The following is a 71833-nucleotide window of genomic DNA, read 5'->3' as shown; positions in this document are numbered from 1 at the left end:
TTTTGTGGTCCGGATACAAGACTAGAGTAAAAAAGTCTCGCTACTTTTTTTTTGTGTGTGGGGGTTTGTTCAGAAGACAATTTTCCACACGAATTGAGCAAAAGAACTACCTGAATTGATCATCATATGCATTTGAGGAAGAAATGGCCTTCTGAAAGATCTGTCATCATAAATCGTAATATTAGAAAAAAGGTACAAATCTTGTGGGTCCATCAGAAAACAAAGCTAAGATAAACAACAAAGAAACGCACCGTTGGATTGCTGGTAACACCTCGAATTCCTTTCTCAATCAAGGGCTTCAAATCAGTAACAGGTCGTCTCAAATTGTCGTACCAAGGACTTTGCTTTTGATCCTCATACAACTCATGCAAAAGAGTCTTTTGTGTGACCTTTGTTTCCTTCTCCAGCATTACGGATTGCACCCTGCAATAATATTCCAGTTGATTTCTGTAAATTCACTACAAGCGTAGAATAAGCCTCACCTCAAGCTTTGACTTCCAGTAATCCAATAATTGTTCTTTAGAACGATGAAAGTGCTCAGATCATACCACGTAAATTGAGAATTCAAGTATACACTCCACAACATAAAACTGAGATACGAACAACATATAACAGATCATATCACGTAAATTGAGAATGCAAGTATACACTCCGCAACATGAAACTGAGATATGAACAACATATAACTACACACGTCGGCAAAGTTTCACAGGTAAGAATGGTTGACACAACAAACACATGCGCATGCACTCTTTTCGAAACAGGAATTTCAAGCATTTGCACAGAGCACTTTTCAACACAAACGTAAACATTCCCAAGCACTTGCAGATCAAGCTGTCGCAAACCTAATTAACCAAGGAATTGGCTACACACAAGAGTCATTTGCCACTTCCAGAAAAAAAATTGGATTAATCCGAGCATCCAAAAAACTCAGACAAGCGTCTCAACAGCATACTAGAATGTGAATAAGCTCATTTTATAGCAGACAGACCTCAAGGTATTTGGATGAATCTGCCCATTCTTAGTGCCAAGGTAAGGAAATTTGTTTTCGTAATGGCTTTTGAGCAGAACGGACTGTCCCTTGAGCGAAGGCGAAAACTTTCGCAAAACGTCATCCTGTTGCGCTCCCCACCTATCTGTACCAACAGCACCACTTCGCAAGCATGCCATTGCTGATCAAAAGACCTGCAACACAAGGAAGTCAAAGGCATCACATTCTAAGAGGCTCCAACTCCAGTGATGAACCGTGCAATCTGTGAATTTTCTATTTTGCTGGACAGATCAGGCAACAATTTTCCAGTTTCTATTTGCGCAAGTACATCTTATGGATGAAAAAGAGGCAAAACATAATTTGTTCCCAACAAGAAAAATGATCAGGAAAAACTCTCGTCAAAATTGTCGTGCAGGTGTGCCGTGCGTGCGCTCGAGTGTGGAGGGAGAGAGAGAGAGAGACCTGGAAGACCGATACGCGCAGCCCCAGCACCCCTTTCAGCAGGCGACCTCGTAGCTATACACAAAATGCACAAGCATAAATTCTTCCCGAACTCTTCACGTGAAGATACCAGCAGCCGCAGTACGACTCTCTGCTCTCTTTTCTTCAAAGGCCTTTTATAAATCTCTCTCTCTCTCTCTCTCTCTCTCTCTCTCTCGTACGCTTCTTCACAGTCTACGTCTTTCTCTTTCTTTGGTAATGCAGAGCGTCACCGGAACTACCGGCCACCGCGGCTTCCGCCGGTCACCATCGAGTGTGGCGACCCGTTTGTGTCCGGCCCCCCTCGTCACTAAATGACACCTCCTCCTTGTGTCCGGCCCCCCTCTTCCTTGTGGATATATGTATCTCTCTCTCTCAAATATCTCAAAAGTTCAGCCATTTATAAATTCGAGTATTGTTGAAAACACCCTCAAGATTCCATTCTCATTAGGGCAGTTTTGCACGCCTTGTGCTCCAGCCTCCTTCTCCTACTTTCTCATATGGCATACTGAAATAATAATACAATTCTTCACTTGATACCCACGAATCTCTCCCCCCTCCCCCTTTCCATGTCACCTCCCTCGCAGAAGAGAGAGAATCATGCACCCATTGTCCCCCCCCCCCCCCCCCCCCCCCTTTCGCCTGCCTCTCCCTTTCGCCTCCCTCGCCTCGCCCATGGATGTGCCCCCCTACCTCTTCATCCCTCTGCAAAGACCAGGTTGCGTGAGCTTGTCCTGCTAGTGCCCCTCGTTAGACCAGAGAGAGAGAGAGAGAGAGAGAGAGAGAGAGAGAGAGAGAGAGAGAGAGAGATCTCCCTATTGCTTACTTTGACTCAACAAAATAGGATCTCCCAATCATTCGAGCTTTTGACGATTTTTTAAAAATGTGCACCCATACTCACCTCTGCCAATTCCAGTTGATTTGAGAAATTGCATTCTCTCCCCCACCCCCTTGGATTACATATGGTAAGCATCCACCAACGGAGCTGATGCCATCTTTACATCCACTGTCCCTAGATGCAAAACATGCCTTATTCAGATGTGACGTAGGCAAAATGAAAATGGTGAGTCATCGCACTCGATGAGTTTGGAAACTCACTAAGAAGACACTTTGCATCATCCTTCGTTTCATGAGAAAAAATCGATTAAGTGAGAAAAAATGTCATAAAAACTAATATCTAATTCTCCCAACTGATTTTCTCATGTTAAACTGATCATTTAATATGGGGAAGTACCAGGGGAGTAAGAGCTAGAATATTGGAAAGGCTACCGACCAGTCTCTGTAGGGATCGACTAAGAAGAGAGAGAGACAGAGGGCTGCATTTTACTCTAACACATTGCCACACACAAACACAACTCATGTGTGCAAGAAGAACTCTATCTCCCTCCAAGCATTGGGAAAGAGATGCCTACACCAACAACTCTTGGCTATGGAATGCAAATCCAACCAAGAGCCAAGCTTCAATGGCATGCTCATCTCCTCTACCATGCTAATTACTAAGCTAAGCTATGCTATTAGAGTGATTATGTGAGGAGAATACTTCTTTCTCATAAGATATATCTTCTTCCTCTCAATCTATCCTCATTCCCTGCTAGCTCTCAGTCTTGGGACTGAGTCTAGGGACACTAGGTGTGTTCTACAAGCATAATTTGGTGCATGAAGCTTCCATCTTCATTGCACCAACGAGTTTTATCAAGGAACACAAGAATTGTATTGTACAAAAGTCTCCTTTGATGGGAGAAGCTATAATACAAAGCCTTTATGGAGGGGGGACTGGCTCCATGTAAATCCGGTCCTCAACTGTTGTAAATTCTTCTATTTCTCTCTCTTTTCAAGTATTGTCAATGCCAAATTAGCTAGGTGTAAATTTGTATATTGTTTTCTCAAATTAAGTACTCTCTCTATGCTCATTATGAACTTATTCTTAATGAAATGCTTACTATGTTATCAATTTCCGCTACACACAAGTTACTAGTGCATTAAATGTTACCTTGGTATCAGAGCTATTGGTTTCTCTTTTCTTGCTCAAGAAGAGAGATCTTCAAGCTTGCTACAAATGGTTGGTGTTATTAATTGTAAAAGAGTAAGTAGAATAGGAATTTTCATCCTTGAAGCACGCCTGCTTTATGCAGTTAACGAGGATACCATCGAGAGCTATGGTCTTAATAATGGAGTCCTACGGGGCTTGCTTATGGCTTAACTATTATTGAGCTATTAGAAGCTTGACAGGAATTGGTGCTGCCTTGGCTCTGTTGAACCCTCTCTTCTATTCCTTGTAATTAATAATATTCGAGCCACAGGTATACATGCTTGAGTGCTTATCTTTGAAGGTAAAGACGAGTAGAAACTAGGGCTTGAACTGCCGAAGTACAAGTAAAAATTTACACCAAAATTTTTCTAGTATGGTTGACAAGGGAAAAGAGATTGAAATGAATGTTGATAGCTTTGATTTTGCTAATGAAAGAGGAACTAATGATGCCCCTATGCTTGTAAACTATCTTGTTTAGAGGCTTCAACAAGCCCTGGGCAACCCATCCCTCCAAGGTGAAGTGCGACAGCAATTGTGCACCCATGGTATTCTCCAAACTCCCCATCAAGAAGAGAGAGTACCTAGGAAAGCTCCTTGTGAGACTTCCAAAAGAGGACTCTCTCTGATAAGGGAAAAAGAGGAGGATCCGTACGAAGGGCTCAAAAACTTACTACTCGATGAGGCATCTCCCTCCCAAAGGAGAACCCAAATTTTAATGGTATAACCCCCACTGAAAGAACGAGAATGAAGTGAGTCTCCTGCCACCTCAGCGGAGATGGCTCCACAAAGAGGGCGGGCAAAACGCTCTCCAACACCCCCAAACGGAGAAGGCCATCGCATACTTCTCTAACCATAATTCAAACAGGGAAGAAAGAAAACAAGAGAAGAAAAAGGCGAGAAAGAGGTCACCCTCTTCTCCATCTTCTTCATACTCTTCCTCTAGTGATGGTGCAGACAAGGAGGGACAATAGGAAGGAAAAGGCGATAAAGAGGTCACCCTCTTCTCCATCCTCCTCATGCTCTTCCTCTTCTGAAGAAAGTGATGGTGCAGCTCTTAAACCACCTAAAAGAAGAGGCCATAGGAAATCCTATGCCACCTGGAAGAGTTCATCCAAGCTCAAAAAGTTCAAAGAGGGAGGAAAGAACATCTCTTTCCTTACCTACGATGGCACCTTTGGTGCTACAGACAAAGTCTTGGCCTTTCTCCAGTAAGTCGATGAGGCGTTTGGAGATGAGGGCTTCACAGAGTCCTCTAGGCTACGTCATGTAGCTATGCATTTTTAAAAGTCCGCCAGGCAATGGTGGTTTGGCCTACGAGCAAACGAAAAGCTTTAAGAGCTTCCATCATGAAGCAATTTTTGGCTATCAATGCCAAAGACAAAGTACTCATTGAATGGCAAAGCTTGAAGCTCTCTCCCTACGAATCTATTCACAACTATATAGACAAGTTTTGGGATTTACATCTCAAATCCATTGTCTTCAAAACGATAGATTTAAAGAGCAAAAACAACAATTTTGTATTGGTGTAACTGAGGATATGGCGGAGTATGTTAACTCCCAAAGGCCACGCACCATATTTGCGGTCATACACCATACCATGGTGGCTTCAAGAATCAACTTCCAAAAGGGGCTAAGAGAAATCTTAAGCCCACCAAAAACAAGGACCGTAACGAGCCTTAGGGGAAGGACAACGTCCAAAAGTCTCCCAAAGGAACGCCAACAACAACAAAGCTGAGGAGAACGGAGTTTAATAAACTCTCTCCTGAAGAGCTAGAGCGTTATCGGAAAGATAACCGTTGTTTCAAGTGCAGGGAGCAAGGGCATGCCTATCGTGCTTGCGCCCACAAGAATACATATAATGAGCCTCCTAGAGCTACCTTGGTCGAAATTCAAGAAGAGGATGCTCATCACAAACGATCTCCTCTATGCCATGCTTGGGGAAAAGTAATAAAACATGATGCTTTTATTCTCTTTGACCTTGGTTCTACTCACAATTTCATATTCACAGAGTTGGCCACCAAGCTAGGCATCCAAGCCTATGAGATGGGGGATGTCCTACCTGCCGATGGTGCTTTCAAGGGGCAAGAAGCCTCAGTCACTCCCTTAATTGAGAAATTGAAGCTCCATGTACAAAGCTATGTGGACAAGGAGGATTTCTTCATCTCTCCTCTCAAGCATGAGGATGTAATCCTAGGGGCACCATGGTTTGATCGCATGGCTGCCAATGTTAAATTCCCTAAAAGGAAAATCTACTTTAGGTTCAGGGAAAAATATATGTACATAGATGCTAAGGAGTTGGGTAGTACCATACCCCTTGTACATAATCAAGCTTTCAATAAGTCAATAAAGAGCCCTATTTCCGTGTACATGATTTTTGTTAAAGATTCTCAAAATGAACCTAATGCTTTAGCAAAAGAAAATATAAACAACCAAAAGGAAGTAGAGTTATTCAATTTCCTCAAGGGGTTCCAAGATGTTTTTATTGAAGACATCCCTTGTGAACTACCTCCCAAACGAGGGAATGATGACCATGCAATTGAACTTCTTCCAAGAAGCTTACCGCCTGATAAACCTCCTTATCGAGTTTCTCAAGCTCAACAAGAGGAGATTATGTGGCAAATACATCAGTTGGTTGAGAAAGGCATGGTTAGGCCTAGCTCATCTCCATTTTGTTCACCAATGTTATTAGTGCAAAAGAAAGACGTCACATATCGGATGTATGTCGACTATAGAGCACTAAATATGATCATTATGAAGAATAGGTTTCCCGTTCCACGGGTACAATACCTATTTGATTAGCTACAGGGGGGGTCGACCTACTTCAGTAGGATTGACCTAAAAAGTGGCTATCGTCAAATAAGGATAGTTGATCAAGACATTGTAAAGATCGCTTTCGCACTACGTTTGGTCTCTACGAGTACATTGTCATGCCTTTTGGCTTGACCAATTCACTAGCCACATTTAACTGCTTGATGGAGAAGCTATTTAGGCCTCAATGAACCTTTACTGGAATGTTCTTTGATGATATAATCATCTACTCTAATTTATGAGACGAACATAAACAACACCTCCATGTAATATTCCAAGTTTTACGAGAGAATAAACTTTACATTACTCGAAAGAAAAGTGAATTTTTCTTACAAGAGATTCAGTATTTAGGTCACATTATCTCTCAAGATGGCATCCAAATGGATTCATCAAACTAGAGGTAATAAAAGGATGGCATAATCCAAGTAATCTGCATGAACTAAGAAGCTTAAACCTATGTGTGTATACTATAGATGCTTCATAGAAAAGTTCTCATATATCGCGGGACCATTACATGACCTAACAAAGAAACATGTTAGGTATATATGTGATGAGTGCGCGTGTGTGCGGATGCATGCGTGCATGCGTGGTGCGGTGCCTGCGGCGAAGGGGGAAGAGCACAAGCCGATGTGGGTGGAGAAGCCTCACATGACTTAAGATGAGGAGCTCCTTATTCTTGTATGTATTGAAGAATAAGGGTATGTACACACGTGGGCGGGCGGCCGGACACTGGACGTCCGGGCGGACAAAAGGCGGAGCGCCTTTACCCCAACAATATGGTCCACCAAGGAGAACAATTCTTTCAAAAAGTTTAAAGAGAAGCTTGTGCCTTAACCTGTGCTTACACTATCGGATCTCTCAAAGCCAATTGAGGTCCAATGCGATGCTTGTGGTGATTGCCTTGGAGCTGTCGCTCCAAGAAGGGCGCGCCATAGCCTATGAAAGTGGAAGGCTCGACCCGTTGAGCAAGCTCTAGTCATATATGAGAAGGAACTCTTAGCAGTTCTACGTGCTCTAGACTCGTGGAAGCACTATTTATTGGGGAATCATTTCATTCTACGAACGAATCACCAAAGCCTGAAGTACTTCATGATGCAGGCCAAGATCTCCATCAAACATATGAGATGGACAAATTTCCTTTTGCAATTTCATTTTCATATTGCTCACATTGTTGGCAAGCATAATCAAGTGGCCGATGCGCACTCAAGATGATCGAGAGTGAATGTGGTATCCATAGCAACTCACAATGATCTATCTTCTATGATAGATAAGTATGCTATCGATTCTAATTTTAGAGATGTGATTTCAGCCCTTGCACTAGGGAAGCAGGAAGAACCATTTACCCTATAAGATGGTTATCTTCTCTATGGCAATAGACTATGCGTTACTAACTCACTACGTGGGAAAGTAATGTATGAATCTCATGCTCCTCCTTATGTGGGGCATAGAGGTATCCAATCTACCCTAAAAGGGATAGAGACATATTTCTATTGGCCTACCATGAAAGCAAACATACAAGAGTATGTTTCAAAATGTGTAGTATGACAAAAGATGAAGTTTGATAGAGAGAAGCAACCTGGATTGCTTCAACCTTTGCCAATCCCTAATTCGCCATGGGAGAGCATATCCATGGATTTTATCTTTGTATTTCCCAAGTCTATCCATGGGAAAACAAGAATATGGAAAAGACAGGTTTAGCAAACAAGTGCATTTCATACCTGTCAAAAAGATTATCAAGGCACATCAAATGACAACCCTCTTTATATCACAAATCTTCAAGTGCCACGGCTTGCCGATGTCCATAGTGTCGTATAGAGATCCTAGAATGACCCATAATTTCTGGAAGGGTCTCTTTGAGAATTTAGGTACAAGGCTAAACTTCTCTTCGGCCTATCATCCCCAAACAGATGGCCAAAGTGAAATAGCTAACATAACCATTCTTGATCTACTAAAATCTTATGTTACAGAAGTAGATCAAAAGTTCCAATGGGAGAAGTACTTACCCTTAGTGGAGTATGCCTACATTAACATTGTACATACTTCCATGGAAAAAGCACCTTTTGAGGTGATAGAGGGAAGATAAAAAAGTCCCTTGCTACTGAAGGTACATGGAAAGATGGGGGAAAGATCTTTGCTGCAGATGAATATAGCTAAGACCTGCAAGAATCTTTCCAAAAGATTTATGATGCTATATCCATCTCTCAACAAAGGCAAAAGGCTTTTGCTGATAAACACAGAAGAGCCCTAACCTTTAAACAAAATGATTGGGTCTTGCTTAAATTTCCCAAGGCTTGATTAAGGCACACGACGGGCAAGAATCCTACGGGACACCAAAAAGAAGACTATTGGACAGTCTACCAAGGGGTCCAATGAGCATTCAACGGCCCAATGGCTTGCCTGATTCCTATTGGCCAGAAGACTTAGAGGTCCAATGAGAGTTTAATTGAATTATTTAATTACCTAAAGCTCTCACAAAAGGGGAAAGGGGCTAAGCTTTATAGGAGCCAATGGGAGGCTAGCATGAGAATTAGCAAGAGGGGGCGACCAAGAAGAGAGAGAGGGGGCTGCAGTTTACACTAACACATTGGCACACGCACACACACACACACACACTCAATTCGATGGTCATCATCCCCTCGTTTTGGAGGTAAGTCCATAGGGATATCATCGATGAACACATCTTCGAATTCTTTTAGAAAACTAGACAAGTCTAACTCTCCTTGAATCCTACCTTTTACATTTGATGAAACACTAGGATCTTTGAGGGATTCGTTGACAAAAATCATGTACACAGAAATTGAGCTCTTCATTGATTTATAAAAAGCAAGAGGATTTACAAGTGGCATAGTATGACCAGACTCACTAGCATCTATGTACATGCTCTTTCCCCTGTAAGTGAAGTAGATTCTCCTTTCAGGGAGCTTCATGTTGGTAGCCATGCGGTTGAACCGTGGTGCCCCTACGACAGCATTCTCATGTTGGAGAGAAGATATGAAAAAGTCTTCTTTGTTGACATAGCTTTGGACATGAAGCCTCAACTTCCCAATCAAGGGAGCAACGGAGGCTTGTTGTCCCTTGAAAGCTGTGTCAACCGTTACAATATCTCCCATCTCGAAAGCTTGAATGCCCAACTTGGTGGCCAACTCCATTGATATGAAGTTGCGAGTAGAGCCAAGGTCAAACAAGATGAAGGAATTATGTTCCCTTACCTTTCCCCAAGCATAGGAAAGAGGTGATCCTTTGCAACGAGCATCCTCTTTTGGAGCTTCGATGGTGGAAACTCTAAGAGTTTCATTACGGGCATTTCTCTTGGGGCAAGAACGACGATAAAATACTTATGGTCCTTGTGAAAAGCTTCAAGCTCTTTAGGAGAGATTTTGCTTTTACCTTTGTAAACCCCCTTCTCCTTGGACCGATTGTTGTTGTTGTTGTTAGAATTGCCTCGGGAAGAATTTTGGGCATTGGTTTTCCCCTTTGCATCATTCTTGTCTTTGTTTTCCATGGGCTTGACATTTCGTCTAGCCCTTTGTTGGAAATTAATGCACAAAGAAACCATGGTGTGGTGGATTACTTTGGTGATTGATTCCGGCCGTTTGAGAGTTGACGCACTCGGCCATCTCTTCAGGTACCCCCGTACAGAATTGTTGCTTTTGCTCGGCAAATTCTACCTTTTGAAAGACAGTAGCCTTGATATGTAAATCCAAAACTTGTCCACATTTTGTGGATAGACTCATGAGAGAGAAGCTTCAAACTGTGTCATTCAGTAAGCACTTTGTCCTTTGCATCGCTTGCAAGGAATTGCTTCATGATGGAAACTCATAGAGTTTTCCATGTCTTTGGGGCTTCGTCGTTGCCACAAAGTTTAGTCCACCATTGACAAGCCGATTTTTGGAAGTGCATAGCTACATGGCGTAGCTTGGAGGACTTCGTGAAGCCCTTGTCTCCAAAGGCCGCATCAAATTGTTGGTAGCGGCGAGGAACAAAACATGGACCCTAAAGCAAGCTGCCTCATGGTCTGCTGCGGAATCACCGAGAAAATGAGTGAACCCGTAGTCGAAGAAGTCCCAGCGGCGTCAGATGTCAATGCTCGTCATCCCACGAGGCATAGCTGCAAGGAGGATGTATGAATCTGCAAAGGGGGCCACAAGAAGGGCTGACCCTCTCTCGCTAAGCGACTCATGGCAAAGGCGCTGCCAAGAGATCTCCTAGCCGCTGGAGAGGGATCAGTCTCGTGAGCCGACTGTGAAACTGGAGCAGGAGGGGGGTGAGAAGGAGCTGGGGGGAGTGGAGGAGAAGAGTGCCGGGATGGGGCGACAGAGGTAGAGCACGAGTTCAATGGCCAGGGCTCCATGCCTAGAGTTGGGGGACACTGCCCTAGCTCGACTTCTGGGATGCTGCAGAGGCCAAGCCAAGCCAACTAGGCTAGTCCACGTATGATGCCATGTTGGAAGTGCTATTTGCACTACAAAAAGCCACGTTGGAAGCATTGTATACACTATAGAGGGAAACCTGAGCATGCTTCCAGTGTGGGTGCTGGCTGCATGGAGAAGCATCCACCTGGACAGGGGTCAACCTTTTTTTATATAGACTAGTTTGGTCGGCCGCGTCTCTCTCTCTCTCTCTCTCTCTCTCTCTCTCTCTCTCTCTCTCTCTCTCTCTCTCTCTCTCTCTCTCTCTCTCTCTCTCTCTCTCTCTCTCCCCGACCCCATAATAGGGAAAGTTACCAAAATACCCCTCTAATTTGTGGAAATTCTCAAGAGACCCCTCAAATTTCAAAAATTCTCAAAGTACCCCCATTACTTTGCCATAAATTCGCAAATTGCCCTTCCGATTTTCCAAAATTCCCAAAATACCCCTGGTTGTGAGATTAAATTTTCTCCAAAGATTAAAAAAATTTGTAGCTTATTATAAGAAGACTGATTGTCTATCAATATAAGATGCTAAAACTAGAGTATGAGCTGGTTATGTAGGGTTTGGAAACGAATTGATTCATTATCTTAAGACATAATTGTCTAGTTTAGCATATAACTTGTCACCAATCCAACCAAAAGAATTTTTGAAATTTGAAGTATACATAGATAGATATGTGCAGAGCTATCGCTAATACGTAGAGATGGAAAGAAACACCGAGTCAGGCGACGTAGAATGCGAGTATTATGATGTCGAGCAGGTGCATGCTGTTGCCCGTTACCTGCTTCGGACCGTCGCTACTGCATGCATTGAGAAGACCTATGGAGACCTCTTCAGGTCCCCTGTGTCGGCCCTCGACGAAGCCAAGAAGGAGCTTATAGACTTCCTGCACACGCGTCCCCCTTCGCCTCCATCGGATCTCAATGCAACTCATTCTCCTTCCGATCGTGCCAAGGCCCTCCTTGATCAATTTGTCCACTCCAAAACCAAGCTTCTTAGCAGAGTCTCCAGCAAGCTCGTCAGTGCGGACAAGAAGGAGGACAAAATTGAGGAGCTTGAGCAAGATCTGCAGCATAACGAGAAATGGATCTTTGGCCAAAGAGAACGTATTGCCAAGGACTTTATCAAAGCTCTTGATAGTACACGAAGTTCTATCTGCGCTTTGAAGTTCAGCTCGCATGAAGAACTCGCAGAACACAAAAGCATTTGTCCTTTCAAGCCTATTACATGCGAGAATCAAGGATGTGGCCATGTCCTTTCAGGATTGCATGGTGCTGAGCACGATGCAGTTTGTGGATATAAGCTTTTGCCCTGTGAACAAGCATGTGATGCACTTATCATGAGAAGCCAAATGGACAAGCATTGCATCACCACATGTCCTATGAAGCTGGTCCAATGTCCCTTCTTTCATGTTGGCTGTGGGCATACATTGCCACAAGGTATGGTAGAGGAGCACTGCTCCGCATCTATGGGTTCACATTTGAATTCTGTTCTCCACAGCATGCAGAAGCAGGACGTTGTGGTGTCAAGCCTTACTCAACGCATTTTATTGCTGGAAAAGGTAAGAGCTAGCCAATAACTTGTTCTACTCGTTTTGAGCAAATTGAGATTGAGAAATTGAGAGAAGGTGCTTGCAAGGTTTAGTTACGATTTCTTATTTTTCAAGGTGTGAATAGGTAACATACAGGTTGACACACTTCATTAGTGGGAAAAAAAGGGAGAAGACGTGCTTTTTAATCAAGGCATGAAATTTTGTTCTGCACGAGCTATAAATTGAATAAGCTGGATTCGATGAAACACGATAATGACCATGTATATTGTTGGAATAAAGCAGATTACCTGAAATGGGGAAGTTTGAGCAGTGTACATCTCTGACATGGACGTCGTGTGTCCCTAGGTTTGGTAGTTCTGTCTTCGTAAGGGCTTTTGTCGTGGTTTCACACGAGCATAAGAGGAGCTCATTTTAGGTATCTTCGTATTCTCGCATGTTCTATGCGTATTTTCCCATTGGAGTATGGCTTGGACATGGGCCTAGGGATCTTTATATGGAAGCCCGTGGACTCTCTTGCCACTCACTCAATTTAGAACTTATGGACTCATCATTCTGCTACTTGTGGGACTTCTCTCCTAGGACCTACATGCCCGTGCCATTGAGTGTATCCTTGCGAGAGTTCTTCATCTCTTTTTTCGTCTTTTGTTCGTGTTGTATTATTGAGTTTGAATGTGGGAATTAAGTCTTTGCATGGCCTTTCCTTGTTGTGGTCGTCTTTAATGTTGAGTACTTGTTTTAAAGTTTTAGTGAAGTAAGCTTTTCTTATTGATCTTTTCTAGGTATTTTCTCAAAGCATTTTGGAGCAATGTTGGTTTGTTTTATTGGTTTTCTGTTTTGAAACAAATAACAAAATTCATGGATTAATCTTTCTTGTTTTCTTGTGTGTCTTAATTTTGTGTTTTAGCCCCTCTTTGAATGTGTAAGTTTAGACTTTTCTGATTTTATGAGGGTATATATTCTTTATTTCTTATACGAACATTCTGGGTGCCATTTACATGCCATTATGCCACATGCACATGGCTCTGAGTGCTATGTGGGTATGCTATGTCAACTTCTAAAGCCACTCTTGTACATAGCAGCATTTTAGAGCCTCGGAGATTTAGTTACGGGAATTTTTGTGAGCTTGTTCACAAGGCATGCACTCCGGAGCAAGTCCATTAGATAGTTTTGGAGCTGTCTTGCATAAAGAGTTTATACACTTGTTCTGACGGATGTTACATTGGGTGGGCATCTGGCAAGACAAGCATGTATATCTAGGCAAGAGAAACGTGTTGGTCCAGTTCCCTCATCAATTGCATCACTTATTGCATCACTTGTTAGTGAGTTGTGTGCATTTCAGCGTAAAAAACTCATGAGTGCACATTGCACATTTAGCGGCAGCAGTCATTAGACATGCGGATCTCGAGGTCAGATAGATAAGTATGAAAAGACACTCTCCACTCCCATTCTCACACATTAAACGTGGGCGCCTTGCATAGTTACCAGGAACGGGAAACCGGAACGGGAACACCGAACAAAATGCCATTCCCCGTTACAGGTACTCACGTTTGAAACACGGAACGGGGATTCGGAACGGGTTCCCCGTTACAGGTACTCACGTTTGAAACACGGAACGGGGATTCGGAATGGGAGCTTGGAATGGGAACGGGGAACGGAGACCTGAAAACAATCATTCCCTGTTACTATGGCGCCTTGTCTCTCTGCATCTTTGGCGTTTTGAGACTTCATCGCCCATACCTGCACCTATTGCTAGCTTTTTTGGCCAAGACGATAGCCCTCCTTTGGCGTTTTTCCAAGCCTTGCGTTTTGAGCACAGTTCGGAGCACTCATCTTGAGCAAAGTTCAACATTCACTTCCATTGCACCTTATATGTCCTTGATTTGAATAAGAATATCTTCCATTTCGTTTACCAATTAATTTGCCAAAGCAACCTTATGTTGTATCACAAAATTTGTAGGAATCAACGGAGTATATCCGAAGGCTGCTTGAAAGGGAGTTATGCCAATTGTTGAGTGAAAGGAGTTATTGTAAGCAAACTCCACCAATGGCAATTATTCTTCTCAAGAAATTCAATCGAGCCTGTATATAATATCGTAACATTTCCTCCAATATTTGATTCACTCGTACAATTTTGTCCATCAATCTGTGGATGATAAGCTGAATTGAATAAAAGATTCGTCCCCAATGATTTGAATAAGGAGGTCCAAAAATGTCCTGTAAACTTTGTATCTCGATCTGAAATGATTGATTTTGGTAATCCTTGGATTTGAAATATATGTTGCACAAATAATGAAGCGATATCTGGTGCCGAAGCTATAATTCTGCAAGGTATGAAATGTGTCATTTTGGAAAATCGATCCAATATCTGATTATTACCTTTGAAAGATTTGGGCAATGTTGTAATAAAGTCCATGCTGATGCTTTCCGAGCATTCATTTGGAATTGGTAAAGGCTGTAACAATCCTTGTGGTAATTGTCGTGACGCCTTCATAGTTTGGCAAGAGTTACAAGCTTTGACAAAGTTCACCAGGTCTTGCTTCATTTGAGGCCAATAATAAATAGCTGTCAATAGTTTGTACGTTTTGTTGATGCCGAGATGAGCAGCATAAGGTACTTCATAATGTTCTTGAATAATCATCTTTCTCAAACGCAAATTATGTGCTACACAAATTCTGTTCTCATAATACAACAAATTATCCTTCATTGTATAAGCTGCAACCATGTTCATTTCTACCTGTGTAGAAGTGTTTGTTCGAAGCACTCGAAAAATTTCAGCAAAATCTCGATCAGTCAAGTATTCATCCTTAAAACAATCAGGAGTAACTATAGAAATTGCCATATTCATAGCTTGATGCATTCTACTAAGTGCATTTGATACCGCATTATGAAGTCCTGTCACATATTCAATGACCGTGTGGAAATTTGCCAAAAATTCCACCCAACGTCCTTGTCGAGGATTCATAACTGGTTGTGTAAAAATACACTGCAATGATTGATGATCCATCTTGACAACAGAGTCAGCTTCCAAAAGGTAATGTTTCCATGTACGATATGCATGAACAATGGCTATAAACTCTTGTCATAGACTGGATAATGAATCTGTATAGCAGTAAACTTCTTGCTATCGAATGCAATAACCCTGTCATTTTGCATTAATACGCCACCAAAAGCACGATCTGAAGCATCTGTCATCACAAGAAATGGTTTTGTAGGATTCGCAATGGCCATGACCGGAGTAGTTGTTAAGGCCCGTTTGAGATCATTAAAAGACTTTTCTGCTTCTGAAGACCAGGTAAGCTTGTCAAACTTCGTCAACTCTGATAGAGGAGCAACAATATCCGAAAATTTATAAACCTTGGTATGATAGAAATTTGCTAACCCCAAGAATGAGCAAACATCAGATATTGTTGTTGGAAGAGGCCACTCCATTATGACTTTGATTCTCTGAGGGTCAACTGCTACTCTATCAGTTGATATAACATGACCAAGATACTCGATCTGATCCTTAAAAAACTCACTCTTTTTCTTGTTGACATAAAACACGTTAGTCCGTAATACCAAAAACACAAAACGAAGATGCTCTTTGTGTTCAACAATATCTTTGCTAAAAATCAAAATGTCATCCAAGTAGATTATGACAAATTTATCTAGATATGGACCAAAAATTTCATTTATTAAGGTCATAATTGATTCAGGAGCATTGGTTAATCTGAAAGGTATTACGAGAAATTCATAATGTCCATATTTTGTTATGAATGCCGTTTTATACTCATCACCAGCTTTGATGATAATCAAATTTTAAGTCGATTTTCAAAAATACTTTAGCATCCAAAAGTTGGTCAAACAGTTCATCAATCCGTGGAAGAGGAAATTTGTTTTTAATTGTTAATTTGTTTAATGCGCGGTACTCAATACACAAGCGCATCGAACCATCTTTTTTTTAACCAACAAGACTGGAGCACCAAAAGGACTTTTACTTGGACGAATGTGACCTTTATCTATCAATTCTGCTAGTTGTCTCTGAATTTCGTGAGATTCAAAATATGAGACTCGATACAGAGCTCGTGTAGGCGGAGCACTACCAGGAATTAGATCAATCAGATGATCCACTGGTCTACGAGGAGGTAAGGTGCTTAGCAAGTGATCAGGAAAAAGATCCAAGTACGGTTTATAGAAAGGTTGCTCAAGGTAAGGTGCTGGCTTTGGTGCTTGTTTGGATTGAATTGTATCAGTTGTAACATTGTCGATGCTACTATCATTAAAAGTGTTGTAGAGTTATCGGGTTTTCGTACCATCCGTTTAACTTGCAATGCTGAAACGAAAGTCACCGGTTGTATACGAAATAAGCCATTCAGAGTAATAAGCCGACCATCTTTGCAAAGAGTTATAGTATGTCCTCGGAAACTGATCAGAGGGTCATATTGGTATAACCAGCATTGGTCAAGAATCATATCATAAGTGGATAATGGCATTACTTCAAAAGTGAGACTGTCCTGATATTCTTGAACGCCAAAGGGCAACTGCTGAACAATTGTGTTGCACGTTAAGAATGACCCATCTGCTAACTCAACATCGTACGGTTGAGTACTCTGGACATAGGCAATTTTAGTCGATGCACAATGTTGGTGCTCACAAAATTATTGGATATTATTGGAACATCCACTATCAACCAAAATGTTAATTGGTTTGCCATGAATGAAGCCAAGGAGACTTAAGACTGGATTAGACAAGCTGGTCGGTATGGGCATAGTATTCTTTGCATTTTTCATTAAAAATGTAGCCACGTTGGAAACGCGTATTGTGTTAACAACATGTTTGCCTTTGTCTTGCTGTGAAGTAGAATCGGCAAATTGGTCAGATTAAAAGGTAACACTGTAGGTGTCTTTGCATTAGCGTTTCGTCGCAGATTAGACGGTTGAGACCGTTTATCACATTGGAACCAACGATGAGGTCCACTGCAAAGGGTACATAATTCATCTTTGGATGGTTGTGAACTGGACTGTTGTGGAGGAGCGACAGAAGTTGACGCTTGATTTCCATACGAACGTGTGTCCGGATAAGAATTTTGCCGAAAAGATTGTCGGCCTCGGCGACGTTGATTAAAATTAGACCGATCATTTTGAAAATTTGGTCTACTATTCTGTGCTCTCGGACTCCAAACACTAGATCGGGACAAGAAACTAGCAGTTGATTCGGACTGTGAAACATTAGAACCATTCTGTGATCTGTTGCTTGAATAAGAGACGTCACGTTGGTTTGGAAAAGGGGCACGGGATCCGTGACCAAATGGGCGATCACCGGCTCGACCAAGCGGAAAGTGGTCTCTGCGAAAGTCATCTAACCGTTCCACATATGAAATAGCGTCCTCAACTGTAGGGGGGTTTGCCTTGTGTACATCATCGCGAAGGGTGGGCTTAAGTCCATCAACAAAAAAATGTAATTTATCGTCGGGAGTAATGGTCATTATCTCCAAGTTCAGTCGTTGTAATTGAGATATGTAAGCAGCCACATAGCTTGTTTGCTTTAAGTGGCGCAACGCAGAACGCGCATGAAAATAAGCAGCTGCTGGCACAAAGGCTTTGCACATTGCGCGCTTGAATTTTGCCACGTCGGCGTTTGTTTTCCTAAGGCAACCCGATTTTGCCATCAAAGAAAGGAAGTGTCTTTCAGGAGGCTAGCAGCCAAAGCTACTTTTTTTTGTTCCGTTATGTCCAGGTTATTAAAATAATTGTCCATCTTGAATATCCATTGATCAATCACCCGCTTATTGCGTCGACCATCATAAGGTTCAGGGGGTTTTATGTCCACTTTCTTTTTATTAGATTCATCGAAATAAATATTTAAGTTCAGGATTGTTAGCCTCATCAGGTGGATCCGGCATGGCTTGATCTTCGCCGCGTACGGAAGATGTAGAACTGCCATCCTGCTAGGTATCGGCTGTGTTAGGGCTTTGACTTCATTTGACAAGGATTGGAGCATGGACTCGAATTGGGCCTGTCTTGAAGCTTGGGCCTCAAACTGTTGCTGAATAGCGGCCAAGAGTGCGACTCCGTCCATCTGTCCCTGCTGTGTCCCTGAGTCCGACATGACGAGCTCACAGGTCGTAGCGAAGCGAGGCTAGAAAAGACCAACCTGTAGGCAAAGTAGGTGGTGTGTGTAGTGGCTCCGCGAACTCAGCAAATGCCGGGTGGTCCTTCGTGAAATCCTCGATCTTGTCGAGCTTTGGAGTTAGTGGAGTGTAATGTGGCACGACTTCCTTTGCGTGAAAAGGAACCAATGTGTGGGAAGTCTGGATCTCGGAGAGGTCATCCACGTAACAAGCCGGAATGTGGTGTGCGATAAATGGAAAACGAGTCAAAAGGAACTCGTAATGTGGCAACTCTGCCTGCTCGCACCGAATAGTAATCCTCTAAACTGACCACCTCTGGAACCCCAAAACGGTGTTGCGAGTTGTGCACCAGGTATTCTATTTCTAGAGGGTTAGGAGGTTTGAGAGAGTACGTGGGAGACGGAATCCCCACGGGTACTTCCGGGACGGCTTGTTCTGGGACAGGTGCAGGAATAGGTACAGGTGCAGAGATCTCCGCAATTTCCAGCTCTGGAGAATTTGGAATGAGCTTGGAGATGATTATAATCTTGCAGGGAGGGGGATTTTTGGGAAGGATTTCCTCCGGCACGTCGTCTATGATTTTCAGCCATGCTTAGGTGATGTGGTTATTTTTTAATAAAACACCTCGTGGCCGCTCACCCCAAATTTGGGGCGGCTGGGCACTTTAAATAATTTCTAAAGCTTATGAAGATCAGTCAGCCATGGTGAAAAAGAGAAAGCCAAGTGCTGCCAGCGAAGGGTGCAAATTACACCAGCATAAGAAAAAATAAAGCCAAGCGCTGCCGAGTGGGTGACGTTTGGGGTGGAACGATATTGCTGCTGTCGCTTGGGACAAGGCGTGTCAAAGAGTTGCAAACCTTGTCAACTACTTATTGCCACACACACCTCGGGTACGCCACACAGAAGCTACGGGTACGCCACACACTCACATACACTGCTTTCTGCCCTGTTTTTATTTTTCTCTGATGTTCATATAATTAAATAGAATAGTTAAGAGTTACCGTGTAAGATGCAGCGGAATGAATGTTGAACTTGCTCAAGATGAGTGCTCCGAACTGTGCTCAAGGTTCCTTTTACTTATGGAAGGGAGAGCCTTCCGTTCCTTTAGTGAGAGAGTGCAATGGACACAAACAAAGTGAACGGACACTGTGAATGGAAGTGCATGAGATTGAGAGATAGAGAGAGAAGAGAATACGACACCAGAGAGTTGTAAATCCCTCCTCCAAGGGTCGGCCCCACTCTCGATGGCGAGAGTGGTCTACTATTGATTGCAACAAAGTCGTAGATACTTTGAGTGCTAAATGATGCTATGTCGATGCTGACGGTGTGGACGACGACGACGAGACTAGGCTGAAATCTGAATGCTTTGAATCTGCAACTGCTTGCGCAAAAACGCTGATCATAGGCTGCTGAAAACGCTAAGTTTTCTGTCCCACAAACGCTGGTTGAAGCTGTTCCAAAAACTCAGGTCCGTGGGCTGAAGTGGCTGGTCTTCTATGGCTGAAATCGCTGATGCAATGATGCTGGAAAACGCTGCCCAGCTGCTGTAAAAACGCTGTCAAACTGTAATGGGAATCGCTGATCTTATTGGCTTCACAAGCGTTGAAGGCTGAGGTTTTCCAAGGCTGAAAACGCTGGAGGGCTGAGGTTTCCAAGGGCTGAAAACGCTGGCCTGAGGTGAGGGAAAACGCGAGGCTGAGGGGTGGTTCTTGCAGTGTAACAGGGAACGGGGGGAACACAGCCCAAACTTTCCGAAACGGCGTTCCGCACGAGTCTCGTTCCGGAAACGGAGATGGGAAGGGAACACCGTTCCTGAACGGGGTGTAACCGGAACGGTGTTCCGGAATGCGGGGAACGAGGCGGAACATGAGGCAGAACGGTGAAACGCGGGGTGGAACGGACAAAGTAGGCATTTGGGGGCAAAAAAGTGGGCTTTTGGGGGCAGATTTGGGGCTGTCTGGGGAACATATTTAGTGCAGTTTGAGAGCAGGTTAGGGGGCACATTTGGGGGCAGTTTTGGGGTTGTTTAGGAGTTTATTTGGGACTAAGCTGAATGGAGGTAATTCAAGCCTTACTTTAGTGGACCGTTCCGGCCTCGTTCCCGTTCCGGCGCCCCCTCGTCCTCCCCGTTCTTGTCCCGTTCCGGACCCTCCCGTTCCCGTTCCCCGTTCCCGTTCCGGGTAACTATGGGTTCTTGTCTTGCTTGAGAAGGTTCTCCAGAGGCCTGCTGCACTGAGTGTTTGATGCTCTTCTTCTTCTTCTGCCAGATAGTGCTAGCTTTGGTTTGAACTTTGCTTATATATTATCTTAGCAAAATTGCCCTACCTAGTTCCCAACAAATGTCACTTAATAAATAAGTGAAAAATGTAAAAAATAGGGAAAATAGGTTTTATGCACTGGAAAATTCCCTCGATGGATTCTGACGGGAATGCTGATAATCATTCTGTGTGCAACCGGAGGATATGCATCTAATCTAAGTGACTGGTGCCAGATCACTTCCTATTCTAGACTGACTTGACTGACTGAACCCTGGTCATGCTGTAGCTTGTCCACGGACACATAGGGTTGGATGCGTCACGTGACATTCCCTCCTTTTCAAAGTGAGGTACTGGTACCGAACTGTATGGCATCGAGGGATATCGCCAATAGCATCCGGAATCCTGAGGACTCTTCGCCGGCCCACTCGGATGCGTGGGTCCTGCGATACTTGAACTTCATAAAGGTCTGTAATGCCTTCTTCTTTGGGCCGCGCTGAAAGCGACACAAAGTCATCTGTGGCTCCTTCGATGCTTCAACTTCGTCTATAGTCATGTGTCTACCTTCTTCAAGAATCTCCGAGGCTGAAAATTCCTGAAACCACTTCCAACACAAAACCATGAACATACCCATTCCATGTAAACTGATTGGAAAAAATCTTGTCTTTTCTAAAGACTGTGCATGCAATGTAGATGAACAAATAGACGGAGTGCCCAACTGTTCACGACACATACGCAAACAATGGGGTCGAATCTCGTCTTTCTGATCTAAATCAATCAATTGTGGCAATTCACAACGGAAATGCCCATGCTTGATTCTCAATCTTTCTTGTGCTCTTTCTAAGACTGTGTGATGCCAAGGAAGAGACATGGAATGTGACTTCCTTGAATGCATACTTTTCAGCTTTTCATGAGAAATCCACATACATCCGTGCTCATTCATGAGTGAATCGTGCTCAACGTACAATATGTCATGCCTAGGAAAAAGGATCACATAAAGATGCTGACTAAAATACAAGAAACGATCACGAATGAAACACTCAAACAATGCGTGCTGACTAATCATTCGAACACATCGTACTTCCTGTGAGGGTTCCTTGGACCTAGGCTCGAGAGCCAAGATCGGTTCTTCCTGATTGGTCGAATCTTCCTGTGTGGATGCTTTCGACCTCGACTCACAAGCCAAGATCGGTTCTTCATGATTGATCGAATCTGCAATGAGGTTATCTTCACTAGAAACAGTATCAACTAACCCATCATGCTTGTGAACAATCACATCATCTTCATCATGCTTATTGTCACAAAGTGATGATGTGGCTATCGACAGCAGAAACCCTAATTTCTGCCAGAAACCCTAATTCCTGCAAAACCTAATTTCTGCTAGAAACCCTAATCTGCAGAAACCCTAATTTCTGGAAACCCTAACCCTAACTGCTGGCTGAAACCCTAATGTGGCTGGAAACCCTAAATTTGGCGACTGAAATGCCACATGGCAAGCGGTACGGATTTTTGGAAATTACGGAGCTGAAAATCCAGCTTTTGAGCGACGCAAGCTGTTGCTTTTCTCTATGCTGGGCCAAAGAGAGAGAGAAAAGTTGATTGCTTTATTATTACTCTCCTGAGAGAGAGAGAGAGAGAATTTTGCTTTTATTTTTGAAAGCTTTTGGGCATCCCTTGTAATCTTTAAATAAGCGGATTAGGGCTCACTCTGCAGAGCATCTGGACGCAGAGTCTGAGAGTGAAACCCGAACCGCTCTCTTGTACTTTGACATTGATTTAATACATAAAGAAATACCGAAAGGGGCGCCAATTTTTCTGGCCAATATCTCTAGGTACGAAACTCCGCCGGGCCTGTGCAAATCTATTGCGATCTGTGAATTGTTTTGAAGTGGTTATTTGGTGCTGTGGTGATTGATTCTTGACTTGGAGTGTCCAAGTCTGTTATAGTGGTATCAGAGCACGACCGATTTTTCTTCTACGGGAAATTCGATCCCCAAATTTTTTTTCCCGCGGCACCTATGGCTTCACGCAAGGATCAGTCGACTCCCTCTGGAGATGCGGACAAGGATCACAACGAAGATTCCGACAGAGAGTATTGCCCGCCTTAGCTTACTCAGGCGGAGCGGCAAGATGGAGCGCCGTCAGTTGATCGGCGATGCAACAAAGATGATGCTCAATTTTGTGAAGGACCCAAAATTTGCAAAATATATGAGCGAGACTTCTTTTCAGGAAGTGCATGAGCAGTGGCAGAAAACCACTACACCACCCCGAAACCCGCTCTCAAGAAACCTTCTGCTCACAAGAAATATTCAGAGAAGGAATTAGAAGAGGTGGTTGATGCACGGATTGCTCAGCTTTTTGATGCGCAAAAGAAAGCCAAAAATCACGGCAAAAAGCAGAAGAAAGGCACTGACTTCCCGGGTTATTTGGGTCGTCAGTCGACATTTGACAAAGCAAAGAAACAAAAGAAGCGTGTTTACTTTGAAGGAGTACCTGTTTACTTTGAAGGAGTACCCAGTTCTTCTTCTTCCTTTGACAGTTCTTCTAGCTCTTCAGATTCGAGCGAAGAAGACAGAAAAGGTAAAAAGCAAAGCAAGAAACAACGCTTTTCCTTCACTTTACATGGAATGGGTATGTTCATGGTTTTGTGTTGGAGATGGTTTCGGGAATTTTCAGCCATGGAGATTCTTGAAGACAAAAGAAGCAGGACTCTAGACGAAGTTGACACAAGAAAGGAGATTCACAAGATTCTGTGTCGCTTTCGGCGCGGCCCAAAGAAGCAAGCGTTGCAGACCTTTATGAAGTTCAAGTCCCAATCGACCCACACAGGAGAGTGGGCCGGCGAAGAGTCCCTTCCAGGATTCCGGATGCTGTTGGCGATCTCCCTCGACGCCATACAGTTCGGTACCAGTATCTCACTTTGAAAAGGAGGGGATGTCACGTGACACATCCCAACCCTATGTGTCCGTGGACAAGCTACACCATAGCAGGGTTCCCGTCAGTTCAGTCAAGTCTAGATTAGCAGTGATCTGGCACTTTTGTGAGTCTATTCGTAGACCGTGCATGTCGAGTCACTTAGCATAGATGCATATCCTCCGGTTTGCACACAGCATGATCATCGGAATTCCCATCAGAATCCATTAGCATCAGTTAGGGGAATTTTCCAATGCATTTAGCCTATTTTCCTATTTATTGGTATTTTCACTTATTATTTTTAAGTGACTTTCCAACAAAAGTAGGTAGGGCAATTTTGCTAAGTTAATATATAAGCAAACCCAAGTTAGCACTTTCTGGCAGAAGAGGCAGCAGGAGCTTCCCGCTCAACAGGCAACTTCTCAGCAGTACCCCCCCCTCATGACCCCTCATCGCCATACCTCCCATCTCCCCATTGGCGTTTTCCCCACAGCATTAGCCTCGCCGTCGATTGCCATTGCTAGCGACTTCCTACAGGCATTCAGCCCTGCGTTTTCATCGCCAAGAAACCTCATTTTCAGCCAGTGTTTTTGCTTCGCCAGCGTTTTTGAAGCAAAAACGCCAGCAGATTACAGCTTTTCCCAGCGTTTTTCAGCCTTAAAAAACGCCAGCAGATCTGCACTCAGCATAGGAAAAAACGCAGATTTCAGCCATTGCAGAAACGTAGACTTCAGCCCTTACAAAACGCAGATTCTTAGCCAAAGAACATTAGCAGATCAGCCCCCAAGAAGGTTGTAGATGGTGCCCCATTTTCAGCCATAAAAACGCAGCCAAAACAGTCATTTTCAGCCACCAAAACAGTCCCCGAATTTAGCGATTAGAAGATCCCAGATTGCAGCCATCAAGTCGCTGTCGTCATCATCGTCGTCGTCATCGGCATAGTCACATTGCATCGGTCCATTGCATATCGCATTGTACACCTTTGTGCAATCAAAGTAGACCACTCTCGCCGACGAGAGTGGGGCCTTCGGAGGAGGGTTTTACAACCTCTCGGTGTTGTATCTCTTCTCTCTCCTTCTCTCAGTCTCATTAACTTGCACGCACAATCCACTCACTTTGTTCGTGACCATAGCACTCTACAAGACGGAAAGCTCTCTCTTTCCCTAAAGAACTAAAAGGAACCTTGAGCAATAAAGATCACTAATCTTGAGAAAAAACAACATTCATTCTGCTGCACCTTACAGAGAAAGCACAGAAATTCAAGTCCCGCAAGCACAAAAGGCGCCATGAAAATTTGTTAGATTTTCATTCATCTCCAGATGCTTTGCACACTGTCTACAGGCTCCTCACCACTCACGTGCACTGGCCCTTGGTTGTGGGTTGATCACCCGTACACCTGCTGGACAGGGATCTCAGGCACACTTAGGGTTGTTCAGTACATTTCCCACTTTAGACCTGATTTATATTGGAGGGTCATATTTTTAGGTCATTGGGCTATATTGAGGATTATTGCCCGACTAACCCCTATTCTCCTATATATAGGAGGGGGGGCATCCTCTTTCTCTTTGTCTTGTGTCACACCATGTAGCCATCTGGAGTTATTGGGATGCTAGCCTTTCCACCATCTGTCTCATGTCATGTCCTCTCTCTCTCTCTCTCTCTCTCTCTCTCTCTCTCTCTCTCTCTCTCTCTCTCGTGCCATTGTCTCTTTCTCTCTCTCACCTTCCGCTGCACACTCTGACATGGTATGAGAGCTTCTAGGCTGAGGATTTGTCATCGCCATCCCTTGGGAGGACCTTGCGGAGGATTGCATCGCAAAGGATTTCCCTCTCCACCAGCGTTTCCTGGCAGCAACGTTTTCTCCTTGGAAAGCTGCATTTTTTCTCTCAGACCTGCGTTTTGTGGACCGTAGCCGCTTCTGCATCTTTCCTTTGCTTGCGCCCTCCTTCCAACCCCCATCACCATCTTGTTACCCCTCCTCTGCACCAGCGTTTTTCAGCCAGAAAAAGGCCTAGCATTTTTGCAAGAGGGAAGCCCCTTTTGGCTCTGCGTTTTCTCCTATGCTCTAGCGTTTTCCAGCCACTTTGGCCTTGCGTTTTTGGGCAGGACAGCAGCAGTTTTAGACCAGCGTTTTTCCCTCTACTTCGGCCTTTCTTCCTTGCGGATCTTGGACAGCCGGAGGCCTGCTCCTTGCCCCTTGGTCTTCTTGCTGGAAGCTGATCATTTCCGCGACTTTGCCGGCGATTCTCCGACTTCTACCTTGCTGATTTTCAGCCTGTTTTGGTGTATTTACAGCCCTCACCTTACACTCTGCATCTGGTGATTCCATCACCTGGACTTTTGCTCAAACCCTTGCGTTCTCGCGGTGTTCCAAGCTCCCTTTTGGTGCGTTTTCAAGTTTTGGATAGCACCTCTACTTTGCTCCTTCAGCATCCCTTAGGGTTTCCATTGCCTCTCCCGTCACTTACATCCTACTTCGCGGTCATTTGGCGTTCTATTCGGCGCGGTTATTCAGATCCTCTTCTCATCTTTGCTCCTTCTTCGACATTGAGACGTGGACTCAGATATAGGTTCTGGCACAATGGACGGATCTCCCTCGACATTACAGATCTTCCCTCCTCGAGGCTGTCTTGCCCTCGGGAAGATGCAGGGGATTGGATTGGTACAGGTACTTATGTGGAGTCTGGACGTGGCTTGTATTCTCCACTGCTACTTCTCCCTCAGTAACCCTCCCTCCCTCTCCCTTGATTGTTGTCTCTCTATTTGGGATTGCCCTATCCACCTCCTTCGTTGGTTCTCTGTATGATAGACCCGTGCCTCTTGGCACGTCAGACACTTCTTTTGGACATGTTCTACTAGATGTGAGTATCCTTTGGCATTTGGATGCCTGCAGGGTCTCTTCCGGCACACTGCTCTACGGTGGCTCTTTTGCCTTGCCTCTACTTGGTAGAGCCTCTTTCTTGCTTCTGCTTGGTTCTGTGGCTCCTCCACTTGCAGTCTGGATGTACCTATGCACTACTTACACAGTGAAGACCTCCTGGACGATTCTTGCTTTGCTTGTCTACTCCGAGGCTATGACTTCTACAACACCGGTCATTCTTCTCGATGCATCCTCTCAACCGTCCTTAACCTCACCACATTCCATTACTCTCCCAGGGGGGGAGTTCTCCTATGTTGCGTGTCTTCACGACTTGCACTTGTAGACTCTTGGATATTTTGTCCAGACCTGGTGGTGGATGTGCTCTCACCAGGATCTCCTCCGACTCTTTTGTCCGATATTGTGTGTCTGCCTTGGAACAACATATCATATTGCAACTTATACCCCCCAAGACAACTCTTCTTCCGGAAGATTGCAGATACTGCGGTCTCATGGATGGATTGCTTATCTGTCATCTTGTCTACTATGGTGGATGATGCCTCTTCTTCCTGCTCTTCCTCCCTCTTCTGCTCGAGCTTCTTTGACTTGGATATGCTACTGGTTTTCTACCTCGGCAATTTGCCTCTCCTCTTGGTCAGAGTGTCCCTCTTCGGGGGGGGTCCCCATGTCTTGTCTCTTGCTACTACACTGGGCTCCTCCATCCTAGTGGTGATCATCACCCATGGGCTATTGGACGCTCATCTTAGGTTACTTCCTCATATAAAATCCTCTTCAACGACTTATTCCGTAGCTTGCCACTATATCAGCTTCCTTGTGCGACTTGATCGGAGTTTCCTCACTCTTGGTCATCATCAATTGGTGCTGTACATATTGTCGTGTTGTTTGGCTGACGCTCCTCATCCTTTTCTCCCGAGCTTTAGATCTTCTCCAGATTTACCAGGTGTTTTGCATTCTCCTCGACAGCTTCTCCGCATCTGTTGTTTTTTTTTTTTTTCCGAGAAAAAGATCCTTCTATTAGTTAATGAAAGCTGCCCATAGGGCTACATCCACCTCTGCTGGAGAGGGCTACAACAAACATGATGGGGAGACTCTCCCAATGAAAAAACAGCATATATACAATGGGGCTAAATCAAGAGATGGGAGGAGGGAAAAGCCACACAGGTGGACAGTAGTGCCATCTGAGCACCCCCTGGACCATGGAGTAAAACGGCCCAGGGCGCCAGAGACGAAGGAAAGCCTCGCGGCGCTCCCGCATGCGGTCGGAGCTGCCCTGTAGTCCCTCAAGCTGTCCTCTGAGAGTATGGATCAGCTCTAGCCAAAAGTCACGAACAGTCTCTGCTGGTGGTACAAGGCGAGCCTCAAAGATGCGGAAACAACGGGCCCGCCAGATGAACCAGAGAGCTAGGCCGCTGATGAGCTCCCAACACTCCGCTCTCTCACTGCTCCACTCCTGTGAGTAAGGTCTGTAGCAGGCTGGAGTGTAGGTCGACCCCCCTGTATCACTATCATCCTGCTGGTGGAAGATAGCTCAAACTGAAGTGCCGGGCCCGTGAGGGTGGACCAAGCCGCCGCCCCCCAAGTGTACTGTCGAGCCGTGGAAAGAGAACTCGTAGCCACACCTGCTGGGCCGAGGGACAGTCCCAAAGACAGTGTCGTTGACTCTCCACCAACTGGTCACAGGCTGTACATGCGGCCGAGAGACCACTATGTACAAGCCAGCTCCCTACTGCTGTGGCTCTGTGTGCAACCAACCACTGGAACAAGGTGACGCGCCTCGGCTGTTTGGAGTCCCACAGCCTCTGCCAAAAAGCTGCCAAGAACTCAACTGTGAGACCCTCCTCCTGCCAATGACGTGCTGCAGCGGGGCGGGCCTCTCTCTCTGTGCTACAAGTATATGACGTCCAAGCCGAACAGTGTACTGAAAGAAAGGGACTCCTGGGCGGTCTGCAGAAGAGAATGGGTCCCTCCATAGCCACTCACTAGGATCCCACTGTACTCGTGCCAGTGGACAGCACTCCCAAGCCCATAGCCTCCAATGTCCCGTCTCAAGAGCTGCTGGGTCAGGGTCTATGACGCAAGTCCTCCCACAGATGCCCACAACTCGGATCCTCTAGAAACAACACTCTGCTACCTGCGGGGCCTCTACTGCAACTCTCTGTAATCGTCCCCCACCCTGAAGCTCGAAGAACAGGGCTGGGACTGTCTCTGAGCAAGCCCTGACTGAAATGAGAACCTCTAGTCGTGTGAAGGCTCCCATCCACCGGGGTGCTACTGGCTCGAGAGGCGTGAGCCAATCAGCTGGAACTGACTCTGAGATGTCCTGACACATGATCTGAACCCCTCTCATGCCCTGTAGCTGGACAACCTGCACCTCCTCTGACAAACCTGTGAACTCTAGCCAGTCACCTAGAGAGCGCGCTGGACCTGCTGCCATGGGACCCCAAGAAACATGAGGCCTACTCCCAACCAAGTGGCCTCTCTGAGTGCTAACCATGGGGTTCCAGACGAGGGGCTGCCGTAGGCGCTCCTCCGTGCACGTCGGTTGTCGCTGCTCTAGGCCACGCCGCAATAGCTCCCAAGACCGAAGCAAACTCACAGCGAATCGGTCCTCCAGTCTCTTGCTCAAACCAACTCGGCGCAACTCTGTAAAGATCCATCTGGTCGAAGGTTGCCAAGGGCCTCCTGCCTGAGGCACCCTGGCACGAAGCCTCTGCAACAAGAACTCCTTCCAGGGCTCCTCGCCTGGAAGAAGTCCTCTGACGACGAACTTCCCAAGAAGGGCTCTGCTCTGCTGTGCTGGATCAATGATCCCAAGCCCTCCCTGAGAACAAGGAAGTGTGATGACCGACCAAGCCACCTTGGCTCGGGCACTCTGAGTGTCGCGACCAGACCAAAGGAAGTTCCTGATCAGCCTCTCTACCTGGCTGATGCAAGAACTCGAGAAGATCCAGCAAGAAGTGATGTACCACATAGTCGCCAACAACACCTGGTTGGCAACTACTACTCTACCAGCCAGCGAAAGTCGTGTTGAGCTCCAATGTAACAGCTTTCTCTTGATGGACAGGAGAAGAGGAGCAATCTGCTGCTCGGGGGACAAATCCAAACCAACCTGACAACCCAAGTACTGAACTGCAGTCCCTGGAGGAATCCACCTGAAACCCTCTCCTGGCATCCAATCTGGCACAGGAGCACTACCAACTGAGAAAGCCACTGTCTTTCTCCAGTTGATCAGTGCGCCCGATGCACAGCAGAAGGTCTCCAAAGCCTGCCCACATCTGTGTAAATTGACCTCCTGGCCCTCTAAGTACAAGGCTGAGTCGTCGGCAAACTCAGCGTCCAGAAGCTCATCTCCCCGTATAGGGAGTGCTAAGCCCCTCAACCCAACCTGCTGTGACACCAAAAATCTGCTCATCGCCTCCGCATAGAACAGAAAGAGAAAGGGGGCAAGAGGACAACCCTGTCTGACCGATCGTGTGAGCATGAAGCGCTCACCTCTACCTCCTGCCAGAAGCACCTGACTGTGGGCCTGTCTGTACAAAGCTGACACCCCTCTGATCCAAGCCTCTGAGAAGCCCATCCTGCGTAGCGTGCCCTCTAGAAAGTCCCAGTCAACTCTGTCGTATGCCTTCTCAAAATCGAGAAGAAGAATCACAAGGTCCTCCCCACGGAGCCGTGCAAGGGCAGAAGCCTCCCAAAAAGTGAAGATGTTGTCAAGGATACTGCGTTCCTTGACAAAACCTGTCTGAGTCCCATGTATAAGGCTCTCCAAAAGTGGCTGAATCCTCAAACTCAGAGCCTTGGCAAGAATTTTGTAGGCTGAGTTGAGAATGGTGATGGGACGCCACTGTCGAATCTCATCCAAGGAGCCACCCTCCTTTGGAATGAGGTAAATCAGGCCCTCACTCATGCTATCCGGCATCACTCCAGTGTGCAGAATGTACTGAAAGGCACTACAAAGATCTGGGCCAAGCAGGTCCCAGTACTCCAAGAAGAAGCTGAAAGTCAGCCCATCCTCACCTGGACAGCTACCACGAGGGAGGGCCCTAAGAGCCGTGTGCAGCTCCTCAAGCTGAAGAGGTAACTCAAGCCTCTGCCGCATCTCCTCAGTCACAAGACAAGGCATCTGTGCCCAAACCTGCTCCCTGCATGCATCCTGTCTCTCTGACTCGGGCTCAGCCGACAGTAGCTCACGATAAAAGTCAGTAGCAACTGCACGCATATCCTCTGGCTCGCAAACAACTGACCCATCGGGTCTCCTCAACTGATTGACCTTGGCATGCGAGTGCCGAGGTCCCACTGTCTCAAAAAAAACACCTGTCACTCTGTCACCCACCTGAGTCCACTGAGATGCCTGTCGGTGGAAGGCAAACTCATGGCGCCTCTCCTCTGTGCAAGCAAGCTCCTGTCGAGCCTGCTGTAGCTGCTCCTCCAACCATGGACTGTCTGGATGCTGCTCCTGCATCCTCTGTAGTGAAGCAATGCCTCGTCTGAGACGCTGCTCCTCCTCTCTCGCTGCAGCCCGTCGAGCCAAAGACTCCTGGAGAAAGAAGTGGCTGAGCTGAGCTAGGCCTGAGGCCACTCTGTCTGCAGGTGGAGCCTGGCTGTCCATGCCCTCTGTCCATAGAGCCTCGACCCTCTCTCTGAGTGCTGAGTCCAACAAGACCCGCTCTGGGATGCGAAGCATCGTGCTCCCACTCCTCTGCATGGTCCGAGAAGGATGTCCCTGCCAGGATGCCCACTGATCCCCCCAAGTCACTGAAGTGGTCACTAGTGTAGAAGCGATCTATGCGCGATAGATTCACTCCTCCCACTCTGCGGTCCGATCTAGAGAAGGCAAGACTCTCTGGAGGCCTCACAAAGCCAGAATGCTGCCATGTATCCGAGACCCTCAACGTCATACAAAACCTCTCCCAAGCTGCTAACTCGACTCCATGCAAAGTAGCATGACTGCCTCCGATTCTGTCAGAAGGGTCCTCCAACATGTTGAAGTCCCCTCCTACACACCACTGGTCAACCTGTGGCAAAGACTCAACAATCTGTGACCAAAACTCTGCACGAGCACTCGCCACATTGGGCGCATAGATGTTCAGGAAACCCACAAGGCTACCCTGAACCTGCATAGTAATCCACTGAGCCCTGCCTGGTACAATAATCCCTCTGCCCACAATGGCCTGCTGTAATGAGTCCGCAATAGTCATACATACCCCACCCTGGATGCCTCCAGGTCCAAAAGCAGCTGACCAAAAGGTATCATAGCGTCCACGCAAAATCTGACCACATCGCCGAATGCGGCTCTCAGACAAATGGTGCTCCTGAAGCATAAGGAGATCAATCTCTCCTCCCACAAGGCATCGCTGAAGCTCCTGACGCAATCGGCCCCGCTGTCGCTGAAACTGTGACCCACCGAGTCCCTGCACGTTCCACGAGACGATCCTCATGGGGAGCGAGAGAGAAGAGATGCTGCCGCAGCAGCAAGACGAGCTATCTTCGAACCAGGCTTGGATGGGGAGTAATCCGCATCCGAGCGTCCTCTAGATAGGCGAGACTGCAGTGAGTGCCTGGTCCAAGCCCAAGTAGAGCGAGCCGTGCGTAAAGCAACCTCCTCTGTCCAGGAGTCCTCATGAATGAATACATAGCAAGGCAAGCACTGCGTATCAGCAAAAAAGTACACCACAATGTGTCTACATCCTGCTGAATCTGGGGGTGTCACCACAAACTTGGCCAGTGGCCACAAAGTCTGCAGCAAATCTGTTACGCCAAGTTCTCCCATGTGGTGAGAGAACTCGAGAACCTGTGTATGCAACCATCCCACCACTGAGTCGAGGGACCACTCTGTCTCAGTCTTGCCACAGAGGGGGAAGGAGAAACCAACTGCTGAGTCCAAGGCCTCTGTCCCCCTAGCGGCGAGGAACAAAGCGTGGACTCTGAAGCAGGCTGCCACGTGGTCCGCTGCGGAATCGCCAAGAAAACGAGTAAACCCGTAATCGAAGAAATCCCAGCGGCGTCGGAGGTCAAAGCTCGTCAAACCACGAGGAATAGCTGCAAGAGGAGATGTCTGAATCTGCAGTGGGGGCCGCATGAAGGGCTGACCCTCTCTCGCTAGGCGACTCGTGGCGAAGGCGCTGCCAAGAGATCTCCTGGCCGCCGGCAAGGGTCCAGTCTCCTGAGCCGACTGTGGTACTGAAGCAGGAGGAGGGGGAGAAGGTGCTGGGGGGGGGGGGGGGGCGGGGGAGAGGAGAAGCGGGGTGGGGCGGTAGAGACTTGGGGGGGGCGAGGTGGGGAGTGAGCGGTAGCAGAGGGCGGGGGAGGGCATGAGGAGGAGGAGGGGAGATCGGAAGGCGGAGGGGCTGGCGAGGGTGAAGCGGAGGTGGAGGCTGGCGTAGGGGGTTCCTCCTGCTCAAGAGGACCAAAGCGGTTCCCCGTGGGAACCCATTGCTGCTGAGTAGGCACCTAGGGGCCACTCTGAGTGCCAGGCTGTCGCTGTGGCCCCTGGCGTCGACGGCCACGGGCCTGCTGCCACCCCTCCTCCGCTGGAGCCCCAAGCTCGGAGGGTGGCGCTGAATCTGTGCTCTGTGTCGCTGGCTGTGGCTGCGGCCCAGCCTTGGCAGGCTGGGGCTGAGGCTGGGGTGCGGGTCGTGGTCTCCTCCGTGGACAGGCCTTCGCTAGGTGGCCCATCTGTCTGCAAATGAAACACTGGTTCGGGAGACCCGAGTACTCCACACTCTATCTAAACCAACCCCCACTCACCCGAGGCAGAAGGATGACCTTCGGGAGCGTGTGGGTATCTCTGACCAAAACTCGAGCTGAAGGGATGCCAGCCGCCTTGGCAGCTACTGATGCTGCCGTACGAGGTGTCTCCAGGACAGTTCCGATGGCGGAGCCAATCCTGGAGAGAAGTGGAAGGTACTCCCTCCGTAAACCCGGAAAGCAGACTGAGATGGGGATGTCCGCCTCCTCTACTAGCACATCCGAAGACGGGTCAAAACCATGTCGCCACTGTCGAAAGTGGGCGCGTGCTGCTCGGATGGCCAATGGACTCATAGCTATGACCTTGGAGGCCATCTCGGAAGTCTCGAACTCAATCTGGTAGTACCCCCGTCCGAGAATCTGGACATCCAAGATCTTGCCCACCTCTGCGAGGAGGCGGGCCTGGAGAAGGTCTCGTAGTTCTCCTCTGCTGGGACGAGTGCCGAGAACCTTGCAGATGACAAAAGTCGCCTGCAAGCGTTCTACCTCTGTGGCAAGGCTCGCTTGCTCTGCCGGCGTAAGAGCAAGTCGAATGGTGGGCTCAGCGGGGTCGGGCGAGGGGGCTTCAGGCGAGTCCCTCTGAGGTGGAGCTGGAGCCTCCATCTGTGTCTACTGCTGAGTCGAAGAAGCGGGCGGTGAAGAAAATCTGCGAACGAGTACGCCAAGCACTTGTCCGAAGAGAAAGCGTTGCCGAGCCAGGTGCAGAAGACCTTCGGGAGCAAAGAGGACGGGGGGGGGGGGGGGGGGGGGGGATGGGGGGACGGCGAGGGCGAAGAGGGCAGCCGGGTAATGTGCGGGTGCACAAGCGGCAGCGAGTGGGGGGATGGGGTGGGGATGGCAACGTGAGAGGAGGGCAGCGGGCAGCCTTTGGGGCAGCGCGAAAACAGGGGGGGGCAGCGGGCGGGCGGCAGCGCGCAGGGGCAGCGGGTGGGGGGGGGGGGGGGGGGAGAGGGTAGCGATGGCAAAGCAAGGGGGGGGCGAGCAGCAGTAGCGAGCCTCTTCTCGAGTTCATATATCTCATCTCGTTCGTACTCTTTCCGCATCTGTTGTTGAGGGGGGGTGTTAGGGTTTCATTCATCTCTAGATGCTTCGCACACTGTCTACAGGCTCCTCAACACTCACGTGCATTGGCCCTTGGTTGTGGGTTGACCACTTGTACACCTGCTGGACAGGGATCTCAGGCACACTTAGGGTTGTTAAGCACATTTTCCACTTTAGACCTGTTTTGTTCACATATTCCCCCATTTATATTGGAGGGTCATATTTTTAGGTCATTGGGCTATATTGAGGATTATTGCCCGACCAGCCCCTATTCTCCTATATATTGGAGGGGGGGCACCCTCTTTCTCATTGTCTTGTCTCACACCATGTAGCCATCTGGAGTTATTGGGCTGCTAGCCTTTCCACCATATGTCTCATGTCATCTCTCTCTCTCTCTCTCTCTCTCTCGTGCCATTGTCTCTTTCTCTCTCGCACCTTCCGCTGCAACTCTGACAATATTTAGATAGGGAGGATGATGATAGGCCTTTCACTTTTGGATATGAAATGAGACACTTACTTCGGCCAACAATGTATAATGATTTAGAGCCTCACGATTCGAACAAAGAATTCAAGGATGGCGGTCAAAGTGTCAAGTTTGATACTTTCTTTGGTTTAGACATATGGAGGAGACTTGGTGCTCAACTCATTTGTTGCACAGCAAAGCACCTCGCAATTGGGTGGGGTTTTAAGAGACTCTTTTCATCTCTATTGAAACTCATCTATGATACACCACAGGTTAATTACTGCCAATTAACACTTTGCATAAAAGATAAATACTTATCTCTAGAGCTTGAGAGAGGGACATAGATATGTACAAATATAGCCAAATAGATGCGTAGAGATATGGTTAACTAGATTGAGTGACACAAATCAGAGAGAAAGAGAGATAGATGCTACATGCTTGGACATTTCAAGCGAGAAATCATTAGCAACACACAATTAGAAACTGCAAATAACTGAACTGAACTTGAATAGGGAGAGAGAGAGAGAAGGAGAGTTGATACAACACGACGTAGTTCTAAGCCAAGACGCATTGGCCCCAAAGACTTACACCCCTTTCGCTATTTCTTTCTTATTATGCTTTACCAAGTGTAACTCCCGAGGGTCCTCTTCTTTGAGACTCTGCATTCAAATGCTTTGCGCAGTGGGGCCTCAAGGGTCCTTATAAACAGTACAAGGGATGCAGAGCTCCAAAAGCATTGCGTCCAAAAGATTTTGCTTCCAAAAGCCCATTCTAAATCTGCTGAAAATAGCTAGGATAATTTACGAGAATCCGTATAGCTGTGCCACGTCATCAGGTCATCGCAAATCACGAAATTTCGTAGAGTCATGCCACGTCAGCATGTCAGCGCGATTTACGAAAATCAGCTCTAGAGATTAAGTTTTTCCTATTTTAGGTTTTAGGCCCCTCAGCCGGTGTTCCATAAGTTGGTAGAGGTTGGGATTAAAATCTCTAAGCCCCTTCTATTTTAGGCCCCTCGGCCACATTTTCGGGGTTCATTTTGTCTGCCTTATTAAACCCTTTGTCCTCGTGGCCAATTCTTTCCCGTTGGAACACCCCACGTTATCACTTTGTGACAACAGGATTGAGAGTGACACACGGCTGACCCGGAATGGCCGGGTCCTTTCACAGAAATATGTATATTTCTTCAAAATTACAAGTGAATAGGCTGAAAGTTTAGCATGGAATCACCGTCAAACAAGCTAGAAAGCAATATTATTGGTTTCCCGTTGTTTGCATGTGTTTCCCTTACAAGCACATACAAGAGTTGGAGAAACACACCCGTCTGTGTGCCATCCCAAAGGCCTACCAATGGATCACTCAACCGGTTGTCTTCTCTCGCACGTCGAATGCACGAGAGTGATGTCCTTCGATTGGGAAAAATTCAGCAATGGCTTCCTCATGCAATCACTTTGGCTGCGCCTCCTCCAATGTCTTCCTTCCTCACATAAGCTTGAATGAGAGAGAGAGAGAGAGAGAGAGAGAGAGAGAGAGAGGGCAATGGTGGTGTTAGTGTAGAGGTGTCTTGTGCTGAAATTTTGTCGCAAGCACATGGCTCTATGTGCCATGTGGACATACTTCATCGACTTTCAGAGCCATTTTTCCACTTATTCCTAGATAGGAGTGTCTAAAATCCTAGGAGGATTAGTATCGGCAAGTTTGTGAGCCTGTTCACAGGACCTGCATGTCTAGGTTTGGAGCCCTCTTGCATAAATGGTTTGTACACGCGTTTTGATAGATGATATTACACTACGGTGCGCATCTGGCATGACGTGCATGTGGTTTTAGGTTAGAGGAATCCAACAAGCCATTCCCCACGTCAATTGGATTCCCCGATCGGCATGTGCGACAGTTTCACCCGAAACTTAGCCCTAGTCAAAACTTATAAATTAAATCATTTGATGATTTAAGTTGTTGGGTTGGTGGACAGTTTGCCCGACCTCAACCTAAAGGGGTTTATAACCAGTAAATTGGGCCTATAAAGGACCCCATTGCCCCATTGATTTGGACAAGCTACAAGTAGCACTAATCAGCCGAGCGTTTTTGCTCAGTTCAACGTTTTTGCTCTCCTCGTTTTCCCACTATAGATGAGTGCCAGTGTTTTGCAGTGGCCAGCCCAGCGATTTGCAGCAGATCAGCCTAGTGCTATCCAAGAGCAGCAGATCAGCCAGCGTTTGCTGTTTTCAGCTCATTCCCTCCCGGGAGATGTGAGATCCGCAAGCGCTAGCCTCACGGATGCGATCCGATCCTTCGGCAACCCATCGAGTCTCCCCTCGGCCATTCCCTCACCGGCATCGAGTGCTCCATTGCTGTCCATCATCGTTGTCATCAAGACCTGCGTTTTTAGTCCTTCATTCCTCTCACATCGGAAGAGCAATTCAGCCCCAGATCTACCCGTTGGTGGCCATCTGCAATCCCACATCGAGAAGGATCCAAGGTGCATCAAATCAGCCCTCGAGGTGCTTCATCTTGAAGAGGTACCGCGGCGACATTCACCATTCGAGTCAGTAGAGTCTGCACTTGAGGTATTACATGTGTGTACATTCCATTTACGCAATCAAAAGCAAATACCACATCGACAACGGTGTGGGGGGCCCTTGAGATGGTTGGTTGGGACTCCATCGGGTGTCTCTCTCTCTCTCTCCACAGCTCTACTGCTCTCTCTCATTCCCTCTCTTCAAGGAAAAGTGAAAGGAACCATCATTCAAGCAAAAAAGAATCACTAATGCAAGGAAATAAAGAAAATGATTTGTGGAAGTGTAAAACCTAGATCTTCACCATTTAAAGTCCGTTGCACCTGACATTGGTAAGAGCTTTGAAGATTTTGCGCTAATCTGCTAATCTTTGATTTTTTTTTTCTTCCTAGTGTTTGAGTGTGTGTTGTAACGTTCGCCCAAGGACGCTTCTTGTGAGCGCTTGTGAGAGAGAGAGAGAGAGAGAGAGAGAGAGAGAGAGAGAGAGAGAGAGAGAGAGAGAGAGAGTAGACACCAAAACGCTATGTGTAGGAAGAGGGGGCAATCAACCCCCCATGGCTACCATGAGCAGAAGACCCAATACACAATGACCAGATGATGGAAGTGGGTGCCCTCCTGGCCCCATAAATAGGTGCCTAAGGGGAGGTAGGGCAAAGGGTGGAAAAATCCTCCCACGACTCAACAAGAAATAAATGAAATATGAGGGTGCCCGGACAAGGTGGGGGGTTGGCCTAGAAGTGGGCGGCCAGATAGTGTAGTCTAAATGCATATGCAAAGGGTGGCCAACCTCGGAGGCACACTAGCCGTACATGCATGCCCTAGACCTGTGAAGCAACAAAGTGGTGTAAGTCTAACACCCCCTCTCAACACCTGATGCTGAACAAACTGCATGAAGCCGAAGATGTGAGGCAAATGATGAAGATGTCTGCTGCGATGTCCACTAAAGGATACTCCATGAGTGTAGCAACAGTTTGGGGTGTCACGACCGGCAAGAAATCTCTGTGGAAAGATGTCGTCACGAGTAGTGTAGCAAACTGCTGTACTCCGCCGATACAGGGTGAAGATATTGTGTGAAGGTCCCGAATTGAGTGTGAAAACAACTCCTTGTCGTATAAGAAGTGCCTTTAGACTTGCAAATGTCTTGCCCAATAGGATCTGTGGTGTCTGTAGTCAAACCGTCCGGAGAAAATGGGGAAGGCCAGGAATCGTCAGGAGAATGACGAGACGCTTGTTAATGCATAAACCTGCAACCCAATGTGGCCAGGTGGCTAAGCTGTGTAAAACTCCAGGAACTTGAAAGGCCATATGTAACAATCTGCGTCGTAAATGTCCTTCGAAACAAGGAAAGCCAGATTATACAGTCTGCACTGTAGAAGCTACTGTAAGCTGCAACAGTCATCGGGAGATCGCACGGACCACCATTGGATGGTGTCCTGTGAGTAGGCAGGGTAATCCAAGAGGAGGGGAAAGCCAGACTCAACAGTCTGCGCTGTGAAGGGCCTCTGAGAAGAGGTGTGGTCAGACCAAGCTATCTGCACCGTAATCATCCTGAAGAAGTAGGGAAGCCAGATGGAGCATTCTGCACTGTGAATATCCTTTGAGAAGAGGAAAGGCTAGACCAATTTGTCTGTGCCGTCTTGCCTCCTGCCTCCAATCCTCCGATGTCAACCAAAACAGAATCCGCGCCAACAATGCAACTAAACTGCATCTCAGTGTGGCTCTGTGAATGAGCTGGGAGTGGCCTACTGCCCAGGTCGGGGGATAAGTCTGCTGTAAGGTTACTGAGGGTGAGTGTAAGCAACTGTAACAAACTTGGACACCCCAAGTCAAGATTCTACCGCAACACAGCAGAGATTCACTTCAAAACAGTTCACAATTCACACTTGAGTCGACACGGCCCGGTGTAGTTCCGTGCCTAGAGATATTGGCTGTCACACGACGGGCACCATGTGCCAATAGAAAAGAACAAATTGAACAGACTTTTAGCACTTCAATAACAACTGAACTGAAAGAGAGAGACGACACGCGATACGGAGTGGCGGTTGTTCCACCCCAGAGAGTATTGGCCCCAAACCTTGGCGCCCCTTGGTATTTCTTTATATTGCATCAACTCAATACAAGCCGGTACTCTAGATTAGCACCTTCTCCAGGAAGCATGCCAGAGAATGAGCCTTAACCTCATATTTAAAGGCCCTAGGCCCCAAAAGTAGTTTACAGTAAAAAGCCTTCAAACTCAAAAGCATCTGGTCCAAAAGCAATGCTCAAAAGCTGCCAGCGTAAAATTCGGAATTCCGTACAACTGCCACGTCAACAGTTAGCGCAAAACGCGAAAATCCGTAAAGCATGCCACGTCATCAGTCAGCGTGATTTTCGAAAATCTGCCATGTCATCAGCCAGCTTCGCAATTTCTTGTATGTGTGTGTGTGTGTGTGTGTCCTGCTTTATTTTAATTCTTTATGTCACTTGGGGCCCCATCGGACGGGGTTCCCATAAGTTGGTAAGACTTCTTATTTTGTTACTTGTTTTTCTTAGGGTTTAGGCCCCTCGGCCGGCATGTATAAGTTGGCTCCATTCTTCAGGGCTTTGACACGTCAGCAGTTTGTGACATCTCCCCTTCTTGAAAGAGAGTAATCGTCCGCGATTACAACATATCTGCAACACAACTCAAGTTAGCTCAAAAAATTTTCCGAGGATCATTCCGAGGGACAATCAGTTTGCTCTTTTTGTTAAGGAGTTAACTTCTCCTTTCTGCTCTTTTGATCAAGGAGTTAGCTTCTCCTTTCGTCCAGATTGGAACTCTTGATATTCCGGCGTAGTAAAATTAGCCATCACACCCAGACCGTACTGATCTTCCACGGGTGTCTTGATGCACTAAAATTACATACCCAGGCAATCTCATCCAATTAGGAATATTCAGTAGTTGGCACATCACAATGCAACACAAATGCTCACATATGCATGTTACAAGACATAGAAACATAAAGTCGCCGATGAACACTCCCCCCGCAAATAACCTTCCAGGTCCGGGCCATGAGCTGTCCAACAAATCTCTCATCACTCCTCCTGCAAATAACCTAAAAAGGTCCGGGCCATGAGATATAGAGGCCTTTTACAACCAAACGCCCCCGAGACCGCAGCCTTCGTCGTTTGGAGGTGCTGAGAGTAACCACTTCTCAGACTTCTTAATACTCCCCCTGGTAATAACCATGCAGGTCCGGGCCATGAGTAACAACACTTTTCAATCATTCAATACTCCCCCCGCAAATAACCACAAGGGTCCGGGCCATGAGTATGAACAAGCATTCTCAAACATCATTTCTCACTACTCCACCCGGGAGTAAAAATCACCAATCATTGAAACCAGTATTAAAACCAAAGTCAAACAATTCAAATCGGCACCAAGACAGGTTCACAACAGATACCATCCATTTCAAACAAATTCCAAACAGGATCATCAAACAAGTTCTCAAACAGATTTCAAAGTTAAAAAGCAATCTCGACATTAGTCGAGCTTGAAGTCGGCTGACTTTCCATCCTGAAACCTGCACCAAAAATTAGGGTTAGGTTTCTTCCATAAGGTCGTAGCCGAGCACAGCATGGTCCATCAGCTCTTGGACAGACAATGTTTCTTTGGCGGCGATGGTAGTCCCAAAACAACAATCGCACTGGACCTCCAAGGTCATTTGATCGTGAAGAGACATCTACTGCAAGATGTCGAGAAACTTCCAAGTTATAATCTGCTAGGGTTTCCATGGCAAGCATTTCAGGATATACCCTACTCTGCTAGAAGTTGCACTCCGAAGGAAGATGTCAGAAACCACATAACTTCGGACAAAATTTTTCTTGAAAGCTTGCCAAGTCCTTGGAAGTGTGCGGCTTGGTAGCTATAGACATCTCATGGTATTGTCTCTGAGAAAAACAACAGCTCGAAACAAATCTTGGATCCTTCTCTTGCAAGTGATCTTTATGGCTTATGCCCTGTGAGACATGAGTGGTGAAGACGTGAGCGTGTCCGATGCGCGATGTAGCAAGGGTGGGAGTGGCTACTAAGTGCGGGGTCAGAGCACGAAGCCAAAATTTCCAATGAACTTTGGAAGTGCGATCTCGCTCTGTCTGCTCTTTGGTAGGATCGGTATGCTTTCAGAAAAGCACACGTTTGACGCTCTGATACCATTGTCACAAGACGAGCACCACGTGCCAATAGAAAAGAACAGACTGAACAGACTTTTAGCACTTCAATAAAAACTGAATTGAAAGAGAGAGACGACACGCGACACGGAGTGGCGGAATTCCACCCCAGAATGTATTGGCCCCAAACCTTGGCGCCCCTTTCGGTATTTCTTTATATTGCATCAACTCAGTACAAGCCGGTACTCTAAACTCCGCACCTTCTCCAGGAAGCATGCCAGAGAATGAGTCCTAACCTCATATTTAAAGGCCCTAGGCTCCAAAAGCAGTTTACAGTAAAAAGCCTTCAAACTCAAAAGCATCTGGTCCAAAAGCAATGCTCAAAAGCTGCCAGCGTAGAATCCGGAATTTCGTACAGCTGCCACGTTAGCAGTCAGTGCAAAACGCGGAAATCCGTATAGCATGCCACGTCATCAGCCAATGTGATTTTCGAAAATCTGCCACGTTATCAGCCAGCTTCGCAATTTTTTGTGTGTGTGTGTGAGTCCTTTATTTTAATTCTATAAGTCACTTGGGGCCCAATCGGACGGGGTTCCCATAAGTTGGTAGGACTTCTTTTTTTGTTACTTGTTCTTCTTAGGGTTTAGACCCCTCGGCCGGCATCTGTAAGTTGGCTCCATTCTTCAGGGCTTTGACACGTTAGCAGTTTGTGACATTGGCCCCAAAGACTGGCGCCCCTTTCGGTATTTTTTTTTGTATTAATCTGTGTTCAAAGTATAAGAGAGTTGGTATGTGCTCACTCTTAGACTTTGCGTCCAGATGCTCTGAGAAGTGAGGCCCTGCCCACTTATTATTGGTTACAAGGGATGCCCAAAAGCAGAGCCCCAATAGCAGTAAGCTATAAAGCTTTTTAAAATAAAGCAACTGGCCCAAAATCTATTCCAAAATTCAGCTAGCGTAAAATCAGGGATTCCGTACGCTATGCCACGTCATCAGTAGCTACGCAAAAGCAAGAATTCCGTACGGATGCCACATCAGCGTGTCAGCGGTTTTGCGTAAAAAAACGCGGAGATCTGTACTGTGGCCACGTCAGCCTGCCACGTGTCATCGCGGGGTCTGTTGCCATGCCACATCACCCATTTGTGACATACCCCCCTCTTGAAAGCATTGTAATCGCCCTCGATTACGCCTGCAAACAGACAGGGGCTATAAATTGTCTTAGCAGACATTGACTGTTAGTACCAACGCACTACGAACAACACATCTAGCACATGTACCAATCGACAGTCACATCACAAGACATCATAGGGCATCACTTGACATTACAAGACATCACGTGACAAATAAGATTCAAAATCATTCCAAATCTTAGACCATGATTAATCGGCAATGTATTTAGCAATTGCATCTAGATCCAGTCGGGACCTCACAAATGCCCGATTAACTAATCCATATTGCAATCATGTCTATAGAGATTGATGAGACCGAAATGCTATAGTCATTTTGTCTATCAGTTCCTGCACTCAAACAAGTCAAGTACAAATCAATCAGTATCATTTTCATTATTGGGAATTCCAGTTCATAAAGTCATACATTAGAATATTGTCAGCTCAGCAGTGTCCCTGAAACCCAAAGGGACATCGGTGATTCTATATAAAAAATCGGGGCAATCTGTCGACGAAGGAGCGGAGTGACTCCCCTCTTGTGCAAACCCATTGCACTAGATTCGCTCATGCTGAAATTGGGGTTCTATTGGAGTAGACTATGCTAAACCGAATGCTTCAATGTAAAGTTCCACAATCTGAGGAGTATCTGCTAGGTCCACCTCCTCCATCCACTTCGCATCCAATGCGGGATAGTTCTTGAATTTAACCATGAACCGCCTCATCACTTTACCTTTAATCTTTCTATCTTTGTGTGCCAGTATTTGTTGTGGAACCAGTATCTCCTCGCTTTCCTCCACTTCGGGTTGTTCATCTGGCTCTACATCATCAGGCACATCGCCTTTAAAAGGCTTCAAGAGACTCACATGAAAAGCATTGTGAATTCTCCAAGTATCGGGCGGCTTCAGTTTAAACGAGACATCATTTATCTAATCTTTTATCTGGAAAGGTCCATAGTATCTCATGGTGAGCTTTGGAAAAAGCTGCTCCTTTCCCTTTTTCTTTCTCAGGCGTGCCTTCTCAAAACGTAAGAGCACCCAATCGTCTTTCTTTAATTTCAAATCGCGACGGTGTCGATCTGCTGCCTTCTTGTGTCTTTCCTGAGATTTTGCTAAAGCCTCTCGGACCTTGGCAAAAGCAATGTCCAAGTCCCTCGTGTATTGGTCGGCTTCAAAAATCTTATCTTTCGTGCTTAGGAAGGGTGGAACCTTTGGAGCACCTTCAATAATCTCAAATGGCGCCTTCCCCGTCGAAGAGTGGATCGTGTTATTGTAGGCAAATTTCACCAAAGGCAAAAACTTTTCCCCATTGAGTCTTCTGATCCGAAATGTAAGACTTCAATAAATCCGTGTGCAAATGTTCTCCCAAATAGCCTTCCAAAACAAACTCGTGAATCGGGGATCTCTGTCAAAGACGATTGTCTCATGCATGCCATGTAATCTGAATATCTGGGCAATAAACAGTCTCGCTAAATGATCCGTCTTGACTGTTTTCTTCATTGGAATGAAATGAGCCTGCTAATGACAGTCCAGATACCATCGTGCCCACTCTGTGTCTTCGAGAGATCAAAAATGAAATCCATAGCAATACTTTCCCAGGGGCGGGTGGCTATGGGTAAAGGCTGTAACAATCCCTGTGCTTTATGCCTTTCAAATTTCACCTTCTGGCATACCAAGCAACTGCGTACAAAATTGTCCACGTCCTTCTTGAGTCTCGGCCAAAAGAAGTATCACTCCATACCTTTCAACGTGGTATCAATGCCGCGGTGACCCATAAATGGTGGACAGTGGCATTCGGTTAGAACCTTTTTCCTCAACGGTTGTGTAACGCACAACATCGTTTTCTTCATCAAGTAGCCATCCCGAATGGAATATCCCGCTACTACCTTCCCATTATATATTCGACCGAATACATCCGAAAAATCTGGATCTATGGCGTACTGATCGACCATATCCTCGAAGCTTCTATGATGAATCGCGGAAATAGTCAAACGGCTTCCGAGACAAAGCATCTGCCACCAAGTTCTTTTGTCCCTGCACATGGACAATCTGAAAGTGAAACTGTGACAAGATGTTAGCCCACCGCATCTGCTCTTCCGATAGCTGCTTCTGTGACAAGAAGTAGCGTAAACTCTGATGATCAGTGAAGACCGTAAAATCGGCTCCGAGTAGGTAATGTAGCCACTGAGTAAGAGCATGGATAACCGCCAAAAGCTCTTTCTCATGTATCTGTGCTGTCAATTCCGGCCTTGAAAACAATCGGCTCTCATAGGCAATGACATGGCCTTCTTGCATTAAGACCGCGCCTAGACTACGACCACAAGCATCACAATATACTTCAAATGACTTTTGCAGATCAGGCAAAGTCAAAACTGGTCCCGTAGTCAATTTCTCTTTCAAAGTCTGAAAGGCAGTCACCTCTGTGGGTCCCCACGAGAAAGGGACTCCTTTCTGTGTCAAGATATGCAAAGGGGAAGCAACCTCTGCAAATTTTCTAATGAACTGCCGGTAGTAAGAACATAAGCCCAAGAAGCTTCTAACTTCATGGACATTCTTCAAATCGGGCCAATCACGTATAATCTCAATCTTGGCCGGGTCCATCCGATGCGTCCCAAAAAGTGTATCTCTGATAAGAAAAATTCACTCTTCTTTGCATTGATCACCAACTTGTGATCTCGCAATGCCTGAAAGACTTGTAGCAGATGTTCTCTATGTTCTGCCTTATCCGTGGAGAAGACTATAATGTCATCAAAGAAAGTGCCAACAAAAGATCTGTACTCTCTAAAAAGCCTGTCCATCATTCGGTTAAAGGTCGCTGGAGCATTGGTAAGGCCAAAAGGTGTAACAATGTCAGACTTTGTAAATAATTAATTTATTTACGTGAAAATAATTATCTAATTAGCTATGTGCACATCAGAATATATCTAGCAGTTCTGGGGCCTCAAGTGCGCCCAATTTTGGGGCAGAGCATCTCAGGGAGACCCTAGCAGAAAATACCCTGAAGCCCTAGTGATTGGGAAACCGGCTCTTCAATGAAGGGGTAGATAGTAGCCTCAGATTTAAGGCTCAGAAAATGACGCGCGCCAGTGCAAGCAGAGGAATGAGATGAGGTCGATGGTTGTATCCATGTGTGCAGTTGTGGTTCAATTTGCACATTTCATTAATAGCTTATAAACTTTTAAATGTGAAAGTTGAAAGGTTTTTAAGTTATTAAGTAAGTGTGCCAAGTGGCACACTTACCAATGCAAACTAGCTCTCTCACTCTCTCTCACCCTCTCTCTTCCTAGGGTCCCCTTCTCTGGTTGGCTTGATAAGAGCACCCCCTCCCCCACTTCTCAATGTTGGCAATGCTCCTACCCCCCCTATTGTGAGTATGCTCTACGCATTGGAGCCCTCCATGGAAGCTTGAGAGCAGCCCCTTGCGACATATGTGGTGGCCTCGTGCTCCCATTGTCTAGAACAAGTGTTCTCATAGCCATAGCCAGCTTTTGGTGAAGTTTCATCGCGAGAAGTTGCAGCAGGTACTCTCTTCGTAGAGTGTGGTGGTTGTAAATTCTTTGTTTTCAGCCCTTAATCATCTCTTTTAGGGTGAATTTCAGCAAAGTACTCATAGATATTAGAATCTAGTTCTTCTCTACCTACACTATGTGTACACAAAGTTTGGTGCGGTTTCATTGCGAAAGGTTCTCTATTTCGGCATTGCAACTTTCAGGTTATGTGCAGAAAATTACAGCAAGCATGTGTGCGTGCATTTTGCGTGTTTCTCCCTTGTTTTTATTGCAAGAATGATTATGCATAAAGGGACACAATTAACGGAAGGTAGACTCTTATTCTTGAGAGCTTCCGTTGAGTTTTGTGGAAGATAGACTCGTTTTCGAGAGCTTCCCAAAACCTCATAGCAGAGGGAAAATCCTCTCTGTATTCAGAGAGTAGCTTTCGCACTCTCTCAGTCAGACGCAGAAAAGAAAGAATAGAGGACGGGCTATTGCCCCGTTCCTGTGCTTGTAAAGTTTCTCCCTTAGTAATAAAGATAATCTCTTTATGGGAGGGGGCCAGCCCATCTTTTGGTCCCCAATGAAGTGTCAAGCTTTCTCTCTCCCTCTCTAATTCTCTTGAGTATTTGAAATAGAATTGAAAGTCTGTTTACGCTTCTGTATTTTGTGACAGTGGTATCAGAGCAAGGTCATCTCTCTCTTTCTTAAGGGAATGACGACTCTTGACAGACTGCAGAAATGGAAGGACGCGAGATAGAGTTCTCTATCCATTAAGAGCAGGTGGCAGAGTTGCAAAAAGCTCTATCCCATCCAGAAGTCCAAAAGATTCTTCATAACCTTGAGAAAGGGAAGGAGAAAGTGCCGATGGGGTCGGGAGAAATCCCGCAGAACCCAAAGACGCAAGAACCAAAGAAAGATCCTTTAATTGGAACCTCCTGCATGCACGAGAGACAGAGGAAACCTCCAAAACGTCATGTGCGGTTTAATCCAAAGGTTCAAGAACAAGATCCTCCTGATTCTCCTTAGTTTTCTTTCATGAAGGATATGGATGACATAATGCTCCACAGGACATGTTTCTTGACGATCTGTCGCAGCAGGGAGTGCATTCAAGGGAAAAGACTCCTGTCCACAAGGAGTCTAAGCATAGAAAGAAGGAGCACCATAAGAGGAAGCACCACAAGCAGAAAACATTCAAGTCAGGTGACAAAGATGTAAAATTTGACACCTACAATGGGTGATAATGGCAAAGCTTTGGCTTTCATCTGCTAATTTGAAGTTGCATTTGCAGAAGGGAATTTTAAAGAAAGATCCAAGCTTCGCCATGTCAGTATGTACCTGAAAGGCACCGCCAGCAGTTGGTTGGTTACCCTTGATCCTAGAAAAACGCAAACCCCAAGATTGGACTGCTTTCAAGAAGGAGTTTTACGCACAGTTCCTTCCTCCAGACTATGAGGAAGAAGTAAAGAAAGAATGGGATCGACTCTCACAGTCAGAGAACGAAACTGTTCCACGCGTTGTGGATAAGTTTTGGGACGCTCTCTTGAAAGTCACCCCATTCAAAAAGATTGAAGATTCGGAGAAGATGCGCAAGTTTGAAGCAGGATTGCATGAAGCCTTGCAAAAGGCTATGAAGCTTTACCCTCGAGGTACCTTGTAGATACTTATGGAATCAGCTCGCATAGCTGATGGAATACATGACAAGGGTACTCCCAGGAAGATGAAGCAAAGCACCTATCATGCTAAGCAGAAGGCTTTCCAGAACAGTCTACCTCAACTTCTTCTTCTGAAAAAAAGAAAAGAACCGCCTCCGACACAGAAGCAAAGCCAAATCAGCCCAAGAAAGGGAAATATCTCTCTCCTGCTGAATTGAGAACCTACATTAGCGAAGGAAGATGCTTCAAGTGTGGACAAATTGGACATGTGAAGGGTGATTTCCCTACCAAAACCCCGCAACCACCCTCTTCCAATGCAGTCCCAGATGTACAAGGGAATACAACCACAGATGGAAAAGAAAGAGCTCTTCTCAAAGCATGGGTAGCATCAACAACCAATGGGCTCTTATTCTGTTTGATCTTGGCAGTACATAAAATTTCATATCTACAAAGCTAGCTAATGACCTGAATTTACAGCCCAACCGTTTTGGAGTTTCTATTCAAGCACAATCTGCTTTCAAAGGGCAGAACTCCAATTCTACTCCAATCATAAGGAAGTTGAGAATTTGATCAACAACTACAAAAATCAAGAGTCTTTCTTACTAGCTTCACTTGAAGGGTTTGATGTCATCTTGGGGATGCTTGGCACTACAAGATGCATCCCATTCCTGACTATGTTCATAAAACTTAATCCTTTGACCATAAAGTAAAGCAATATCTTGTACTTGCGGATGTAGGTGATTGGCGTATCCCCATCGCCAATCACATTGCAATCAAGAAAGTAATGAAAAAGTGTGTTTCAGCGTACTTAATTTTTGCACGAGAGAGAGATGTGTCTGCTTTACAACTTTCTTCCTCTTTAGAGCAAAAAAGAATTAAGTTATTAGAAAGTTTTGAAGATTGTTTTGCAGATGAACTTCCAAATGAACTCCCACCTTCTTGACTTGAGGATCATACAATTGATTTGATCCCAGGAAGTTCTCCAAATCAGCCCCCTTATCGAGTTAGTCTAATGCAACAAGAGGAAATTCTCAAGGAGGGTAACGAGGGCTTAATAAGGCCTAGTACTTCTCCATATTGTTCACCTGTCTTGCTAGTACATTCCGCATGTGCATAGATTATAGATCTTTAAACAAGATCACAATCAAGAATCGATTCCCAATCCCTTGGATTGATGACATTCTTGATAAGTTACAAGGAGCAAGTGTCTTTAGTCGTATAGACTTGAAGAGCGGGTATCATCAAATCCGCATAGCTGCTCAGGATGTGCATAAGGCTTCATTTAGAACAACCTTCGGGTTGTATGAATTCTTAGTGATGCCTTTGGACTCACTAATGCACCAACCACATTCAACAGAATGATGGATAGAATCTTTCACTATATACAAGATTTATAGGATTTTTCTTCGATGACGTCTTAATCTTCTCAGAGACGGAAGAAGAACACTATAAGCATCTCGCATTAGTGTTTGAAGAATTACGCAAACACAAATTATTTGTGAATGCTAAGAAGAGTGAGTTCTTTCTGAAAGAAATTCACTACTTGGGCTATATAGTATCTCACAACTAGGTGAGAATGGACCCTGATAAGATTCAAGCAGTTGTAGAATGGCCTACGCCAACTACAATACTTGACGTATGAAGTTTTCTCGGCCTCTGTTCCTATTATCGGCGTTTCATTCGAGCCTTTGCTGCCGTAGCAGGTCCTCTCCATGATTTGACAAAGAAGCGGATTCCATTCCATTGGGAGTCTGGACAAAAACAAGCTTTTGAAAAGCTTTAGTATCTACTTAGTCACGGACCTATTCTCACCGTCCCTGTTCTTTGCAAACCTTTCGAGGTGTACTGCGATGCATCTGGAGATTGTGTAGGAGCAGTTTTGAGCCAAGAGGGTCACGCCATAGCCTACAAAAGTCGGCGTCTTAAAGATGGAAAGTTGCATGCTTTCATTTATGAGAAAGAGCTAATGGTAGTAATTCATGCTCTTTCCATTTGGAAACATTATCTCTTAGGAGCTGATTTTATAATCAAGACAGATCATCAGAGTCTTTGCTACTTTCTCACACAAAGAAAGTTATCAGAAAAGTAGATGAGATCGGCCAACTTTCTTTCAATGTTTCATTTTTAGATTTTACATACTACAGGAACAAAGAATGCGGTTGCAAATGCTCTCTCCAGGCGTCCAAAGATCAATGCAATGACAACAATTTATCATGAGGAACTAGAATCTCTCAGTGAGATGTATCCTCAAGATCCAAACTTTGCTACAATTTGGGTAGATCTTCAAGCTGGTCACTCTAGGCCACCTTGTTCCATTAGGGATAGTACACTATATCGTCAACAAGCAATCTGCATAGCTCAACCCTTACGACAGAAGGTGATGGATGAAGCATATAATTCTCCTTATGCCGGGCATCGGGGAATTGTTGCTACCACTAGACTACTAGTACCCTCGAAAGATATTTCTTTTAGCCTACACTCCGAGCGGACATTGAAAAATATGTACGCGAGTGTTTAGTATGCCAAAAAGTGAAATATGTCAGACATAAAGTTTATAGCAAGCTTCAGCCACTCCTTGTGCCTAACACGCCATGGGAAAGTATTGCCATGGATTTTATTGCGGATCTTCCTAGATCCAAGTATAGAAATGATGCAATCTGCACTATAGTAGACAGATTCAGTAAGCAAGCACATTTCCTTCCAGTTAAGAAGACACATGGCTAGAATATTTCTAGCTCACATTTTTAAATACCATGGATTGCCAAAGACTATCGTCAGCGAGAGAGATTCTTGCATGACTAGTCTATTTTGGCAAGCATTGTTCGAGAACTTGGGAACTAAGCATGATTTTTCGTCAGCTTATCATTCTCAAACAGATGGTCAAAGCAAAATGGCTAATGCCACTGTTTTAGACCTCCTCAAGTGCTATGTTTCGGAAAGACAATCCGAATGGGAACAATACTTACCGTTAGTTGAGTTTGCGTATATAATATCATACATTCCTCAATTGGTAAAGCTCCCTTCGAAATTATTTATGGGAAGCCACTCTTACTTCCTATTATGGTTACCAAAGAAAACATCTTTGTTGCAGATGAATTTGTGCGCAATATTGATACTACCTACCAACAAGTAAAGCAAGCGATTCTTCGTACCCAAGAGCAGTAGAAGAGAAAAGCAGACAAGCACAGAAGGACACTCAATCTTGAAAAAGGACAATATGTCCTACTTAAGTTTGAGAAAGCTAGATTGAAAAAGCGGGTCGGAAAAGAGAAAGTTGTTAAACTTTCCCATAGATTTTACGCCCCTTTCAAGATTACAGATAAAGTCAATGAAGTAACTTTTATATTGGATTTGCCTTCTCATTGGCGCATCCATAATGCTTTTCATGTAAGTCTTCTCCGACCATGTGTTGGACCTCCTTGAGTGGCATCAATACAAGAAGATGCTCCAGAAGTTGAAGAGATTGAGGAAATCCTTCAACTTGAACAGATAATACACCACTCTGAGAGACTAACTAAAGTCTGGGAGTCTACATCGAAAGTATTCAGTCAAGTTCAAGAATCACACCCCTTTAGATGCAAAGTGGATAACTGAGTCCGATCTGAAGGACTACCCAGACATCTTGCACAGTTATGTTGATGCTCTATAGTTGAGGTCAACTGTTGAGAACCAAGAGGTATGTAAGAATGTTAGACTTTGTAAATAATTAATATATTTACGAGAAAATAATTATCTAATTAGTTGTGTGCACAGCATAATAGATCTAGCAGTTCTAGGGCCTCACGTGCGCCCAAGTTTGGGCCAGAGCATCTCAAGGAGACCCTAGCAAAAAATACCCCAAAGCCCTAGTGATTGGGAAATCGGCTCTTCAATGAAGGGGTAGATAGTAGCCTCAGATTTCAAGCTCAGAAAATGACGCGCGCAAGTGCAAGCACGGGAATGAGATGGGGTCCTTAGAACAATAACACTAAGGCTTGAATTATTTTATGGCCTTAGAATAAGTGAGTTAAAATATTTTTAAATTGTTTATGCTGTACCAAATGGCCGGAGAAGTGCGAACAGGTAATGCTAGAGCGGTGCCGGTACGGCATTGTGCTAGGGAGCAGCTAACATTTCATTGGTTGCATCCATGTGTGCAGTCGTGGTTCAATTTGCACATTTCAATAATAGCTTATAAACTTTTAAATGTGAAAGTTGAAAGGTTTTTAAGTTATTAAGTAAGTGTGCCAAGTGGCACACTTACCAATGCAAACTAGCTCTCTCACTCTCACTATCACCCTCTCTCTCTTCCTAGGGCCCCCTTCTCTGGTTGATAAGAGCACCCCATCCCTCACTTCTCAGTGTTGGCAATGCTCCTATCCCTCCCTATTGTGAGTATGGTCCATGCATTGTAGCCCTCCATGGAAGCTTGAGAGCAGTCCCTTGCGACATATGTTGTGGCCTCGTGCTCCCATTGTCTAGAACAAGAGTTCTCATAGCCATAGCCAGCTTTTGGTGAAGTTCCATTGCGAGAAGTTGCAGCAGGCGCTCTCTTCGTAGAGTGTGATGGCTGTAAATTCTTTGTTTTCAGCCCTTGATTATCCCTTTTAGGGTGAATTTCAGTAAAGTACTCATAGAATCTAGTTCTTCTCTACCTACACTATGTGTACACAAAGTTTGGTGCGATTTCATCGCGAAAAAGGTCTCTATTTCGGCATTGCAATGTGCTCAGGTAACATTTTCAGGTTATGTGCAGAAAATTATAGCAAGCATGTGTGCGTGCATTTTGCGTGTTTCTCCCTTGTTTTTATTGCAGGAATGATTATGCATAAAGGGACACAATTAGTGGAAGGTAGACTCTTATTCTTGAGAGCTTCCGTTGAGTTTTGTGGAAGATAGACTCTCGTTTTTGAGAGCTTCCCAAAACCTCATAGTAGAGGGAAAATCCTCTCTGTATTCAGAGAGTAGCTTTCGCACTCTCTCAGTCAGAAGCAAAAAAGAAAGAATAGAGGACGCTATTGCCCCGTTCCTGTGCTTGTAAAGATTCTCCCCTAGTAATAAAGATAATCTCTTTATGGGAGGGGGCCAACCAATCTTTTGGTCCCCAATGAAGTGTCAAGCTTTCTCTCTCCCTCTCTAATTCTCTTGAGTATTTGAAGTACATTTAAAAGTCAGTTTACGCTTCCATATTTTTGTGACAAAAGGCGTGACCAAAAATTCATATAAACCGAAGCTCGTCCGAAAAGCTGTCTTGTAGACATCTCCCGAGGCCTCATCCTTGGAGAAGACTATAATATCATCAAAGAAAGTACCAACAAAAGATCTGTACTCTCTGAAAATCTTGTCCATCATTCGGTTAAAGGTAGTTGGAGCATTGGTAAGGCCAAAAGGCATCACCAAAATTCTTCTCTATGTTCTGCCTCATCCTTGGAGAAGACTATAATGTCATCAAAGAAAGTGCCAACAAAAGATTTGGACTATTTGAAAATCCTGTCCATCATTCGGTTAAAGGTCGCTGAAGCATTGGTAAGGCCAAAAGGCATCACCAAAAATTCATATAAACCAAAGCTTGTCCGAAAAGCTGTCTTGTAGACATCTCCCGGGGCGATTCGATATGATGATATCCGCTCTTTAAATCGATCCTGCTAAAACAAGAGGATCCCTGTAGTTGGTTAAGAATATCATCGATCCTTGGAATCGAAAATCTGTTCTTGATAGTGATTTTATTGAGAGCTCTATAATCAATGCACATTCTCCAAGATCCGTCTTTCTTCAAATCCAACAACACCGGAGAGTAGTAAGATGAAGTACTCGATTGGATAAAACCCTTTTCCAAGAGGTTTTTTACTTGGTTCATAATCTCTGCATTCCGGGCTCGGCTCACACGGTAAGGTGGCCGGTTTGGTGGTGTGCTTCCAAGTATCAGATCAATGGTATGGTCCTCAGGACGAGCTGGTGGCAACTCGCCTTGCAGGCCCTCAGAAAAGCAATCGGCATGAGTGTGGAGAAAATCTTGGTGTTCTTTATCAAGTTCAGACATATTTGTCCTATGTCAAAAAGATTGAGTAAACAAACAGACTGGATTTCATTAATTTCGAAACGGCCGAAGCGGAGACAATAGGGACAGACTCGCTCTTCAGTTTCACATCAAGTAGAATGTTTCGGCCCTTTTCAGTAGTCAATGTCGCTTTCTTCACCCGATAATCGACCATGGCGTTGTTCTATGGTACCAAGAGACTCCCAGGAGGACATCACAACCTTCGAAGGGCATTATGTAGAAGTCCTCTTGCCCCAAATACCCCCGACAATGCAATCGAAGTTTGCCAATGACAAGTGTAATGGCCACATCCTTGCCGGGTGCCGCTAGAACTGCCTCTGCTTGTGGTCCCATCCGATCGGGTGTAATGTCGAGCCGCGCCGCCAATTCAGGTGAAATGAAGTTGGCCTTGGCTCCTCCATCAAAGAAAATTAGGGCTTCTTGATCTTTCACTTTGCCCCAAGCTCAGCAAAGTTTTGTACTTTCATTAATCGTGCTTGGGTCAGTACCCATGCAATCTGGAACCAGTCAGTCCTCTTGCCCCAAATACCCCTGACAATGCAACTGAAGTTTGCCAATGACAAGTGTAATGGCCACATCCTTGCCAGGTGCCGCTAGAACTGCCTCTGCTTGTGGTTCCATCCGATTGGGTGTAATCTCAAGCCGCGCCACCAATTCAGGTGAAATGAAGTTGGCCTGGGCTCCTCCATCAAAGAAAATTAGGGCTTCTTGATCTTTCACTTTGTCCCAAGCTCGGCAAAGTTTTGTACTTTCATTGATTGTGCTTGGGTCAATACCCATGCAATCTGGAACTAGTCCTGCTTTCATCTTGCCTTTTCGTCCACGTTCCTAAGCTGCTCTCGAACTCTCTGGCTTGTCTTCATTTTGTTCTTGCATTGCCTTTTTAGGGCACTTCGTGGAGATGCGCCTATGTTCCCTGCATCCAAAACACTTCCCTTGTTTGATGTAGTTGGCCCTCTCTCGAAGAGTGAGCCGGGGTCATAAATCCTTGTCTTTCTTTTCTTGGGGGCTCTTTTTCTTTCTACTTTCATTATTAGAAGTCTGTTGGGTTCTCTGAGTCAAGATCTCATCAATGAGGTAAGTCAGATTGCCTGAATGTATGGCGAACCCCGTTTCGCATGACCATCAATTCTTGAATAGAATTTGACTTTTGTTCTAAGCAGTGATCTCGGATCTCTGTAGGAAGTCTGCAGCAAACCGCTCAATCTATTCTTTAAACGAGATCTTCTTAAATGAAGAAGCTAGTAGAAAAGAGCTCCAAAATCTCTCGCAATACGCGTCCAGAGAATCTTGCTTGGTCATCCGAAGATGATTCCAAGCAGTTGGTATATCTCGTTCGTACTCTGGAGTCAGCCAAGAAGAAATAAAAAGCCTTTTGAATTTCAACCATTTAACCGGAGCTTCCTTGTTCAGTAGAAGGGTGGACCACCATGTTCGAGCATTTTCCTTGAAGAAAGAGGTAGCCCTCCGAATCTCGGAGTGCTCTGAGTAATGCCCTCCAGAGAAAGCTATGTCAAACTGCTGTATGAAGGCCATAGCCCTCCAAGCATCTTGGAATCCAGAAAAAGTGTCAAAACCTAATTGACTGTCTACTTTCTTTAAATTCTCTAATTTTCTTGCTTTTATCTTCGAGGAAGTCATATTGATTGGCTTTATAGAAATGCTTCTTCTTTGCGTAAAACCTGTGATCGTCGGAGTCCGAACTATCTGAGGATGAGTCCTTTGTAGAACTGTCAGAAACTGGGCCTTTTTCTTGCCCTTTCCGAAGCTTTGCTTTTTGCTTCGCTTTTTCCCTTTCCTATCTTCTTCGCTCGAGTCAGAAGAGCTAGAAGAAGTGTAGAAGAAGAAGAAGAAGAAGAAGAAGAAGAAGAAGAAGAAGAAGAAGAAGAAGAAGAAGAAGAATTGGGTAGTCGTTCAAATCATGCATGCTTCTTCTGCTTTCTTGCCGAGGCAAAAGTAGATAAATAACCCGGGAGGTCAGTTCCTTTCTTTTGCTTTTTGTCGTGCTTTTTGGCTTTATTGTTCGCATCCAAAAGCCTACTGATCCCTGTATCAACCACCTCTTCCAATTCTTGCTCTGTAAACATCCTCGGAGTAGGAGGTTTCTTGAGTGCTTGTTTGATGGCTCTGTGGCCTTCTGTCACTGGGTGTGCACTTCTTCGAAGGATTGCTGAGTCAAAAATTTTGCAAATTTTGTATCCTTCGCAATGTTAATCATCATCTTTGTTGCGTCGTCAACCACTTGTCGACGTTCCATCTCTTCAATCTCAGCCTGAGAAGGCGGAGGTGGGCCGTACTCTTCATGCGAATCTTCTTCGTGATCTCCTCCCGTATTCCCAGATGCAGAAGAAGTCGACTGATCTTTGTTGGAATCCATAAGTATCGCGAGAAAAGGATCGGATTTCCCGGTAGAAGAGAAATTGGCCTCGCTCTGATACCACTGTAACAAACTTGGACACCCCAAGTCAAGATTCTACCGCGACACAGGAGAGATTCACTTCAAAGCAGTTCACAATTCACACTTGAGTCGTCACGGCCCGGTGTAGTTCCGTGCATAGAGATATTGGCCCCAAAGACTGGTGCCCCTTTCGATATTTCTTTTTGTATTAATATGTGTTCAAAGTACAAGAGAGTGGGTAGGTGCTCATTCTCAGACTCTGCGTCCAGATGCTCTGAGAAGTGAGGCCCTGCCCACTTATTTATTGGTTACAAGGGATGCCCAAAAGCAGAGCCCCAAAAGCAGTAAGCTTAAAAGCTTAAAAGCTTCTTAAAATAAAGCAACTGGCCCAAAGCTGTTCCAAAATTCAGCCAGCATAAAATCAGGGATTCCGTACGCTATGCCACGTCATTAGCAGCTACGAAAAAGCAGGAATTCCGTACGGATGCGACGTCAGCCTGTCAGCGGGTTTTGCGTCGGAAAACGTGGAGATCCGTACTGTGGCCGCGTCAGCCTGCCACATGTCATCCCGGGGTCTGCTGCTGTGCCACGTCACCCATTTGTGGCATCAACTCTGAAGGTAGCAATACAAATGGTCAGGAGTGTAGAAGAGCAACTGCACTACCGTCTAAGCCAAGCTCCGGGTGACTCCGAATGTAGTCACGTGATGCCTGATCTCACGCATTTTGTGGGTAACAAGAGAGTCCAATGCACTAAAGTCCCACTCCAATATGTTGATCCAAGCTATGAACGTGTCCAAGAAGAGGTCCAAGATCCTCTGTCTAAGGCCATGTAGATGCTCTTATGTAAGCAAGTGATCTAACGTGTCGAGGTCAAGTGGTAAGTGTCTGTCCGCCCAAGATGGTGGTGTCTTCTCTGGGAATGTCGGAATCCCATATGCCATCAGCATGGCCTTATCTCGTGTGAACTCCTTTGATGAGTGCATAGGTGTGTCCATAGCAAACCACAAGTCACCACCCCCTCAGGAGTGCGCAACCGTCAAATGATGGCTGGGATGAATGGATCTCGCAAGGATTGTACGCTCGTAAATGATCAAGCCGATGTCGAAGATACCGTGTACTGCAGCAATCACTGGAGACTGCACGGACCACTACCGGATGGTGTCCTGGAAGGAGGTAACTCCATCCTCTGTGAAAAACACATGCCATGTGGCTGCTGTCCACCCAAAAACGCAACTGTGAGGTGATGAAAACGCTGCTGTCCAGCGATTTTCAGCATGATCGTACACTTCCGGCAGAGTCCGGAGCGGTGCAGAGGGTGTAGGAAGGATGGTGAATCCCTGGCACAACTCGAGGTGGGCTGAAAACAGAGAAAACAGCAGGTGTTTATGGCTGAAAACTGTAGCAGATGAAGAGGATTTCTCCGGCAATGCACCGGATGCAAAACCGGGAAGAAAGGAAAGATCCGAACGGGTATGGCTAGCGCTCCTCCTTTGTTGTAAAAACGCTGCCCTGCTGTCCTGAAAACGCAGATCTGGCTGTCCAAAAATGAAGATCTGGCTGAAAACGCAGGTGGAGTAGAGGGTTTTCCAGCGACGGAAATGTCCCAGAAGTGTAGCGCTGGCAGCCAGGAAGTGATCGCCAGATTTGGGAGCAAAAAACTGCAGGTGGAGAAGGTCCTCTGCGATGAAAACTCTCCAAGTTCCATCGCTTGACTGGCTTTTGCAAAACGCTGGCAGGTCTGATCCCTTGGGAGGAAAACCTCATGCTGGTGGTGAAGCACTGGTCCCATGGAGAGCCTGAAGCTGCTGCTACCATGTGTACTGGCGACTGATACCATGTGAGCGCATGTGAGAGAGAGAGAGAGAGAGAGAGAGAGAGAGAGAGAGAGAGAGAGAGAGAGAGAGAGAGAGAGAGAGAGAGAGAGTACACACCAAAACGCTATGTGTAGGAAGAGGGGGCGATTAGCCCCCCATGACTACCATGAGCAGAAGACCCAATACACAATGAACCAGATGATGGAAGTGGGTACCCCCTGGCCCCATAAATAGGTGCCCAAGGGGAGGTAGGGCAAAGCTTGGAAAATTCCCCCACTACCCAACGAGAAATAAAATAAATATGAGGGCGCCCGGACAAGGTGGGGGGTTGGCCGAGAAGTGAGCGGCTGGATAGTGTAGTCTAAATGCATATGTAAAGGGTGGCCAGCCCGGAGGCACACTAGCCGTACATGCATGCCCTAGACGTGTGAAGCAACAGTGGTGTAAGTCTTAACACTTCTCACTCATGGAATTGGAGGACCTGCCACTGCCGGTAGGACCATGCACCTTGACCGTATGGGGGGTTACAATTGTGGTGCACCTGCGAGAGGGTAGTTGACTTGGTGTGCACGCTCGACCACCTCGACATAAAGAAGCATCGATATGTGCAGTCATAACTTCTTTGACATGACATATCGCATCATTGAAGACATGCATTAGCAACATAAAGATGTTGATTGCGAGTATCAGGATATGTTAGCGGCCTACGACGACAAAGGAAGGCGCGATCTAGATCAGCCTGTTAGCTTTGGAGTTTTGGCATTGTTTGAACAACCATCTCTCCCATCTGCTTGGAGAATTTTATCATTCCAGAAGAGGCATTGCATTGTCATTGATCTGTACACATCTTTGGTAGCACATCAGCTCCACACCATCTGCATCTTCTTAGCAATCGATAGCCATCAATCCGGAGCCAAAGGCCTCCAATCCGAGGCAACCACCACGGGAGTTTGCAGGCATCGTGAGCCTACATTTGCAGCCACATCCATTGTAGAGACGAGGATTCATCTAGAGCTTTCATTATACGGCAATCTAGTCGAAGCCCCAAGAGGAGCCTCTCTGAGGAGTTACTTGGCAGTTTCATGAGGCATCATACAAAGGACTTGCCATGGTTCGTGGGCATTCCAAAGGACATATTCATCTTCATCTCCCATTCGGTGTTGCTCTTGCCAATCTTCCTGTGTAGGGGCAGCATAGGTTTGCTGGTAACCTTTGTGGGCATCGATGTTTGCATATCCTGCCATTCGCTCTACGAGCATCCATCCGGTTTGTAGTTTGGCTCACACCATCTGAGTTGGGGCAGCAAAGGTTATTGCTTGCCGGTAACCAACATGGGTATCGTTGATCTAAGAGGCAGTCCATTGTTTGCGAGTAGATGTATCATCACCATCCTTGTGTTTTGGACATTTCCACATCACCAAGAAGAGCGTCTCTCTCAAAAGTCACCATGGAGGACATCATCTAGAAGGAACTTCATCCGAGACCATATTATGGTGTGCATGGAGTTCAGTACTGTCATGAGGCTATGACAATCACTAACCTTACTTGTTGGTTTCTTTCCCTCGATTTTAATTTAATTTCTAGGACCCTTTTTTTAAAAGTCTCAAACGGCCGACGACCGAGAGTTTCACCCGCAATAGTAAAGGCCAGGTCACCATGAGTTGGTCGGGCAAGTTGGCATTGAAATTGGAGCAATAAAATGTTGGCTAGGCTTAGTTTAAAGTCATCTAGGTCCCACGTGACCTTTACAAATTGGTAGGTACTAGGAAATCAACTCAAAAGAGGCAAACTAGACACATGGCGGCACTAGGTGAACTTGCAAGGCCACATCAGCTGGGCGCGCCTAGTTTGAGAGAGATCGGTTTCGGCTGCCTCTTTTGCATGGTGAGACTACCATGTGTGTGAGTAGTGGGTGCAAGTGATCACAGCTTTAATGGAAAGCTTGACTTCTCCCCTGTTCTATGTAGCACGATGATTCTGCTCTCGTGCACCTCTCTCCCGCTTTGAATATAGAAATGTAATGCCCAGCTCAAGGGCTTTCCATCTGTATGTATAGTTGTGTGCGCTCATCCCCTACAGATACAAGTGAACTCGAAGAGATTTCACGTGGGGCCGAAAGATTTCAAGGATGGTGGCATGAGAGTCAAAATTTTCACTTTTTCCGGGGTGAAAGATCGGAAGAAAGCATTGCAATTCCTACAACAATTCGACAACATTTATGCCTTGGGAAACTATACAAAAGAATCCAAGATTTCTCGAGCAGCGGGATTCATGTAGCGGTGGAGTTCAATCATGACACAACCGCATGCTCCAAGGACCTGGCAAGCTTTCAAGACAGTCTTTGTACGCAGTTTTATGACTTCTCTCTTTGAAGTCTGGATTTTGGTAGAGTGGGGCAACTTGAAAATGCTTGCCACCGAATCCATGGACGACTATAACCAAAGGTTTCTTGACGTGTACCTGCCTAGGTTCGTTCCCTTGGAGGTCCAATGTGAGCGATACACCATTGGACTACCATCACCATTGCAGGAATATTCTCTCTCCAAGCAAGTCTCCAGCATGCAAGAGCTTATGGACCATGCCGCGGTCGGCTACAAACTGATGAAGGGAAAGCTAGAGTTTACCACAAAAGAACCTCCAGCCACTAACCACAACTCTCGGCAACAACGAACAAATTCCGAGAGTCTTGTGAAAGTCAACCGCAAAGGCTTCGTTTGACACCTCAACAACGAGACACCTTACTACAAGAAGGCTCGGGACAACTAGAATGATTATGCCCTGTTTGAAAGCATCCAAAGCATCGTCACACTGATAGACCAGCGGAGACGACGCTCGCACCGACGGTCGAGAGAACCCCAATGCCACCTCCAAGTAAGAGAGCTAGACTCGTTATTGGACTAGGATGCGATATCTATGGCATACGTCTTGAAAGTACAAATGAATTGTGTCACAAGACGGACACCACGTGCCAATAGAAAAGAAAAGACTGATCAGACTTTTAGCACTTCAATAACACTGAACTGAAAGAGAGACAACACGCGACACGGAGTGGCATAATTCCACCCCAGAGAGTATTGGCTCCAAACCTTGGCGCCCCTTTCGGTATTTCTTTATATTGCATCAACAGAGTACAAGCCGGTACTCCAGACTCTGCACCTTCTCCAAGAAGCATTCTAGAGAATGAGCTCTAACCTCATATTTAAAGGCCCTTGGCTTGAAAAGGAGTTACAGTGAAAAGCCTTCAAAACTCAAAAGCTTATGGTCCAAAAGCAATGCCAAAAAGCTGCCAGGGCGTTGTGCGGAATTCCGTACAACTGTCACGTCAGCAGTCAACGCAAAACGCGGAGCGTCGGTACAATTGCCACGTCATCAGTTTTTGCGCGTGCGCGTGTGTGTGGTCTTGCTTTATTTTACTTCATTTATGTCACTGGGGCCCCATCGGACGGGGCCCCATAAGTTGGTAGGACTTCTTCTTTTGGTACTTGTTCTTCTTAGGATTTTAGGCCCCTCGGCTAGGATTTGCAAGTTGGCTCCATTCTTCAGGGCTTTGACACGTCAGCAGTTTGTGACAAATTGTATCGAGCATATGACAAAGTCAACGGCTTGAAAGCCCTTATTTTCTTTGACCCCGTAGTAGCTGCAAAGAACTTCATCCATCCAGAATTCTTGAAATAGATGGACTTTGATTATGATACAGAGGGTGGAGAAATTGAAGCTGAGCTAGCCATGGGGCAAACTCAAAAAGTGGTACCGCTCATTGGTGCTCTTCCAGTGACTATCCAAGATTATCATGAAAAAGTCGATTTCCACATTACCAACTTGGGCAATTGTGATGTTTTGTTGGGCAAGAATGATGCGACTCTCCACATTCGGAACGAAACTATTACCCTCATGCAAAAGGACAAGCCAATTGTCCTCAAAGTTCGGTTGTCCGAACAAAAACCTGAATGAATTTTTTACTTGTTTTGTAGTTAGATACTTTTGAACTCTGTAAATATTGTTTGAAATTTGTATGAAATGGATGGTATCTGTTTTAAACATGCCTTGGTGCCAATTTGAACTGTTTCACTCTGTTTTTAATACCGGTTTCACTGATTGGTGATTTTACTGCTGGATGGAGTAGTGAGAAATGCTCTTTTGGTAATGTCCGAACCTCGGAACGACGCAGACGGGATGTCTGGGGGGCGTTTGGTTGTATACTTGAACCAAACGACACACGCTGCAGTTTGGGGGGCATTTGGTTGTAAAAGGCCTCTATATCTCCCGGCCTGGACCTTTTTAGGTTTTGCGGGAGGAGTGATGAGGGAGTCGTTGAATAGCTCATGGCCCAGACCTGGATGGTTATTTGTGGGGGAGGTGTTCATCGGCGGCTTTATGTTTCTATGTCTTGTAACATGCATATATAAGCATTTGTGTTGCATTGTGATGTGCCAACCATTGAATATTCCTTATTAGATGAGATACTTCTGGGAAACCAACGACCCAGGATATCAAGAGCTCCAATCTGGAATGAGACTCTTTATTGGATGAGATTCTTCTGGGAAGTCAACGACCCAGGAAATCAAGAGCTCCAATTTGGAATGAGAAAAATGATTGTCCCTCCAAATGTCTCTCAGAATGACCTTTGGAAAATTTTGAGCTAACTTGAGTTTTTTTGCAGATATGCTGTAATCGTGGACAATCACTTTCTTTCAAGAAGGGGGGATGTCACAAATTGCTGACGTGTCAAGCCACTGAAGAACGGAGCCAACCTGTAGATCCTTGCTCAGAGGCCTAAACCCTAAGAAGCAGAAGCAACAGAAGAAGAAGAAGCGGAATAAGTTCCCACTAACTTATGGGACCTTGTTCGATGGGGCCCAAGTGACACAAAGGCATTAAAATAAAGCAAGCCCCTACACACACACACACGCGGAGAGGATGATGACGTGGCAGTTGTATGGATTTCCGCAATTCGCGTTGACATGATGACGTGGCAATTGTACGGATTTCCGCAATTCGCACTGACATGATGACGTGGCAGTGTGCGGATTTTCGCAAAACGTATTGGCAGCTTTTGGGTGCTAGTGCTTTGAAGACCGGATGCTTTTGAGTTTAATGTTTTTCATGTGATCACTTTTCAGGGCCAAAGGGCCAGAGGGCTCATTCTCTGACATACTTCTAGGTGAAGGTGCAGAGCGTGAGTACCGGCATTGTAACGAGTTCAAGTAATATAGAAAGGGGCGCCAAGGTTTGGGGCTAATACTCTTTGGGGTGGAATTCCGCTACTCCGTGTCACGTGTGCTCTCTCTCTCTCTCTCTCTCTCTCTCTCTCTCTCTCTCTCTCTCTTTCTCTTTCAGTTCAGTTGTTATTGAAGTGCTAAAAGTATGTTCTGCACGTGGTGCCCGTCTTGTGACATCTACTGCCCTCTAGCGAGTCCACGGGCCGGTTTCATCGTTTTCAGCAAGGAACAAAGCACATGAACTTGGAATTACACTATGGCTAACAGAGTGAATGACACCAGCAAAGAGGGTTCCTTTTCACAGGACAGACAAGTTGTTCCTTCTCTAGTGTTAGAGGTTTGCGAGAGTTTATAGCCACCCCTGTCTGCTCCTTTTGTTGATGTAAATGCTCCACAAGGTCAAGGGTTTATGATTGGGCAACTAGACAAGGATGCGTTCAGGACACAGTTGGTTGCTACTGTGACCTGCCTAGCTCAGTGTAGGGATCATCAGGACCTCTGTGTCTTCAATACCTAGCAATACCAACAGTACCCAACACCAGCTGTACCAACAATACCCACAATACCAAATGCCAAAGTACCCCGTAGTACTAAGCACCTACCGCAGTACCCCTCAACATCCCTAGCCAGTATCCATCAGTACCTCATCAATATCCAGCATCAGTAGCATCAAGTACCCATTAGCATCTCAGCATTTCAGCATCATTGTATCAGCATTATGCAAGAAATAAAGCAAGTACTTGCTCTGGCAACAGAGCATATGGGTCTTTGAGGGTGGTTGGACGAGCTAACTCCTACTTCTAGGGTTTAAGACAACTTAGGAGGGTGCGCACCCTTGTGAGCCTGTACGTAAGACGTGCATTTCCAGGCACTTTAGCGAAGTTGTATACCCTTTGATTGCACATGAGCACAACCAATGTTTGCTAGGTGTAGGCACCAGGGAGTGTTCCCATATAGCAATATTAGTACTAGGTCTTGGTAGTATCTATATATGAAGACCCTCTTATCAATAGGTTTTAAACTTATTATTAAGTGACAATTAGCCAGCAATTACAAAGTCGTGGGGTGCCTTTTGGCCTTGCTACTCCTCGACCTAGCTTTCAAGGACTATATAAGCAGCCCTTGACCACCATTTGCAGGATAAGTTCAGTACCTGCAATACCTCAGTCCCCTGACATTTCTAGCCATCAGAAGCCATGGTGTTTTTGCAATCAGACTCAGCTATCAATGCTTTTCACCATCGCTGCAGGGACAAGAGCAGCCTAGCGTTTTTGTAGATCTCAACCCATAGCATCAAGAATTCCAAATTTCAGCCTCACCGTACCATCGCAGATTCAAGTCAACATCCTTAGCATTTTCAGTTTTCAACCCTTGGCCTCGTAGATCCAAGCATCTACTGCAAGATCCCATCAGTAGCTCAACATCAAGGACCATTGTATCTAAAGCAAATACCTCTATAGCGATAGAGAGGGTGGTTTTGGACCCCATCCGGTGCTAGTCTTCTTCTCTCTCTATCCCTCACAGAACCTTCACTCATAGTATCATTCTCTCTTCTCTCTAGACTATTGCACATCTCTCTCATGAAGTAATAGGAACGCCCTTGAGAAGTAAATGGAACTTGAGAACGCACTGAGCACCGATCCTACATAAATCACTTTCGCTACTTATTACATGCATCTTGCATCCCAATGGCAATCCCATGCGACTTGGTCCAATTAATGAGAACACTGCTAGTCAGGCACGATCTATCCAAAGCCTAGTGCAAAGAATTTAAGATTGGCAAGGAATACTCCTGATGTCACGTGCACATCTAACCTTATGTGCATGTGGACAAGCTGTACCTACCTCTAGGGTTTAGGTAGCCTAGGAAGTGTTCTGGCACCTTTGTGAGCCTGTACGCCGGACGTGCATGTCCAGACACTTAGAGTAGCTGCATACCCTTTGATTGCACAACCCATGTCATTAGCATCAGTACCCAGTACCAAGCATGAGCACTTTCCACCGCAAGAACTTATTTTCCCAAATTGCATATGAACCACCTCTTATAGCCAGTTTATTAATAAAGTGACTTATGGCATTCCAGAATCGTGAGGCTGAATAAGGGCTGCTCGACCCATCATTTTGCAGCTATATAAGGAAGCCAGGGGGCGCTAGTAGAGAGCAGAAGACACAGAGAGTACCAGAGGAGCTCAGAGCAAGCAGTGCCCCGCAGTACAAGACTCTCCAACGTTTTTTCAGCCACCATCAGCGTTCTGGAGCAGCAGCATTTTGCTCTCCATCGGCGTACTGCCGTAGTACTGTCCTAGATCAGCCTCGTCTCGCCGTGGCCAGCCATTTCCCTGCGACAAGATCACCGTTCTCAGTTTTCAGCTACCCTCGATATTGTCGGCGATAGATCAGCCCATTAGCTTCGCCGCACGACCCCGATCTCATCAGCATGCCTAGCATTCAGATTTCAGCAGTCCTCGGCATCGTCGCAGATTTCAGCGGTCGTCGTCGTCGTCGTCGTCATCAAGTACCACAGCATTTAGAACCATTGTACCAAACTTGTGCAATCTAAAGCAAATACCTCTCTAGCAATAGAGAGGGGGGCCCTTGGAGGGGGGTTTGGGACCCCATATGGTGTCGTCTCTTCTCTCTCTCTCTCTCTCTAGCACTCTCATGCACTATTCTCTCACAGTGTCCACTCTTGTTTTGATCATTGCACTAAGGAAGGAAGGCTCTCCCTTGAGCACTCACTGATCACTGCTACATTGATTGAAATATTTTTTTTGCGCAGCAGAGCTTGGATTTTTGGCTGGATGCTGGATGCTGGCCCATCTCATGCCTTCATGTACAGATTTCAATGTGGGGCCTCTTCCTCACGATTGGAGCTTGGCTGGATGTTGGCCTATCTCATACCTTCATGTACCGATTTCGGTCCTTCCTCTAAGATTTGTGGATAAGCTACTGTCTGCGCCACTTCATGTTGTTGATGGTTCATGCTGGTTTGCCAATGGGGACATGGGCGGGCAATGTTGGCTATGATCAGACTTGTTCATGGTGCACCTTACATGTAGATGAGACTATTAGCCACTGCCTTTAGTTTGCCCCATGCACGTATGGTTTAGTGTGCAGTTTGTGCCCTGCTATGCAGTGTGGGTGTTTGCACAAGTTTTGTTTCTTGGGGTTTGGTTTACTGGATGTTACAATTGACAGGTTCTCACCTTACTTTTGAGGCGGAAGGAGAGGGTCCCATTTTCCTGTTGACAGATCTTGGCTACCAACGAGGCACACTGGATATGTTGAGAGATACTATACATACTTTTGAGTCTCCCCCCCGCGAGCTGATTTTCGTTATTGTAGTTGCAGTCACCTTGTGGATGATTTGGAAGGCTAGCTGCTACCATGTTATTGGTGGTCAGCCTTCCACTTCCGGGGATACACTTACTGGCACGTGGAATGAGTTAGTTCACAATCTTTTGTAGTCAGGGGGATACTTCAGCTGGCTCCTCCAGGGCAGGTTTGCCGCGCAGTCAGCGCCCTCTTCAGCTGCTTTTAGTTCAGGCTGCCCTGGTCGATGGCCCCACCACCTGCTCCATCTCCTGATTCACTCGTTATGGTCTGCCGTGCAAATCTCTGTTGCCGCTGCCACTGTCTCGCCTTCGTTTGGCGCCTTTGGCAGCTTTGAGGAGTAGCCCTGCCCACAGCCACCTTAGTTTGAGCAGCCAGTTTGTCTTTTCTTGTGGTGCAACTATTCTCTCTCCATCGTCTCTCCATACAGTGTGTTTGCTGGCTGCTCCTGCTTTAGTTGTTATCGATGCAACTGCCCGCCGTCTCCTTCAACAAATCAGCTTGCGACTTGCTTGCATTCAGTGGTCTTGTATGATGTAGAGCTCTGTTGCTTTCCTTTGGTTTTGTTTCTGCGGTTTTTGTTTGTTTGTTTTTGTGTGTGCTTGTTCTTCCTTGCTACGGGGGGTGGTTGTGCTTTGGGTGTGGTTTATGAAGCTGGATGGTTGTTGCTTTTCATACCTTTCAGGCTTGCTTTTGTGTGTGTGTGTGTGTGTGTGTGTGAGGTTGTATGTGAGTGTGTGTGAAGCATATCTGCCTGGTATGTTTTTGGTGTTTTCAGTGTGTGTGAAGCATATCTGCTTGGTATCTTTTTGGTGTTTTCGTTTTTCATGTATCGGCTGTTGGTTTTGTTTTGAGATGTTGTGGTGTGTTCGGGTTCCTGCTCTTCCCCTGTTTCATGCTGATGGTGGTCTTATGGTGGAGCTCGAAGTTTCCCTCCCGAGTTTTGGATTACAAGAGCCACCTTCAGCAAGTGGATTGTCTTCTACCCTGGTTGACATGTCCTTGACTGCTCCAGCTTTGTGGGCCATTCTGTGGGACATCCTTATTGGTCTCATTGATGGATTTTGATGATGCCAATCACTTCTTCTCTATCATCTTCATCATCTCTCATCTGTTTTCCCATAGCCCTTGCTTTTAAATGGCACCAATTGGCGGGCCTTGCTTGACATCGAGCTACTACCATGGGAGCTATTCCTTAATCCACATCACCGTTGGTGGTGTTTGGGTAGCCTTGGTCCTTGGTATGCAGTTGCTAAGTGAGCTTTTGATGGGAGTGCCCATCTTTCAGAGGCTGCTGTGATCCTCTCTCCACTTAGCTTGCCAGGGGGCATTTTTCTCTCTTTAGGAGGCGTTTTATCCTTGGCTTTTCAGTTAACAGTTTTGCCCTTATGGCGGCTAGCTGTGTACAGTTTTTCAGATGTCGCCTTCGGGCATTCTTTGTGAACTGTTTTGTACTTGCCCTCAGAATCAGTACCAATTGGCCATTGTGAGGGGATTTTAAGTATAAGAACTGAGCCCCTTTTTCCTGCACACACACACACACACACACACACACACACACAGAGAGAGAGAGAGAGAGAGAGAGAGAGAGAGAGAGAGAGAGAGAGAGAGAGAGAGAGAGACGAGATTGTATTATCGTCCACGGAGGTTAGATATGTACCATGGGACCAGAAACAAACATTACAACGGTTCTGACTAAGTAGAAGATGACGATGACGATACATATCAGTTAAGGACTGAGGGTCCATTGGAAGGGTAGAAAGAAAGGGAAATGGGGAAAACAAAAACCTAGGGAGGGTCAGCTGTGGAGAGAGCTAATTTAGGGTTTTGAAATTCTTGGATGATGGCTTTACCACCTGGGTAAACTGCCCATTTACCTTGTTTGCGGGCTTCATGTACCTTCTTGAGCTCACTTGCTTTGGCTTTGAGTTGGTTTGTGGTTAATTCTTCGGTGATCCAAAACGTTGTTCCCTTGAGGAGACGGGATTGGCGTAGTAGATTTTTCTGTTCTTCTTTGTCCTTGAAGGTGAGAATACAATGCTCGGGTGGCACATGCTTGTGTGTGTCATTGATCCAGGAAATGGTTTCAGGCTCGATGTTGACAGGTTGAAGAATGTCACTGAGTTTGGCGATTGCCTCTTCGAGAGTGTCCTCACTTGTGCACCAAGGTGCGTGAAGTCCTCCAATCCTGACCTTAAGGCCAAGGAATTCTTGTAGTTTGCATTCTTGTAAAACTGCTTGTATCTTGGTGTTGATCTTCTCGGTGTTGCTTCATGGGCTTCTTTCACTGCTTTGACGGTTTCGGTAAGGGACGCTCCAACACCTTGGGCTTTTTTTTTTTTTAGAGAGAGAGAGAGAGAGAGAGAGAGAGAGAGAGAGAGAGAGAGAGAGAGTGATTGATTGATTGATTTTGCAGGCCCTATCCATCAGCCAAAGGTCAGAAGCTGTGGATTTGGGGAACCTATCATTGACCGTCCGCCAGCAGGACGCCAAAATTAAGTCTCTAGAGAGCGAAGCAGGGAAGCTGCGCCAAGAGTTGAAACAAGCCAATATGTCATCGGAGGTTCAGAAGTTGCGACGAGAGTTACAAACTCTGCAGAAGAAATTTGAGAGCTAGAGTATCTGAGCGTTTGTCAGTTGTGTAAATAGACTCCACAAGTTTCTGTTTGTTTCTGTACATAAGAAAATTGTGATGAAAAGAGTGAGGTTTCTTTCAGGTTTCCTCACAGGGTCTTAAGCATGGCTCTTGCAATCTCTTTGGGAGTGATTTTAAATCACTGTTATACAATCAAGATTGATCATGTTAAAATTATCCATCAATAATGCAACACGCTAGGGCTTTAGAAAAGCAGTCAGATGTCCACTTTGATGTTGTTTAGACAGGGGTCTGTAACTTAGTTGTACGAGTAATCTCGCAGGACTGAGTTTGACTGGTTATTGGAAATTTTCGGACTCCGACTGCGAAGCTGGTGTGCAGTACAAAGCCCGAGGGGCTTGCCTTGCTCAATCTCGCTTGGGGGGGAACCCTGCAGGGGAAAGGTCGCTTGATCAAACTGAAGGCCCAAAAACTTAAAGCCTATGGCCTAGGTGTGTGAAAAGAAAGCTTCACAAAAGCGCCCATGGCGTGCAGCAGCTTGCAAAGCGGGACGAGGAGGAATGATGGAGTGGCCGATTGCTAATCACCAGTCACAATTGTGGAGGTCGAATTTGCTGCTATGTGTAATGCTAGGGAGCCTGCATGCGGCTGACGTCGAAAACTTTCTTCCGGCTTCTTGAATATGGCAAAGAGGAATCAAGGGTGGTCAGTTACGCACAATGCTTGGTACGTATGCAATTGTCAAGATGTAATGATGCAAAAAGAATATCCACCAAAAATATTATTCATGAGATCTCGTTTGCATGTAGAAATTCCTTAGTGATTGGTGTTGAAATTTGATCACAAAAAACAAAGACCCAACTATCTACGTGAGACAAGACCCTGAAATACATTATCAAGAAGCAGTAACAAAATTTCATACGACCTTGAGATATTGACTCTTCAAAAAACAAAAAAATCAATGCTCAAATTTCATGCCTTTCTGCCCAACTTTGATGCATCATCAGGAACTAATAGTACAGTGGCAATGTCTACTACAAGGGGAAGATTAATAGACTGTCATCGTAAACTTGTCCATTGAATGAATGTCAATGCTTTACGCAAGAATGAGCAAGAACATTAGACTCTACCTTGTTGCAGAAGCATGTTCAGCTGGAGAAGACATGAGGAAGAGAAGCATGGCGTCTGAAGCCATAATACAAAGGTAAGTTTGTTCTTTTCAATATCCACATGCCCATGAGAGACTCGATTTTTGGAATGCTCTTATTGTTTGAGGATTGGTTGGTGAAGTTCAAATACACAGTATAGTGTAGTGTAGGAGTCCATAACATCCAAGCAGTTCTTTGTAAACTTAGGCTCATTCAATTCTCTATCAGAGTCAAGCAAATATTATTTGTGGCAATTTGATTGTTAGTCTGTTGTCTTGTACAGTGTACAATTGCTAGGGCTCTTAAATAGGGAAGTTCTCTGCATGTGGCTTGGGAACCAATTGACAGGCTAACTAGAAATGATCTGGACTCTGTGGATATCAATTGTGGTCGGTCCTAGGTACTATATGATTGGTTGTCGCATTGAATTAAACACAACACAAAGATTACCTTGTAACAAGCAAGCAATAGAAAACTCTGGTTTTGAAGGCATTGAGTTAGTGATCGTGCACGACTTGAAAGCTCTACCTGTCTTGTGGAGCACACAGTTGCTAGAGCTCTGAAATAGAGGAGTTCTCTTGATGTGGCTTGTGAGACAATTATAAAGTGTGCAATCTATAGAATTGGGTGTCTTGAAAAGTCTATAATTTATAAGGCTCTACAATCATGAAAGTCTTCTTAATTTGGCTTGTGAGATAATTTGCTCATCAGTGTGTTACCTCTTGATTTGGTTGGGTGACATTGAGGATATTGATTGGAGCCAAATTGAAGTGTTTTTTGATTGGCTATCATGTTGAACTGAAACATGAAGCATCGATTACGATGTTACTGCATGCAACTCAAAACTTCGATTTGAAGTTAACAAGTCATTGGTCTTGCACATTATAATGTGCCAAAGATGAGCCATAAAAGAGCTATGTCAAAGCCAATTATGTCTCCAATTGAAATTGAGGTTGCCACTTTGCAAAGGCTAGGCAAATATCTTGAGCATTACGACATGATATGATAATGGTAACCTCATAGTCTTTGTCAGATCACTTGCCACTTTGCATCAAGCTTAGAAAAGCCAAAGGAGAAGGACAACACCCTAAAGTTCTAAGAAGCTCATTGCTACAGGAGTGCACCTGTTCAAAGACCCTCTTTTCATAAGAATGGCCAAAAAAGCTACGAGCAAGCTATGTAAAGATGTCAATTTGGAAAACCCAAAATCTTGGGATTCATTGGCCAGGAGCATTCAAAGTGGTCAAAACCGTAGGCCCTAGATTGAAGAAGTCCTAGGAGGAGCGCCTGAAGCAGCTGGAAGATGAAGTAGAGCTTACCACCAAAAAATGCAAAGGGACATCCTTGGAAGCGAAGTACAAAAGGTGGCTAGAAGTGAAAAGTGACCTGGATGAACAACTCCTCGTAGAAGTTAGGAAGGCATGTTATTATCCACGGAAACCTACCTGCAATTGGAGGCGGCGATTCAAGCGCACTTCTTTAAAGTCTTAAAAGTCGAGAGGTCGAGGTTTGATCCAGTCTCATTGATGGGGAGGAACGAAGTGAAGTGTAGAGTTAAGGAGGTGGATTAGTGTGCCATTCATCGTAATGTCGTACTTGAAGATGTTAGTGTAGGGTTTGAGAGAGAGACTATTGCACAATAGTGTAGATGCAAAAATAGG

The 71833-nt window shown here is 45.6% G+C and overlaps 2 protein-coding genes across 2 annotated transcripts in view; one reads left to right on the top strand and one right to left on the bottom strand.

The window, feature by feature from the left end:
• The window catches only part of TRA2 (Aldolase-type TIM barrel family protein), a 3492-nt gene extending 1882 nt beyond the window's left edge, over positions 1-1610 (bottom strand). The window contains exons 1-4 of the mRNA XM_086509008.1: positions 1454-1610; positions 992-1185; positions 252-423; positions 111-160 (exon numbers count right to left, since the gene is read on the bottom strand). Coding sequence (XP_086365134.1) covers positions 111-160; positions 252-423; positions 992-1170 — 401 coding nt within the window. The 5' untranslated portion in view covers positions 1171-1185; positions 1454-1610. The remainder of the gene's footprint in view (positions 1-110; positions 161-251; positions 424-991; positions 1186-1453) is intronic.
• A 9781-nt stretch (positions 1611-11391) lies between these two features.
• LOC147461448 (uncharacterized) lies at positions 11392-69242 on the top strand. Its single transcript, XM_086509007.1, has 2 exons — positions 11392-12279; positions 68845-69242. Exons 1-2 carry the CDS (start codon positions 11422-11424, stop codon positions 69043-69045), a joined length of 1059 nt encoding a protein of 352 aa, XP_086365133.1. The 5' UTR covers positions 11392-11421; the 3' UTR covers positions 69046-69242.
• The last annotated feature ends 2591 nt before the right edge of the window (positions 69243-71833 follow it).

This window comes from Adiantum capillus-veneris, chromosome 3, assembly GCF_014529385.1.
Source record: "Adiantum capillus-veneris isolate H3 chromosome 3, ASM1452938v2, whole genome shotgun sequence".
Taxonomy (NCBI): domain Eukaryota; kingdom Viridiplantae; phylum Streptophyta; class Polypodiopsida; order Polypodiales; family Pteridaceae; genus Adiantum; species Adiantum capillus-veneris.
The sequence above is the reverse complement of the archived record's forward strand: the minus strand, read 5'-3'. Positions and strand labels throughout refer to the sequence as shown.

Bases quoted from the DNA above. Each gene is read 5' to 3' on its own strand.
- LOC147461448 (XM_086509007.1), top strand. From the start codon at position 11,422: ATGGAAAGAAACACCGAGTCAGGCGACGTAGAATGCGAGTATTATGAT. The intron at 12,280-68,844 runs GTAAGAGCTAGC...TTGATTTTGCAG, and splicing joins GCATTTTATTGCTGGAAAAG to GCCCTATCCATCAGCCAAAG.